At 36.1% G+C, this 62,561-nt stretch overlaps 1 protein-coding gene across 4 annotated transcripts; it reads left to right on the plus strand.

Moving 5' to 3' along the window:
* Window positions 1-14,375: 14,375 nt before the first annotated feature.
* Window positions 14,376-47,416, plus strand: LOC149796795 (ATP-binding cassette sub-family E member 1-like). 4 transcript variants are annotated; one of them, XM_089961446.1, is made up of 19 exons: window positions 14,376-14,848; window positions 16,818-16,980; window positions 18,143-18,228; window positions 18,839-18,936; window positions 20,781-20,898; window positions 22,519-22,656; window positions 24,959-25,028; window positions 26,229-26,325; window positions 28,787-28,998; window positions 29,640-29,786; window positions 30,661-30,792; window positions 32,902-33,071; window positions 34,024-34,166; window positions 35,243-35,365; window positions 39,080-39,191; window positions 40,850-40,945; window positions 43,377-43,596; window positions 44,008-44,070; window positions 46,884-47,416. In XM_089961446.1, exons 2-16 carry the CDS (start codon window positions 16,845-16,847, stop codon window positions 40,895-40,897), a joined length of 1,830 nt encoding a protein of 609 aa, XP_089817572.1. In that variant the 5' UTR covers window positions 14,376-14,848; window positions 16,818-16,844; the 3' UTR covers window positions 40,898-40,945; window positions 43,377-43,596; window positions 44,008-44,070; window positions 46,884-47,416. The 4 variants fall into 4 exon arrangements, with proteins under 4 accessions (XP_089817572.1, XP_089817573.1, XP_089817574.1 ...); XM_089961447.1 differs by having other exon boundaries at window positions 14,376-14,629; XM_089961448.1 differs by lacking the exon at window positions 18,143-18,228 and having other exon boundaries at window positions 14,377-14,848.
* The last annotated feature ends 15,145 nt before the right edge of the window (window positions 47,417-62,561 follow it).

The following is a 62,561-nucleotide window of genomic DNA, read 5'->3' on the forward strand; positions in this document are numbered from 1 at the left end:
CTTGGGTCGGGTGAATCATTTCTACCAAAGCCACTTCCCAATGCGCTTCGTGATCTAAGGGGATGGCCTGAGGTAATTTAGCCGTGTAACAGCACAACGTGTTGTTGGGAAACACCTCCATGGAACTGTCACTGGGTAAGGTTAAGTAAAATTGGTTTTCGTGACTCATAATTCCAGAGTTCTGTGGCTGTCCGAGGGGTTAGTGGACGTCAGAGGCGTGTCTCCGCCCAAAATGGGGTTCTGGTTGTGGTTGTTGTTGTTGGAGTGGTGACTGGCACTGGCACTGGACACAACGTTCCCGTTCGAGGAGAATTTCAGGGAGGGATTGGGAAGCAGGTAACCGATGCAACTGCTCAATAAAATGGTCCACAATTGTTTGTCTCCTTGTTGCAAACTCAAATTGGCAATGGCTGCCCCGATGACACAATACACCACGAAGATTTGGCAGAAAAAGACGATTTGCGTTTTAGGCACACGTTCTCCACACCACACCCACAAGGGTTGTTTTTGTAAATCTTGCACAGAAGAACTAGGGGAAGAAGGACTGGTCGACGTAGCTGCGTCTGATGTGTGAAAGGGCATGATGGTCACTTCTTCTTTTTATAGTCGATGACTTGCGAAGCGTCGATCCAAGAATCGAAACTGGGTGGATATCCTTTCCAACGTACTTTGACTTCTTTGACACGTCGTTTGCCCACTTTACGGGTTCTGCGTTCGAGAATGCTTTCGATGTCGTACACGTCGTCTTCTTTTTTGGTGACACGTTGTAACTCGGGCAAATAAAACGTTCCTTTGAGTACTTCTCCGTTCATGTCTTCCAATTTATAGACGGCAGGATGACGGCCATGCACTCGTCCAGTGACGCGAAACAATTCGGTCGTCCAGTTAGGTAAGTAACCTTTGTCGAAAGTGCGTTTGGTTTTGCCAATGCGCACCCAATCTCCTACGGCCTACTCTCCACTTTTCTTGGGGACAGCCCTCGTCGGGGACGTACCGAACAGGCGTTCGAACACCAGCACTTCGTTGTCGGGAGTCACGTCTTGCGGGGTACGTCCGATGCTTCGATGGTAAGATTGGTTGTACGCTTGCACCAGGTGCGGTAAGATGTCGATGTACTTCAGAGTGTGGTGATGCGTAAAATATTTCCACATGCATTCTTTCAAAGTGCGTTGAAAACGTTCCACGATGCTGGCTTTGGTTTCGGGATTCTCGGTGGTAAAAAAATGAATGTCACGTTTCTTTAATTCTTTTTGGAAAACTTGGTTCAGAAATTCGGTGCCTTTGTCCGTTTGCCATCGAAGAGGGAGACGACCGCTTTGTTTCAACACCCGTTGCAGGGCTCGCACTAACTCGCTGCTCGATTTGGAAGTCAAGGGCACGACCCAGGCAAATTTGGAAAAGACGTCGATGACACAAAACAAATATTTGTAACCACGATTGTAGCTGGCTAAATGAGAGACATCGGCTAAATCGGCTTGCCATTGATGATCGATGCCTTCCACTCGGGTGCGACTTCTGGCAAACTTGCGTCGAATGGGTTTGTGTAAAGTGTAGGTAGCTTGTTCTTGTAACCATCGTTGCACTTGAGGTAAACGGAGACTTTTCAGTCGCGTTTTGGCAGCACGATACAATTTTTGAACTCCTGCGTAACCTGCAGGATGGGAGGGATCGTAGTAAATGCTGGCTAAGACTTTTTCCATTTTTTTATTTTGTGTTGGTTGGTGTGTTAATAAGTTACCCACTCTTCGGTGATGCTACTTTGGGTGGGTCGAAAGGGTGGTTTGGAAACGGATTTACGTGTCCGATGGGCTACGGGAGTAGAAGTCGAAGGTAGTGGTGGTGGTGGTGGTGGTGGAGGTGGCAATGGAATGGCTTTGGTTTTCTTTTCTTTTTTCGGTTCTGGTTTCCCTTCTTTCTTTTTTACTTCTGTCGAAGGAGGCGTGGACATCATCTTTTTAACCCAAGCTTTCATTTCTTCTCGTTGGGGTGTGGGGGACGGGGTTAACAAGGATGCTGCAATCTTACTCGAAATGGGAGCTGCTGACGGTGTTTGAAACACTTCGCGCATCTCTTCTTCCTCAGGTCTTTGTGGGGTAGCATCTCTGGTGACCGTTGGGGATGGTATTGGTGGTGGTGGTAATGATGATGATGGTGCTGGACTTTTCATTAAGGTCTTAAAATCTTTCAGAGTGGGTAAAGCTGTTTCGTCTAAAGCTTTCTGGTGAAAGAGTTGCAGTCGTTGCAAGAGTTGACCGTACTTTTGCGATTTTTCTGTTTCGGACAAATCTTGGCGATCCATCAAGGACTGCAATTCGTGTTGTAACTGGGACATTTCGCTCAAATTGGGATTGGGAGGTAAATGCGGGGTGCGTTGTTCTTGCCACCGATGGTATTCCATCCATCGTTTGTAAGGTACTAAAGCTAGTTTTCGTCCTTCCATGGGGTTGTCAGGGGTCGATTCTGAGATCTTGGGACTTCCGAGGGCCTTTTTATCTTGCTCCCACCAGTCCTCCCAACATGGTTCCCAAGACTCCTTTCAGTATGGGGCCTAACAAGAGAGATAAAATGCCTCCACGTTGGACCAACATCTTCTTTTTTTGACGAATGGGAATTTTCTTTTGAACCATTTTTCGAAGAACGTGACGATGTTTGCCTAAGCATTGTTTCTGGTGTTTGGACAAAGGGATCGTGCCTTTCAAAACGTTCAAACAACATTCGCACACGGTATCGATGACCTCTTTGGAGGCCGTTTGAATGAGTTTTTTTCGTAGGGGTGGAGAAGCTTTGGACAGGACAGATAACATGTCCCCATGTTTGGCTAAACGTGGTGGTAGTCCTTTTCTTTTCTTTCCTTGGGGTTTTCTGGAGGGTGACATCTTTGCTTGTGGGTTCCGGGACATTCACCGAACAGACACTAACGTCGATGACTTAACACACACCCTTTTATCTTTTTTTCTGGGACTATCGCTTTGTCATAAAGGTGACAATGTTTTTCCCAAAATCGCCAAGGAATCCTCCCCTTTGTTGACGCCTCTTTTTCTTGGAACGACTGTGTCTTTTTTTAGGGTAACGTCGATGCTTGGCTAAGCGCTTTGTCGGATGACGCGTCTGCCTTTGTCTCTTTCTTTTGTGGCTTCTTGGAGGTGACATCTTTTACAAGTTCACTGATACCCCGACTTGGTCACAGGTCTTTTTATACTGGAACGCGTCGCCACTGATTGTCTTTACGTCGTATCAGTTTGAGGACAGGCATGACACGTCGTGCAGGGGTACGCAAAGGACTAAATCGAGCCAGTTCTTGCTTGGACAAATCCAGTAAACTTTGTAACATGCCCGATCTTTCATGGACTTTGATTTTGGGAGAAGGTACTTTGTGAGCAGCAGCCACTGCCGCTAAATTGGAAGGTCGTGCCACTGGGGAAGTTCTTTTGGGGGTCATCAACGGAGAAGTTCTTGGTGTGATCAACGTCTCCAAGTACTCTTCAGTTCCTGGTGACATCAACGGAGAAGTGGACAAACGTGAGGCTGCCGGAGACGCAGTCACCGCTGTGGCCGGTCGTGGTTTGCGAGTGTAAGGTTGCGTCCTGGCCGAAGTGCCTCTCTTGCGACTAGTTTTCTTCTGTGGACTTTTCTTTTTCTGAGGACTTTTTCTCTGTTTCTTTTTTTGGGGGCTTCTTTTCTTTTTCCGGTGTGGTGTCTGGTAAGAGGAGGGTCCTGCCATTGGAGAAGTTATTCTTCTTGGGGACCTGGTCTTTTTCTTTTTCTTCTTGGGGCTTCGTTGAACTTTTGTCTTGGGGATAACTTTGGGGGCATTAGGATCCCATCTTAAGAGTGAGCGAATGATGACCCCTCCTAGAGTACCGCTCCCTCCAGGTTTCAAAATGATTTGTTTTTTGGTTTGAGTGTCAATGCGGGGATCGGCCAGTTGGACCAAGGCGACTTTGTTTCGATCGAAAAAGCGTTTGGTTTGATGAGGAATCTGAATGATTCCTTGGAGTAATTGACGTGCCGTCACCGTGAACCATCGTAAGACTTCTTTGAGACTAGCTTCTAAGACACGAGCTCGTGTTTGTGGATCTTTTTCTCGACTGATGCCATACAAGGCACGAATCAATTTGACGGGAAGATGCGACTGAAGGGACGTCATGTTCACACTGTGTGAGACAGACGAAAAAGGGTCTGAGGTTTGTATAGATTTTTTTATGGGGAGTGAAATGAAGTCGAGGACGGAGACGTGTACAGGACAGGCCCTCCGTCTTGGCACCAGTGGTGAAACAAGTGGGTACGAAATCGCAAATCCTCGGGGGTCGTAGGTTTCAAATCGACGAGTAAATAGGCGTGTGGCGTTTGAGTGGCATCGTCGTACGCCTGAGTCAGCCAAGGCGTTCCTAACTGTTTGGCTAAGACTTGCACTTGCGATTTATCTCGAGGGCTTTTAAACAAGACCACATAATGCGCATTGAGACTGATGGTGCGATGCGCTTTACTTTGTTGAAACAAATTTTGGGTGATGTAAACGACACTGGCATTACGGTGATGCCCTTTGCGCGTGAACCACAGTTTAATTTCTTCTTCGTCTTCTCCTAACATGTCGTCGAAAATGACCAAATGGGTTTGACGGGAGTCAGAGACGATGCCGTCGTCTTCTTTAGGAATGCCTTCCACAAACACGATGGAATCGCCTTGACTTTCTCGCAAGAGGCTGTACGCCGATTGCCACTCTTTGTAACACCACACGATCCGTTGAGGGGGCCGATCGATCAAATGATGTTTATGTTCGATCAAACGTTTGACGAATTCGGTTTTGCCAGAACCGCTAGGTCCAGCAATGAGCATGTTAAAGGGATGGCGAAGATACAAAGCCTCCCAACTGGCACGATCAAAGTGTTCGTCGATGACTTTGACAGTAGAGGAAGAGGGAGCAGAGACAGCAGAAGTAGCCATGGTGTGAGAAATGTCACTTGTGACACGAAAAACAAACAAGACAAGAGTTTATATACTTTTTCAGAACACGTTTATTCAATGTTTTTTTTTATCAAACATGAATACGAAAGACAAAAATACATAAAAGCCAAAGGCTTAAGTACAAGGATAAAAGGCACATGATAACGATGAACGTGGAATAAACACAAGTGTCTGTACAACAACCATGTGTTTTGGGTAATGTTCTAACCAGTTCTATAGTAGGGGGTAAGGTCACACAAGTGTCCTCCCGAAAGGGTCTTTCAGGTCTGTCCACGACAGTCCTGTCCTGGGTGACGGGTTCTTCTGGCACCGTCACTAACATGGGTTGAAAAGTAACTTTTTTCCTTGAACAACTCTCGTGCATACTGGGCCACTTCTTGGGTCCAAGCCTCAAAACCCCATTCTTTCCAGGCACGGACATCTGTCCAATGGGGATGTAAGTCACAAGCTACACACACATCGGCATACACGTCTTGGGTAGCTAAAAGTTGACGAATCTTTTTTTCCTGTTGAGGTCGATAAGTATCCAGATGAAAACGCAAGGCTTTGAGCAAAAGGAGTTTTTCGTGACCATTTAAGGCCATTGAGGTGGTAAGTACTGATCGTAAAGAGTCCACAAGGAATCGGCTGGTAAACGAAATCCCAAAAAACAAGTCACTAAGACACACACCACTTGTCGTCCCAAATTGAATGGATAAAGTTCTTGTAATAATCGATGGTAATGATCCACGGTTTGAATATGGTCATTGAGTTCCTTCCACGGAATCTGTTGGATGACATGTGACATAAACCGTGGCATGGCAGCCTGTTTTTATATTCTCTTTTTTTTGGATGCAATACACGTACTTTCTAGCCAGAGATCTTCGTTCTCCAGTAGGGAATCTAAATCTTGCATACTGTAACCGAAACGTCAGAGTTCGTTTAGGTGTTTCCTCTTCCGCTAAGCAGATTCCACGTAAAATATGTTTGTAATCCTTTAACTTGTCTTCCTCAATGCGTTGCACTAGGTGAATCTCGAAGTAACCATAATCATGAACATGTCGATCATTAGCGACCTCAAAGTTTTGAACAATGTCTGACCATTGAAAGAATTTCTGACGAATCAGTTCTCTTATACCATTCAGGTACCAGTGGTTAAAGATCTGATGACGTATCGGATGCAATTGTTCTTTGCGTTTGACTTGTAATTTGACCAGCTCTCGGTAAATGCATTCTCTCAATTCCACAGGCAAGGCACGAATGTTCTCTAGCAAAGTATCCATGAATAGGTCATACTAAATCCTCCTTGGTCTGACACAAGAAATGTACTGTTTGCACAAACATGGTTTTAATTCATTGTCGAATCTAAATCGTTTCACCACTAATTTACACATTACAATTCGTTCAGAAGTTTCCTCTTTCACCAAGTTGACATTGCGTGAAAGATGTTGGTAATTCGTTAACTCTTCCTCTGGAATTCGATGCAGTACGTTTACAATGTAGTAGATAGAATCGTCAATACCAAACCATTCCTTTTTAAAACCAGGAGGTCGTTGATCAATGTCTGTCCAATGGAACACTTTCAACTCAATCAGTCCTTGTATAGCCTGAAGGTACCAGTGGTTCAAACACCGGTGACGTAACGGATGCAATTGTTCTTTACGTTTCACTTGTATTTTGACCAGCTCTCGGTAAATGCATTCTCTCAATTCCACAGGCAAGGCACGAATGTTCTCTAGCAAAGTATCCATGAACAGATTATTATGGTAAGAAGTTACTTCAATGTCTCGGTCCCACTAAGGGTAAGTAATGACAATTCGGTGACCATCGAGCATGTTCTACGTAGGCCGAATCTTGCGGTTCCCAGTGGTGAAGTGACACACCGCAACTGAAGCACTTGACTTTATCTCCTTCGCCCAAGTAGAAAAATCCGGCTCTGGCTAATTCTTCGGGGGTCGGTCCTCCCAGATACTTTGGCCATTTTCCTTTGAACGATTGAAGACGATTTTCAAAGTCGCAGTATTCCGACAAACGCACAGGAAACGAATATTCGTCTTTCACAGGTTCGTTTCGATGAGGGTTGAGTGACATGGGTAGGAGTTTGCTCAGGGCTGGATGACATCCGTAGGGGGGTAGACGTGAAGGTGAACATTCCCCTTTAAAACGAAACCCAGTAAAATGTCCAAGAGGACGAGCAGCATCGCTTTCGCATCCCACAGGTTTGACACGCACAGCATCACTTTCCATGATAGGGGTAGGGGCACTAAAGTTCCCATGATGCTTTACGGCATCGCTCAGGTCACAACGTACAGCATCGTACCCATCGCAAGGCTCACAATCGCATTCCACTTCCGAAGCCTCACACTTGAATTGTGCCCTTCTAAACAACTTGTTCTGTGTTTCTCTGAAAGTATTCATCTTGTTCGCTCGGTCTTGGTAGTCACAATGAACTATCGATCTTGACCATAGCCCCTTTTTATACTAGTCACAATGCAGTCTCCAGCTTGTACATCTTTCCTTTTTTACGTTTTTTATGTACTGTTCTGGAAGGTACCGTCTCTAAGGTACCGTCAACATTGTACCGTAGTGTGATGGGTGGAAAGGCCATAGAAAGGTAAGGGCAGTGCGGAGACCATCGAGTATGTTCCAGTATAGCTGAATCTTTATAGATACATAGATCCATTCGTAACTTCAGTCCGCAAGTGAAACACTGTACCTCGTATCCCAATCCTGACTCAGGTCCCAAGTAGACAAATCCTGTTCTAGCTAAAACATGCGAAGAAGGTAATCCTTCCCTATCCGTAGGCCATTTCTGATACGTGTCCAATCGACGGGCACAATCACAATAGTCAGGTAAGAAGACTGGAAAATGGTAGGGTTTGAACTTGGAGTTCTCATCGGGTTTCTCACTCGATTCTTGCTGTGGCGAAGTCATCTTTCTGGTGGGTAACTATCCTCTTACAACCAATGTTTTATACCAACGTGTCCATACGGTAAGGTGAAATGATTGGGAAGTCGAACTCGCTTCTGGTATACGATTTGATAGACTTTTTCCAAGGGTCGACTGACGATGTGGTGAGTGGGTAAACGTACAATTTTGTTCGGTTGGTAGGTGGTCACTTTAAAGTTTCCATCCTGCTGTCCCGATTGCAAGGCTTCTTTCAATACCCCAAAGTTGACCACTCGACTGGTACGATAATTCAGAGTCAGTCCTTTCACTTTGCACGTCGTGTGCACTTCTTGTTTGTCCCGGTATTCGTAGCCGTAATTTTTGGGACCACCACTGACGAAACTTAGAATCTTGTCGTCGGGATGCTCGTCTGTCCAGGCTCCTAAACGGTCTCCTTCGATGTTAGGGTGATGTTGAATCGGGTGATGGATGTAAATGCAACTGTCCGTGTCAAAGTACAGGACGCGTTCTTCTAACAGTTCTAAAGCTTCGTACAATTTTAAGCGAGCATGAGCTGTCACGTAAGCCGCAATGATGACATTTCCAAAAGGGTCGTCTTGTACAAAGTCCAGATCTTCTTCGTAATTGACCAAGATCAAATTCTCTCGAACGACGTCCACGTGTTTCATGTATTTGGTTTTGTCGTGAATCATCTGGAAGTAGCGGGAAGGTTCTGTCAAATATTCCGTCTTGGGTAAACACGGTCGTTGTGCCATTTTACCCCACAAGCAATTTAACATCACTTTGGCAAACGATCGCCTGCCTTCGTTTTTCTCGATGTGGTCTAAAGTGATGCCTTCTTGTTCCCGGTATTTCTCTTTGAATTTTATTTGGTCTTCGGGAGTGTGACACCAGGAAGGATAGCCGCTGGCTTCTTGCTTCAGTTTCAAAAAGGCATCCACGTAGTCTGCGAAAATGCCTTTCTGAGTAGGGTCACCCTTGTGGTACTGTTGTGTCTTGGGAAAGTGGCAAATTTCGTACACTTCTAACAGTTGGTATCCCATGTCCAGAGCTTTGAACAATTCTACGCTGACCCAAGTTCCCGTCAAGGCCCGTTCTTCCTGGGTGTGCTGACAAGGCTGATCTTGGTTGCACGTTTCGGCACAAGTACGGCACAAGGGAAACATCAGTTTGCCTTGACAATGGTGAGGTAAGACGGGATGGTATAGGTTCGTGGGAGGCAAAACTTTACACTTGATCAAGCCTTCGTATTGTCGAATGTTTTTCAGGTCGATGTGTTCCGTCAGCAATTGCGGGTGCCCTACAGGAAAGCGACAATATTTGCACACGTAGGGATACAGTGAACACACGTCCAAGTATTTGATTTCTTCTCCTTTCTCTTCGTCGGCTTGGTACAGCAAACAGGTGGCATTGGTCCTTCCTCCGTACAAACTATCCCTCGGGTTCAGCGGGTCCATGAACTGGTAACTTTCCACGAGGCGTTTAAACTCGGGATCGGTTTTCATACGGTGATCGTATTCGTGTTCCCACATTTCCACCACTTGGTATCCTTGCTGTTCTAACTTTAGGCGCCGCTGACAAGTGTCCTGGTACAAGTCTTCCATGGTCCGTTGTAAAAACTGGTTTTTAGTGCTACGATCAGGGTAACAGACGGGACATCCGTGAAATAAGCAACCGTTAAACTCGTACACGATCTTGGGGTTTTCTAAGTCCCAGCCATCTACCGAATACGTTCCGATGGTCTTTTCGCCCCCTCCGTTGCGGGCATGCTGAATCCACTTGTCTTCCTTGTCGCACAAGTAATGTAACCAACGTAGGGCTTTGACCGAGCATTGACGTTTGACATAGTGGGTCGTTTGAGGGCTGATGACAGCCACGGTCTTTTCAGGCATGAATCATTGTCGATACACTAAGGAACACGCTTTGGCAATGGTGCAAGCTTCTTTCAAAGGATCGACCCCTCCGTGTTCCATGAACAGTTCTCGAAATTTTCCACAGCAACGCCGTAAAATGTCCACGTCGGAACGACAATACTTTAGCATTTCTTCTTGAAAGTCGAAAGGGTCCGAGGCGTGAATCTGGTACCAAGCGTAGAAAGCTTCTCGTTGTTCGGTAGGCATGTTGTCGGGGTCGTAATAGTGAGCCTCTGGTAAATGGGGTAGAACGGCATGTTGGCTGGCTTCCGTATTGAAAAAGTGTGGAAAGTACCCTTTAGCCATTTCTGTCATTCCAAACGTTTTAGGCATTCGACTCAAAGGCATGGCCAAATAGCTCATCGAATCTTTAAACTGTACTTGTCCCACTTGCATGAAAATGATTTTGGCTCCGTTCAAAGTGACTTTAGGACGCTCGGTGCCATGTTCCGTATAGTACCTCAAAAGAAACTGTCCATCGTATCCGGAGAAATTGTGAGCCATCACCGTGGCATGGCGATGACAATCTCCGTAACGTTCGATGTCCTCTTGGCTCCACGTCTTGTCGACGGGGTCTAAGACCCATCGGGCAAAATCGGCTAACGTGTTTGGTCCCCGAAAGATTTTTTCACGCCCTCCGGGAATCTTGCTGCAGTGAGGGCAATGACTGAAGATAGGTTCTTGAATGCACTTCTCGCACGCTTGATGAGCCACGCAGAAATTAGGAATGTGAATGCCTGTTTCTTGCATGCATTCGAAATCGAAAAAGATGAAATTGCCTTTCTTCTTGTGACCGTCCTCTTTCTCTGGTGGGGGTTGGTATTTTTGCACGTAACATTGGTGTTCCAAGTCCACGATGTGGTGACAAATGTGACATTTTTTCTTTCCTGAACATAAGTGTGCCTTGGTATTATTGGTACGTATGACTTGTTCACACGTAGGGCACAATCTCAGCAGTTGACAAGCACATTTCTTCTGTGAACCTTGTGTTTTCAGATGTTGTTGGTAACAGGTAGGGCTGACAAACGTGCGCAGACAAGTTGAACAAGGCACTGGTTCTTCGCTCAGACAGGGTGAAGAGGCCAAACATCCTGAGCATTTCGATCCACAATGCTTGTGTTGCTCTCGATTGTTATAACCATGGTCACATTTCTCACAATAATAAACATATCCCAGGAATCCAGTGATACTGGTAATGGTATCGAAATGGTCATCGTGATGATAAAGGTGAATGTATTTTCCGTCCTTAAAGTCTTGCCCTCGAAACAACAGAGGTCCGCGCACTTCTTGAGGGTGCACTTTCAAGGTGTATCGTGGAGCTAGAACATCTTGCAATTTTTGCATCTCAGGAATGCCACAGGGTGTCTTTGGACAGGCCAGCTTGTTGCAACAGGAGTTCTGCTTCGTTTCGTTGTTTGGCTCGGTCCGATTGTCGAATAGTTTTCCAGGCTCTTTTCCATTCTACCGTGTCGTTCTTGTTGGCATAAGTTCGTCCCACCACGATGGCACGGGCTAAACACATCTGGTCTTGAGGGTTGTGAATTTGGACGAGGCTCTTTTTGGTACTGCGAGGTTCGTTCACCAATAACACCTTATTGCGTTGTCCGGTCCCTTGAGGAGGAGAGACGTGGGTCATGTCCAGTGTGGCTTTACCATCGGTGATGTCAAACTGGTCATTAGATTGTTGTACGTGTTGAATCTTGTCCATGACTTTGGAAGCGGTCAATTCTGCAGGGGTGCTAAACTCGATCCAAACAGGGGATTTCAAACCGTCGTGTTGTATGGAAAGTCTCAAGCGATCGTCTTCTTTGGGTTGACATTGTCGCTTGAGTGCAGTGAGCAAAGAATCCCACACCCCAGTGATGAACACTTCTGCTTTCTCTAACGGCACTTCAGCCTTGAAATCTTTAAACTTCACCGTGTATTTGTAAGCCGTGGTTCTAAATTTTCTAGAGGAGCGCTTTTCCGTCTCTCGAATGGAATAGTACTTTTCAGGGTTGACTAAGGGTGGTGAACTTGGTTTAGAGGGTTCTGATTCTGGTTCACTCATGTCCTCTTCAAAATCACTGGCATGAATTTGTGCCAAGATTTCAGCCCTGGTACGAGGCGATAGATCACGTTTCTGCCTCTTACTTTCTTCTTCTTCTTTCTTCTCGAATGAATGGGATCGTTTCATCTTGAAAGCAAAAAGTCAAATGACTCAAGTTCAAACACCATGAGCTACTTTATAGTCATAGCAGACTAGCGTATATAAAAGGGTGTGTGTCTTGTTCTTTTACTATTCATTTCACTCTCAAGCCGAGCACAACGATGGAAGAGACTAACCAAATCGAACGTTTCGTCAGAGCTTTGCGAGGGGTCATTAGAAAATTCTCTTCAGACCAGCCTACGGACTACTCTCCTTCCTTTCGAGATAAAAGTCAGGATACTTGCTATATCTGTCAGAAGAAAGGGCATTGGTCTTCAGAATGTCCAGACCGTCAAAAAAGAAAAAAAAACAGGGGATAAAAAAGACAAAAGTCAAGATACCTGTTATTATTGTAAAGAAAAAGGACATTGGTCTCCAGATTGCCCAAAAAAGAAACAAGAGGAGTCAGAAGAAAAGAGGAATTCTTCAGAAGAAGAGAGGTATTCTTCAGAGGAAGAGAGGGATTCTTCTGAGGAAGAAAGAAGACAAGTGAAGAAAAAGAAACAGGAGAAAAAAAGAAAAAGGGAAGAAAGGGAGGAGGAAGAAGAAGAGGAAAAGAGTGTGACGGTGAAAAAATTCAAAAAACAGAGAGACTAAACAAGGAGACAGAAGAAGTCAATGAACTTTTCAATTAAAGTGTTATGTTGTGAATTGTGAATTGGATTGTAAAAAAATGGAGAAAAGAATAAATGAATGATATAAGGTAAGTGTCTTTGAGTTTTGATTTTAAAATAAGAAGCTACACTCACGCACTCATACACAGACACGTACTATAAGGGTAAAATGGGTGAGTTTTTTTTTTTTTTTTTTGAGTTATTGGCAAATTGAAATTGTATTTCTTTTCGAGAAATGTGGGTGGCCCTGAAAAGGGCCTTTTTTGTGGTGAAGGGGTGAGTTTAAGCAATCAACATTAACTGCCTTAAGCCTTTGCCACGGCCAAGGCCTACTTCTGGACTGCGTAATGTTGATGATGATAATGATTGGGTTGAAATCACTAAGGGTGGTACGGTAGGCTTAGTCACAGGGTTGACGTGTTTAGCTCGGGAAGGTCGTATTCTCTTCGGTCGTGATAAAGAAGTCTGATACATTTGTTTCAGACTTCTTAACTCCGCTAAAATGTCCAACAGTACCGTGACCGTTTGATTTTCACCCTCTTGTTTCTTTGCTGCTACTTCTTCTTGCTGTTGCTGCTGTTGTTTTTTTTCTTACCTCTTCTTCTTGCTGTTGCTGTAGGAGAAAAGCCTGTTCCGCTTCCTTTTGTCGTTGTATAAATTTCTCCAATTCTTCTTTCTGTCTCTGTCTAAAATTCTCCACTTGCGGTAATGAAGAAGGTAACGAAGGTTCCGGAACAAATTCTTGCGAAGAGAGAAAATCCACAAAATCCCAATTCACCTCTTCTGAAAGTAAGTCCGAGTTCCCTTGGGCAGTCTCCCCTACTGGTGCACCCCATTGGACCGTTTTCTGAGTTTCCGTCATGTTGAATCACTGTTGCATAGATTGACTGCACACAAGCGTTAGCGAATCTATATTGACTACGTGACGTCACAGACTGCTCTCTTCGGATTGGATGCGGGCTAACTGAATTTCGTAACGCGTGTTCGGATTGGTGAATGAACTCAATCCGTTTCAATCCTACCTGTGCCTATAAATAAGCGCCGTTCACTGCATTGATTCACCTGTTCTCGTCGCTTCAAGATGTGGACCACAGTTGAGTCATCCACCCTTGTGTCTTCCATGATGTTTCGGACAGACTTGCTCATGTATGTCCGATCGAAGTGGACCGTTGTCCACAGGACAAACACCAGCCTGTGGATACGTAGGATCTACGTTGAAAGACAAGGATGCCTGAAAAGAGTGCTGATTTACGGACCAACAGTGAGACGTAGCCTAAGGACAAGAAGAAGACCAATGCGGTGCCCTTTATGTTAATGAATACATTAACATAAACCCAAAGGCCCTTTTCAGGGCCAGCCATATATCTCGAAAAGAGATAGCCTTTACATTGCCTACCCCTTTTTTTTTAAAAAAAAAAAAAAATCCCATGTTTAATTCCCCTTGTACGTATATTAACCCACAATTTATTCCCATGTTAAATTTCCCTTGAGGCTAATCTGACCCACGATTTTTCTTCATGTTAAATTACCCTTGAGGCTAATCTGACCCACAATTTTCTCCATGTTAATTTCCCTTGAGGCTAATCCTACCCACGATTTTTCTCCATGTTAAATTTCCATTGAGGCTAATCTGACCCAAGGGTGTTTTTAATGCTAATTCCCATTGAGGCTAATCCTACCCCCTTCACTACTTGTGTGCAGTGTGCTTCTTTTGGAACTGCGTGGTTTTTATAATGTTGTGTTATAAAGTGTTGACGAAGAAATACGAGCCATGTTTCAACCTAGTCCTAAAAATCAATCCCCCAAATCTGTGTTGATACCGGTGGACCCTCAGTTAGTGTCATTACAGGCGTGGGGCTTATTTTTCGGCCTAATTTCAATCGCTCACGTATCTCTCGTAGTCAAAGCGAAAGCCATAGAGGATGGATTCGTAAGGGAGGCAACTCGTATATTTTCTCAATTTGGAAGGGTATGTGAAGCTGATGGTTGATTTACGTCCAACTGTATGATCTAAGTCAACTCTATTAAATATAATGTGTCGACAAAAGCAAAAGATTAGGTAATGTTTGTCAATTACAACATTTTCTCAGAATTTCAGGTACTTTAAAATATTAATTCTAAAACGAAACTGCGAAGGGAATTCACTCAATATTGTTTGAGCAATTGTTATGATCATGTCATTCTCTTTCTTTGAATTTCCTCGAAAATATCGAGGAATAGCGAAGTTTCATTATTTTCTTTACCTCCAAGTTCAAGACGAATACTATATAACTGCCAGGTATAACACGAGTACTTTAAGATCTGGAGAGAAATTGATCTAGTTTAATCTAAAAGGTGCCTTATGTTTTTGTTAACTGTTGTATCGTAGGGGAGGTAAGTCAAGCTATTATAGTATTTCACAACACTAGGAAATATACGAGTAGCAACGCTATATATATATATATATATATATACACATATATACCGGTACACTTAAATGATAAGTTTTAGTCATTGAACATCAAGATCTACAATACAGGTAAATGTTAATATAAGCATTCAACATGTAAATGTAAATATAATCAGTAGTAGTAGTACATTGTTAACATAGTAGTAATAGTAGAAGTGGTAGTAGCAGTAGTAGTAATAATAATAATAAATCGGTTTCACTCCCATTCCCACTGCTCCAGTGCCCAAGTGGGTAGAGCATCTGCCTCGGTAGCAAGAGGTCGTGGGCTTAAACCCTGGCTGAGTCATACGAAAGACTGGCACTAACAGCTGCCGCTAGGCGCTCAGCATTAAAAGGTTAGTGTTAGGACTGGTTGGCCTGGTGTCAGGATAATGTGACTGGGTGGGACATCATGCTACATACCTACGGCATGATACCCCAGTGCTAGACTTAACTATAAACTGCCACACTGCAGACATCATAGGAATATGGCTGAAAAATTGTTAAAGCTACATTAAAAATCCTAATCACTGTACACACACACACACACACACACACACACACACACACACACTTTCATTCCAAGAACAAGCATTCAGTGGAACAGATGATTGTAAGATATGTCTCATGAACCATAAAGGAATGCATTTAAGACGGAAGTTGCTAAAGTGTATGTCAACATGGTCATGTAGGTGCATAAACTCAAATTAAAAATTAATTGTTGTTCTAAAATTTAATACTAATATTGCATAACCAGAGTCCATTTAATACCAATTGCTGAATGATCAACACCTTAAATTTCATAGAAAACTGTCCAGACAAATTATTGATGCTATGGACTTTTACAATGGTAGCCAGGTACTAAACTTTGATTAGAAAACAGTACATTGGGTTCATCTTGGCAACTAACACAGTATGATTTTTTTTTAACAAGCAAAGCATTAATTGTGACAGTATATGAATTAAATATGTAAACTTGATGGGCAACTTTAGAAAAGTGATGAAAATGCAGTGATCACCACAAACAGTATAATTTTTAGAATGAACATTAACTTTAAAAGTTACATTGTCTGATTCCTCCTTTTAATGTTTGTTTTGTTAGGCAGCACTGGTTTGAATGCATTTTGCATGCTACATTGTAGTTGAGAGATTTGAGCAAAACCATGTACATTAGATTCGTGCACTATAAATACTTATATTGTAAGTGTACTAGGCCCTTATTCCATTGTACCTGGCTATATAACACCTGTAACAGGATACACACCTGTGATACTTTCAGAGTACAAGACTGTGTTATTTGACAAAATATCCTGTTAGACTTAAGTACATTTTGTGAGATCTGATTTTTTCGTAGGTCAACCATGTACACTGATGCAAAAAACAAGCTGATGTTTGAATTTAGTTAGTGAATTATAATAAGTAGTGGATTGTAAATAAGATGCACTTAATCATGTTTTAAATTATTCCTATTTAATACGGTTTAGAAGTTTCTGGAAGTTTGCAACTTGTTAAGAAACACTTTGAAGACTTTTTTTTTAAAAGAATATCACCAGAAAAAATGTTAAGTTGTAAATTTATTATTTTGTAAGACATTGAACTTGGTGAGTGACAAAGACAGTCACATGGTCCAAACGTTCTGTTAAATTTTCCTTCAGACACTGAGATATCGCAGGTATGGTTATAGAATATAGAGAAAAAGGTAAAACATAAAAGAAAAATGAAAGTATTATACTGTATGTCACTTTTGTCAGAAATGTTTAATCACGTAAAACAGCTTGATATGTCACAATGATAATACAGTGTCATTTTCATCTATCAGGAAGAGGGAGAGAAGCTGTAAAAAAAAATGCTGCAAAATTCAAACCAACAGTTGGAAACAAGTCAGGATCGACCAACGAGGATAGCCATTGTGAACAATGATAGGTGTAAACCCAGTAAATGTCGACAGGAGTGTAGGAAGTATTGTCCAGTTGTTAAAATTGGTAGGTAGATACTATGTTTTACTTTTTACGCTTCAATGAATCAGTGGTAAAACACTCACTTTGCACCTCAAGAGTCCTGAATTTGATCTTGGAGCAAATATATACAAGAGTCTGTACCGATTCATTATGGCTGTTAAGACTATTAACTTTATGTATCAACAGCTTGTACAGATCATTAGCATTGGATGCACAGTATATGGCTTTCATATGTGTGTTCATTGGATACACAGTATATGGCTTTCATATGTGTGTTCATTGGATACACAGTTTATGGCTTTCGTATGTGTTCATTGGATACACAGTATATGGCTTTTATATGTATGTTCAATGGATATACAGTATATGGCTTTCATATGGGTATTCATAGGATACACAGTATTTGGCTTTCATATGTGTTCATTGGATACACAGTATATGGCTTTTATATGTGTGTTCATTGGATGCACATTATATGGCTTTCATATATTTTCGTTGGATACAAAATGCATCGTGCAAAGGGCATACTATTATTAACTCATTAACCCCTGGCTCCTCATTTATGTATCAGGAGGTAGTAGCCACCTAGCTTCCAAGCTTTGTAGTGTCAAGGTCATTTAAGATAGATGTAGCTCTGTAATGAAACCAAATAATCTTGACAATCTAGTTGCACTACAAAATACAGAGGGAAAAACGTAATTTTTTGGACTCAATTTGTTTTTACCAAAAATTTGCCTGTGGTTGGAATCTGATTTTGTGCCACATGTTTTACTTTTTGGCCTCGGATCTAAAGCAAATCAGTCTGAACTGCACACAGAAAGGTGAACCTTTGCAAAATGTAGGATAAGATGGGCATTTGGAATAAAGAGTGGTCTGGATACGAAAAGGATGGGTCCGTTAAGCCAAAATAAAAAAATAGAACTATTTTTATCCTTCTGCTCATGCACGAGCAAAATAGCCAACGGAAAATGATGTTTCTAACACAACTAGGCATTAGGCTAACCAGAAATCTCTTGGAAGTCAATGTATTAGGATGCATTCAGAAATAGCCCGCAAAATGTGTTTCCTATTCGTGTTTCATGTGAAAATGACAAAAACCTCCAGGGGTTAATGAGTCAAGTCCTGATTATATATTTGTTGTCTGATTATTGAAATTGATAATAAAAGTATCTTTGTACTGTTTCAGGTAAAATGTGCATTGAGGTTACACCAGCAGACAAGATTGCTTTCATTTCTGAGGCACTTTGTAATGGTTGTGGCATCTGTGCAAAAGTAGGTTTCCATATTGGTGCATTTTTTGTACTTACTATTGATTACTATATATTTATTACTATATATTTATAAATAATTATGATTTTAGTCAATTCTTTTGTGTGGATATTGTTAAAAAATCATAAGACTGAAAATTAATATTTTTTGTGTGCATTGTTATATACAAAGAGGGTACGAAAATTAACATGCAGTATGGTTGATTAGGTAAATTACTTGTATCTCCTTTACACTTTCTGTTGATTTTCCTTAATTTGAATTGCTAGGAAGTGGCATGGTTACACTATGTTATAAATTTTACTCATAATGCTTAATTTATTGCATCAGATACCATCTAATGTTATTGAACACAATTTCCATTCTTGTATGGTAAGGTTTAATGGATAATGAATCTTGCCAATAGAAGTAACTTTGATTTGACAAATGTAAAATGGAACAAAACATTACATTAAACCCTAAATATTTCATTTTTCCTGCTTTTAGTTTTTAAAAGTCTAAATATTTTCACTTTTTGGAATTTCAAGTGCTTGCTGTAAATGTATATACAGTTTGAAAATTGATGTGAAAAATAATTGTGATAAAACTTTATGCACATATTTCTTTTCATTGTTAGAAATGTCCATTTGAGGCAGTGAAAATAATCAATATTCCAAGCAATCTAACAAAAGATGTAACACATAGATACAGCGCCAATTCCTTCAAGCTACACAGGTACTTTACTGTAAGGTATTAGTCTAGTTGGAAAACTTACCCTGAATTTTGTAATTTCAAATTAAAATTTTCTTTCTGTAACCTGATTCACAACTTTCTTTTAATATTGAATGCTAGTTCTGAACAGGGTATATTTTATGCTTAACAAATCAGTTAATATTGAATGCTATCTTTGAATAAAGTAAATTGTATATTAAGAATTCTTTTTTTCTTTGTCTTTTACAGCTAGTGAAGGGTTTTAAACTCATGTATACGGGCCAATAAAGGATCTTTTAAGCTGTACATGGATTTTCTTTGAAAAATTTGCCAGTGAATATATGTGTCTTATAATATTTCACATACAAAAATACATGTTAGTGCCATATGACTTGATGATTCATGCATATTAGAATTACATGATTGGAATAAGGAGACAAAGTGTGGTACATTCAAACTGTTGCTTTAATATGTTGAAATCATAAATCAGTTTAATCATGTACAGTCAAACCTATCCTAATGGTCACCTTTATTCAGCTGTCACATGTTTGTAATGTCCTTTCTAATTTTACCCCAGCAGAAGATATACAGCAATAACTATTATTATTGCATTTACTGTGTATTGCCAAATAACTATAATTATTATTATTATTGTATTGCTAAATAACTATAATTATTATTTTTGTATTGCTAAATAACTATAATTATTATTATTTTTGTATTGCTAAATAACTATAATTATTATTATTATTATTATTATTGTATATACTGTGTATTGCTAAATAACTAATCATAACTTTTACTCAGCAGTCACCAGTTTATTAGTAATTCTAATTTTCCTACAGCAAATTTTATATATTAATGTCCTGTATTTAATGATCACCTGTTTTCCTCAGGCAGAAGCCAGGTGTTGCCCAATCAAACAGTGGTTTCTCCCTGCCTTAAGTGGCCACAAGAGTGTATTTATATTGACTGTTCAGTAAAGCAAACTGAATTTTTGCTTCAGGAGGAAGGCATTTGTTTAGATAAAGGATTATCAAGCGAATTGATGTGCACACTTATCTCGCTTTTACTCATAACTCCAGTCACGTTGACAGTGTAAAAAGGTGTGAACATGCAAAATCTGAAAGTGAGGCAGTTTTTATCTTTATGGCAGGGTTTTGAAGCAATTCTGCTTTGATGGATGGTGGAAAAATAGTTGTGCAATTGCAGCAGAGATGGAAATCACCTTTTGTGCCAGTGTGATGGGTATAGTTAGGTGTCTTCATTTATGTGCCTGTGAATTAAAACTGTATCTGAAGAAATAAGTTCATCTTTAAGAAGAGATACAAGTTACATCCCTTTTTATTATGATCAGGAGTCATTTAGTATTCATAATGTACAGGTCAAGGCAATTAAAGTTTTGGTTCATGACTCAAATGCGAATAACGAATAACGGCTTCTTTTGATTTTCTGTTCATCACAAGCTTCTCATGTAGGCCAACTCTTCTTTGATCTTGGCAAGCTGACAGTTAAAATCCAGATATTGTTTTTTATAACTTGCTCAGTGTATATTTTGAAATGAGTGATAATTTCATTTATAGGGTGGACTAAAGTGAGCTGGATACAGTCACCTTGTATGGAACATAAATGTTGGAGAGAACAATATTACCCGTAATTATGATTTTGTATCCACTGCACATAAAATAATCTTGATAATAATAAAAACAATAATGTAATGATATTTGGTGCATGGTATTTGTTTAAAAACCAATTTTGAAAAGTGAACCTGTGTACACTGGCTGATCGTTTAATTGGCCATTTTTTCCTTTTTCCACAAGTGGCCACTACTGATAGGTTTGATTATATATGTGTTTGTTTTTCTTCAGGTTGCCCGTACCACGAACAGGTGTTGTACTTGGGCTTGTTGGCACTAATGGAATTGGGAAGTCAACAGCACTGAAAATTTTGGCTGGGAAATTAAAACCAAATCTGGGCAATTTCACAGTAAGTTAATCTACTTTTATCAATTTAATCAATTGATTGTTGCAGTTACTACTCAACAGAAAATACAATTATGTAATTTTTTTTTAGATATAATACTACTGAAAACCTGTGAGTTTGCTAATTCAAATACTCTCGAGTTTTGATTAATTAAAAAACTACAAGAGTTTTATTTAAAACGTTAAATGACTTATTAATTGATTATCTAGTATAAACATGGCTGATTTACTTTTAACGAATTCCTACTCGAAGCTTGACAGAGCAGTTAGATGTTGTTTGACTTCTGGTGCTCACATGTGAAAAGTGTCATGGTTGTCAATTCACAGCTCATTATTGACATTAACTTACCTAATTTCCTGCATCACAGATGTTTTACTCACCAGATAAAGTTATCTTACCTTTGGTTAGTCAGCTGCATCTTAATCGAGGGCAGCAATTTTTAACTTTTTTTGGCAGTGACCCAGATTAGGTTTGGTATTAGCCTTGCCACAAATCAAATGCAGAAAGATCCACTTGGGTAGGAAATTTCAAATTATTAAGGTTGATCTTGGCAACCCACTCAAAATAGCATGGTGACCAAGTTTTGGGTCATGACCCATGCGTTAAGAACCACTGCTCCAGGGGTAGATAAAGTCCAGTGCAAAAATGGTGTCATTTACAATTTCTAACATGCTTATTTCTTTTTAAGTGCCACAATATATAGCTCTAATAGGAAATGATGTCAGTTCCAACACATGCCACAGGTGTTTTGTTTACAATACTCTGAGATGAAAATTTAGAGAAACAACTATTGTGATTTTATTGGAAATTGGATATTAAACAATATGATTGCTTGTGGGCAAGAAAAATAATCTGAAGTTTGTTAACAGAATGAGAAAATACATCCCATCAGGACTAAAATTTTTGTCTGATCCCTAAACAGAAAATATATCCCATCAGGACTAAGATTTTTGTCCGATTCCTAAACAGAAAATACATCCCATCAGGACTAAGATTTTTGTCCGATCCCTAAACAGAAAATACATCCCATCAGGACTAAGATTTTTGTTTTGTCCGATCCCTAAACAGAAAACACATCCCATCAGGACTAAGATTTTTGTCCGATCCCTAAACAGAAAATACATCCCATCAGGACTAAGATTTTTGTTCAATCCCTAAACAGAAAATACATCCCATCAGGACTAAGATTTTTGTCCGATCCCTAAACAGAAAATACATCCCATCAGGACTAAGATTTTTGTCCGATCCCTAAACAGACCATTTGTCACTTTGGGTTATATTTGTCCAGCCTGCCAGCATATATGGGGAAGAATCTAGTAATATTTATTATCATCTTTGCCTTGATTTTTGGGTTAGTTGATTGTTAACATTTGTGCAGTTTATTTATAATACTGTTAATTATTGTCAATCAGATAAGCACATGTATACATGTAATGCAAGAGGAAACACACAGTGGTCAAAGAATATGAACAATGCACAGTGGTGAAAGAATAGGAACAATGCCTTTAATATCTTTTAAATTTATAATACTCCTCAGCTGCATCTGGTTTTTCCCTCTGTTCATGATATCCAAGATCAATTTGATGACAGCTAAACATTAATTACTTATTCTTCATTTTACAGGATCCTCCTGACTGGGCCCAGATTCTGATACATTTTCGTGGATCAGAGCTTCAGAATTACTTCAGAAAGATAGTTGAGGACAACCTGAAGGCTGTCATCAAACCACAATATGTTGACCAGATTCCTCGTGCTGTCAAGGTAAGTAGCTAATGTTCCCCAGAACACTGTCTTGCTTTTTACAAGTTTATGAAGTATGCTAAATGACTTTCAAAATGTTTAACACAGCATCATAGATAATAATTGTATGCCTCCATTGCTGACTTTTATTTCTGCTGCTAAAGGGTTGTCTAGCTATATTGTCATCTTTTCGGCTATTATGCTAAGAGAGGCCATCAGTGGGCTAGTGGTCTAAAGCACTCACCTTTATCAATCACTGCCATCTCACCAATGGCTGTGTGGGTTTAATTCTCTGGCTTGGCCAATATGGATATGCAAGAAAGCTTGCCAGTGGCTTTTATTTTTGGTCAGTGGTTCTTACTGGGGTTTTCCTAGGCTCTTACTCCACCAGCTATGTTGGCATCAGATATAGTCTATCATGCACTGAAAAATGTCATTAAACCCCAAACAACAACAACAACAACAACAACTTATTCTAACGACTTCAAAATGGTGATGACTTTGGAAGTTAACCAGCACACTCAGTTGTCTTTTTACAGTATTCACCATTAGAATTTAAGTTTAAAAAGAATGCATGAATTCAATCATTTGTGTATATGTGTGATATATATATATATATATATATATATATATATATATATATATATATATATATATATATATATATATATATGAGCCATGGTATGAGAAAACATTCATTTGGACGTTAAGTTGAATTTTGTAGATTTTGTTTAGTTTGAAAAGAACATTATTTCTTGAATATAATGCAGTTTATTTCATTAAAATATTATGAAGATTAAGACATATTTCTGTCTGTCTGTCTGGATGGATGGATTATGCCATATTTGCATTTAACATTGGTTTTAAGCAATACTTTATTTTCAAGTTCTAACTATATTATAAACACATTTGGTGCATGTTTAATAAGTATCATATTCATATTCAGTGTAATTTGGCAATATATATGAATTAAAAAGAGAACAACAGAATCTATACATTGTTATGAATTTTAACTAAGTAACTAGATTAAAGTATTGTAATTGCAAGTTAGTACAAATGCTAAATCAAGTACCCTTAATTATGATTTTTTCTTTTTACTTAATGGAAGTTCATTATAAATTGGCATTTGAAAAGATTTCTAAACTTGTTTGAAACAACCCCTATACCATGTACATAAGAGAAAATGCACACGTCTTTCAGATCATACTGTTCTTCCTAATTTCTTTGTTGCCGATAAAACTTTACCATAACTGTTCATAAACAACACACTAAAGAATTCAAGTCAGTATATGAATGATCTAACCGAATTGACACAGCTGATGTGCAAGTGCTTCTATTTTTAGAAAGACAGGTTTTCCTAATGTAATCACTCACTTCATAGCTTTGTTACAACAGTCCATTGATAGGATTGCAAATGCAAGATTTTATTATTTGTTTATGTACTTAGTGTAACATTAGGCATTGGTTAAATAGTATTTGCTTTGCTGCTGTTTTTTTTCTTCATATTTTCATAAAAATTCGTAAACTCAGAATACAACTTTGACCTTACAGCATCTCTCATCAAATTCCACAACATAGCATCATCCCATATATTTTTGACCTACATAATTACACTATTTATGTAAATTTAAGTTTAGAAAAACAAGTTTGTATCATTTTTCATTAAAGAATAACTTGTGGAAATCGGGCGGTAATAGTTGCTAACTTACTCAAGAAATGGTTTATCAGCTATCAAAACACATGCCTGTGAATGTGCAAGAGTTTGTGAGCATAATTGATATCAACACCATTTATTTGATGGCTTGAAGCCTACATTTTGCCTTGAGCTATATATAACATGACACTGGAAGTAACCTGGCCAAGGTGAGGGAGCATCTCAGAAAGGATGGTCATTCAATGTTCCTCAAAAAATAATTACAGGGAGAAGTTGTTTTCACTTTCCTAACAGAAGAAGGCGAAGTTTACACTTTTTAGATGACCTAGTCACCCAATTCGCCTGGTAGCGTGACCCCTGTGCATGTATGTATATATGCATACATGTATGTCTCAATTTGTTTAAAGGTTTTGACTACAACCACACCTATGGTTTAAATGCATATTGTTAAAAATAAGTGGATACCTGCTCTTTTAGTGTAGACAAATACAAATCTTAAAATGAGATCATCCGTCTTTAGTTAATTCTCAATGAAACTATACATCTCTACCAGTTTTTTGATACCTCTGTAAATGCAACCCAAGAAATATGTCAATGAAAAGGATAAGTTAAATTAACATTATCAAGTATGAAAAGGAGAAAAGATGCTGTCATTTTGTTTCTTTAAAGGGCTCAGTGCAGGAGCTTATGACAAAGAAGGATGACTGTGGCATTCAAGAAGACATCTGTCAACAACTGGGTAATGCCATCATTATTTAAATTTAATTTTTAATACACATTCCACATATATATATATATATATATATATATATATATATATATATATATATATATATATATATATATATGTGAATACGGGGACAATTGTTAGGATGCAGTTAATTTTGTAATTGAGTCATCTTTAAATTTAACAAAAAGTATTTCTTTTCTTTATTTGAAATTTTAATGATGTAAAATGCACTTAAATTTTTTCATCAGGTATGAGGTTTCATATATGCGACCATTTTGTGCCATAAACTGATATAAAGGTTTTGTGCATTTTTCTCAGTTTTTCTTTAGGAACTATTATATTATCTCTGATATTTTAAGAACACTTTGAAACGTTTTGTTAGTCATGTATTGATAATATTTAGAAATAAGTGCCCCACTTTATATGAAAATATATATATATATATATATATATATATATATATATATATATATATATATATATATATATATATATGCTATTTTAGCTTTAATTTGATAAATATTAATAACAAAGATAGAACTCTTTAATTATTGTTTTTGTAATTGATAAGATTTACTGATCGTTTTAACTCAGAGTCTATGGAGTTCATACATACAACAAAAGCAGATTTTATATAATCACTTAAGATGAGTCCAACTGCAAACTGTACAGTCCCAGATCTGCCCCATGAATGTTTGGTGAGGAATGTGGGGGTTGACTTTGATCAAGATTATTCATTTCAAACAAAGACAAAGAGATGCAGAATCATGTGAACTATACTGTCCAGATTTAATTAGGTGTCCCTATCTTTAATTGGGAGTTGCAGTGGCTCAGTGGTTAGCATGCCCGACTTCTTCCTGCAAGGGAGTAGGTTAGAATCCTACCATTGAGACCAGCCTGGGTCAGAATGTGTCCATTGGCAAGGCATTTTACTCCAATTGTCTTGGCACAAAATAACCAACTTGTGTTGCTGTGCTGTAAAGCACCAAATCAAACTGGTCTTTAATCAATTCCTGTGAATCAATCCTTGTGTACAAACTTCGTTTTTCATCATAAACCCCACAAAATTAATTTGTAATTAAATGTGGTGTCTTTGCTTAATGTTTAAACACAGCAAACCAGAAAATGAAGATTTTATTGTTTGTACTAGAATCTTAAGTCATTAAATTGTAGCTAAATTCCATCTCGCATTATTATTTATTTCTTCAGACTTGATAAAGGTGAGGGACAGGAATGTTGAGGATTTGTCAGGAGGAGAACTGCAGAGGTTTGCATGTGCCATGGTTTGCATACAGAAAGCAGACATGTAAGTTGTACATTTTTTATGGTCAGTAAAATGTGCTGTCACCCCTGCAGACCGGAATCTTTGCTAATCTTACCAACTTCTCTTATCTAAGCCAGGTTGTCTCAGCTTGGCGGTCTCAAAGTGTCCAAGTGCTACCCATAGCATTTGTTGGAACTAATTTTTGAAAGTTAAAAGTTATGATTGTAAACTAAATTGTCAAAGGTTATAAGTTTTCATTTTAAACAAAATAATTATTTTGTTATTTTAATATGATTAAATATGATAATATCTCAGTGCTGCCAAATATTTTTGTTATTTTCTAATGCCTGTAACATATATATTTTGAATCAACTGGCCATACCTCTACCTTCATTAACATATTTGTAATATTGCAAAGTGTTTATGGAACAAAGCTGTGGGTATGTGAGAAAGCTTGCCAGTAGCTTCTGTCATGGGTTGGTGGTTCTTTTCGGGATTTTCCCAGGTTCTTCCTCCACCATTTATACTGGCCGCCATGTATAGCCTATCTTGTGCTGAAAAATGGCATTAAACCCTACAGTAACAACAACAACAGAACAATAGTATGTGACTCCTAACAATGTCTGTATTATACCAAAAGTGATATGAGTAGGATACTGTTGTGCAATTCATAAAATTACAAATGTGAACTGCTATTTGTTTTGTAAGAGAGGCAGATATAGGATGATTGTCCTGATATGCTTATCTATATTTTTATAAAATGTTTTTCAGTTAAATGATCTGCAGAAGAAAAAACAGAGAAAATAATAGTGCCTGATGAATTTGTTGAATGCACTAACCTATATTGCAAACATGAAAGGATGTTTTAATTTGAATAGAATAAATTGAATGAGGAAAATAAACTGGGTTGGATTTTGCACCAAGGCGAGTGCAGAGACAATGCAATCCTTCAACTAGAATTTCCTTGTCATGATGCAACCCCAGCATAGATTCTGTTAATATTACTACAATTAATGGTGACTGCTCATAATCAGAAAAAAGTTGTCACAGTCATAAAAATATCAATAAATTTCTTATAAAGTCTCATGGCTAAATTGTTCTGCTTAATTCCGGTCACTGAAGTTAGAAATTATTGAAGTTTCACTAGAAAGTTGCCAGAAAAAAGATCACAAGATTCAATCTATTTCTATATTTGGAACATAACACTTTCAAAAAATGTACCTACCCTCAAGTTCTGCAGTTACATGTGAACAAATTTTGCAGCTGTATATTTCAAGCAGTTTTGATGTGACACATCTAGTGCTGCATATCAGTTGTTACATGTAATTCGCTATTCAGCTCTATCAAGCTACAAGAACATTTAGACAAATGCAGACTGTGGCCTTTGATCATTAACTAAATGTAGTGGTCGAGTAAAATATTGATTGTTGGGACTTTTACATGAAGAAGTCTATCCTTTTGTTCTAATAAATTGTTTTTATTGAGAATTAACAATTTGGAAGTATTTTATATTTTTTTCTCTCTCTTTTTGAGTGTGATAATGCAGGTTTTTATTGTAATTATATTTTACTATCATTGGTTGTGTTATTGCAAAATTTTTTTAAGGGATCATGAAAGATTTTATGTTGTGTTCATTTGGTGAAACAATTTGGAGTTGGACACAACAAGATGACAAGTCATGTCCAAGTTTTTCATATTTTCTTTCATCTTTATTTTCTACCATTGTCCATGGAGTGAAAAACGGTTATAAATGACCATTTGGCAAAGTTGTATTTAAAATCATTTTTTCATAGTTTGCCTTCAAAATATTCACTCAGTCCCAATTATTTTCACTACCTGATTGCTTCATAGCAAATGTACATGTATCCAGTATTGATGTAGATTCAATACACTGTAATATTGTCATTCCTGAACCTTTCCTAGCTAATTGAGTTTAAATACTTATATTTGGGAAATGTCCTAAGTACTCAATTTAAAATATCTTGATTTGGGATATATCCTAACTACTAATGTTTAAATATCTATAATTGGGATATGTCCTAGCTACGTGAGTTTAAATATGTACATCCTAACTTCTTGAGTTTAAATATTACCTATATCTGGGATATATCCTAGCTACTTGAGTTTAAATATTTATAGAGCTGGGATATGTCCCAGTGTATTACATATCCTCATGTTTTTCCTAGGCACCATGGTACATGTATGCTGAACTATAACCAAAGTCTTTGTAAAGTTTCTATGGAATGTTCCGCATTATGTTCAGTTAAATTTGTCAAAAGTTAGCTAAATATATGAAATTTAGAAAATATACCATTATCACTGGGTGATGCAAATTTTTATTAAGTTTAAACTCAAGTCATTGTTAAGCAAATCAGGTGACATGGGATGCAAACACTGTAACATATGCTAATGAACTCATGAATGTATGTACAAATAATGTAGTTTGATAACTAATGTTACTTTAAAAAAATTTATCACACGTTTCACTTTTTTTCTCCTGCAGCTACATGTTTGATGAGCCATCCAGCTATCTAGATGTCAAGCAGAGGTTGAAGGTGGCAAAAGCAATCAGGAATTTAGTGGACTTTGACAAGTATGTTATTGCGGTGGAACATGACCTGGCTGTGCTAGATTTTCTCTCGGATTACATCTGCTGTTTGTATGGTGTGCCAGGAGCCTATGGAGTTGTCACTTTCCCATCAGGGGTCAGGGAAGGTTTGGGAACCTTCAGTCATTTGCTGATTTATTTGAGCTGACTATCTACATTCATTTTTGGTTTGTTTTGAATATGAAATGTTTAACCATAAAATAGGGAATTTTGAAGTCTGTGCTATGGCAATGCAATGGTGGTTAGTGAGATATATATATATATATATATATATATATATATATATATATATATATATATATATATATCAGACTGGTTTATGTTGTGTGGCATACAACTTTACATTATAAATAAAATGAAACCAGTAACCAAACTTTTTTCTTCCTTTTTTTTCCTTCATTTTGATTGGGAATGATACGCGCTCTGCCGGCAGACTCTACATAGTATTCATGGTTACAAAGGATTAAACAAAGGTCTATTGTGATTATATCTGGTTTTGCAGTATGGTCATTGAACAGTAGCATTGAAACACATATTTTGCTAACTTATTATAATGGTCACTGCTTGCATATCAGAGATTGCTCAAATCAGGTGTTACTGTAATGGTGTGTGTTACTGTGGAAAAATCATTCAGGATGATGATTTATTTTCTAACAGTGAAGACAATAACAAGACATTATTGAATAGGGATATATGTTTAATTCTTTTATGTACGTAATAATCTACATTTATTTTCATTCTTTTGCAGGTATAAACATATTCCTAGATGGTTTCATCCCATCGGAAAACATGCGGTTCAGGGAGATGTCCCTGACATTCCGAATTGCTGAGAAAGCTGAAGAGGAGAAAGTCAAAGTCTGTAGATATTCCTACCCTGACATGATGAAAGTTATGGGTATGTGCAGCCAGTGAAAATTCTTATAAAAATTCTTCTTGAAAACAAAGCAGTTTCTTTCACACACCATTAAGGTCTATCTGTTTTTATCTTCTGTTTCTTTTAACTTTGATCATTTATGTTGAGCCCATGCAGGTGGCACAGTAAGACATGTATGTATTTGTATGGATCTCACATGGTTGTGTGAAAAAGAGACATGTATGTATTTATATGGATCTCACATGGTTGTGTGAAAAAGAGACATTTTTGTGGGTTATTCTATTTGTGGATTTGTCTGTTAAAGTTCACATATTTGCAGGTATTTAATTTCGTGGATTAACCTCAATAAATATCCAAAATAAAGAATTCAGTAAAACAAAACATGGTTTTTCATAATGGTATCATTCCTTGTGTGAAGGAAACATGTAAATATCATGATCAATTCATTTAGCATATAGTGGCAGTATTTGATGTCTTCAGTGTCCGTCAGAGTGTGATGACTAGGTTGAAAGACAGTAGATGGAATCACTCATTTATTTGTGCCTGCCACATGTATGCATGAACGTGAACGACAAGACTTGATAATAAATAAAGACTACAAAGAAGAATTGAACATCCACTTCCACAAATGGTATGCTAAACATGTCATGGAGACCACAAGTGAAAAAGAAGGCATCACTGATGAAAATCAATGTAATCTATTAGTTGATCTCAAAACCTCATTAATTAGAAAAGAAATGTTCACAATTTTGGAATCATATGCAAATCTTAGTAAAGTGATCTTTCATTTTAATCGTTTTGAATGAGCAGGAAAAACAAAATAAAGAAAGGATAATGGTTATTACATTTGTTAAATAGACTGCATATTGCAACTCTAATTTGATGTGTGTTTTAGGGAATTTTACCTTGCACATAGAGGAAGGCCAATTTACAGACTCTGAAATCATTGTGATGCTGGGGGAAAATGGAACTGGAAAAACAACCTTCATTAGAATGCTAGCTGGCAAACTTGAACCAGACAATGGAGGTAGATATACAGATCGATAAAGTTTCCTATCTCTCAGACATTTGGAGCATAGAAGAGCAGAATTTAAGCTCAAAATATGTTGACAACATCATTTTTTTTGTGTGTGTGTGTGTGTATCTTCACAGTAGTTGCTTGATTTGTGCTATAAAGACATTCTGGGGAATTCATTCCTTTCTATAAATTCATTGAAATCAGAGCCTCCTATTGTAGCCCTACAGTCCTGTATATGGAAGATTAGAAAGTTGGCAATAGTGTTAGAGCCTGGTAGGAGCTGCTGTTGCAACAGCCCATGGCACCATCTCAGGCTGGTTTCTGGATAAAGATTCCCTGTTTATTGCTGATATTCCAACAATACTAATATCTTTCAAGTACATCAAAACCTTTCAAGAAACAGAAAGATCAGGTTTTATAAAGATTGAACTTCATATTGTAGGATTTTACCCATTTTGGCCTCGATCTTTTTTTTTTTAGGCTTATGAGATACCCTAAACTTACCCAACTCTAAATAGCCGGGATTTTGCTGCTGTGCTGTTAAACCCTCTATGTGCATGTGTTCATACCAATTTCACACTGAAAAGTTTTCAAAACCTTAAATTTGACAACCCATTAATAACCCAAATCCCAAAGAAACTTAATTTAATTGTACTATCTGGAAGAAATATTCTGTACAGTAGGCTGGCTGCTAATCAAATTGGTATTAAGAGTTATGAAAAGCTGCCAAATCCATTTCTGAATGGAAGATTCCCTACTCAGATATTTTATACTTTGCAAATCAGCATGTTCTATAAACTTGGAAAAATCCTTGGATGTGAACTCAACAAATCATCTTTAAAATATCAAGCTGATCATTAGAGAGTGGCACCCCTCATAAAGAACAATCTGAAATTGCCAGTTACATATATGACACACAAACCCCTGACTCATGAGTACCTCCCGAAGGGTGAATCTTTGACCAAAGTACATAGCCTGTCAATGTCCAATGACAGTGGAACATATTGTCAAGTGTATTTATATTGACCCGGTATGTGAGTCAATGTAAAAACAAAAATGAAATTTAAGTTAAGGAACTTGTGATAATGTACCTTCAAAGAAAATCTTGGATTGTTTGAGGGAATGTAGTATATATATATATATATATATATATATATATATATATATATATTTTTTTTTGACCCTGTATTTTAAGGCTTTGATATATTTTTACCTGCATCTTTTTTTTTAATATAAATTTTACAGATTTTACTATCTTTAAATTTTGGGTGTTATCTAGTGTACTTCATATTTATGTTTATTTTGGAAGGGTTTATCTGCATGGAATTATTTTGCAGATCTTTATCTTTATATTTTTAGAATTTTACATTTAATCAGCACCATATTGATAGCCTTTAGTATGCTGATGTGCAATTGAACCCTAATTCATACATACATATCTTGCATGCAATTTTCAGTCATATTGAAGCACACCAAAATACTGCATTCTATCCAAAAGCCATATCATTTTTATCTGAATGAATTTCCCAAGGCTACTTAAATGCAGGGCATATATTTAATTTTCTTTTTAGATTTTCTTGTAAGGGTCATGGTGTTAATTTGCCGAAATTGTATTTGCTTCTGTCTCTAATCATGTATGTATTTCATCTGAAACTGAAAATCATATTGCCATTTATGGAGGCTTTTTTTAAAACGCAAATAAAGACACAGTAGTAACGCATGAGAAAATTCATGACCAAAGATAAACTTTGAACTTATAAATAATTTTCCTGAATCAGGTGGCCTTTATATGACAGACTATTCTGACTCTTGGGTGAAAAAATTTCTTTGCACTTATATCCAGATTTTATACTGGTTTTAAGGATTGATTGTTTTGCAAAAGTCAAGATTTCATACTCAGAAATATATGAAATACAAGGCCAGTGTACCCTTGGGAAGTGTAGGCAATAAATGTAATTTTTACTCTTTGAGACTTTGGATGAAGTTTCATAATCCCTTGTTAAGCACACATAGTCTAACTCTTAACGTTTTATTTATATGCGGAAAAATAAGGTACACCTGTTCAATGCAACAGTATATATGGAAATAAATGATCCTTTAATGAAATATATTTCCCAGGAAAATGTCCGAATCTAAATGTCAGTTACAAGCCTCAGAAGATTAGCCCTAAATACCATGGAACGGTCAGACAGCTTTTCCACGAGAGAATACGAGATGCATATATCCATCCCCAGTTCATCTCAGGTGTTATGAGACCTCTGAATATTGACAATATAATTGATCAAGATGTAAGTAAATATTTCCTTAGCATTTTGTGATTGTCAGGAGTCTTTTATTACAATAATAATGTTATTATAATGTATTTCAAATCAAATATGTACATTTAGGATTAATATAAGCATTTTATAATATGGCAGGATAAAATTACTTTGGAGTCTGACATGTCTAATGTTAGGTTTGTAAACAGCAAACATTGTTAGTAGATTGTACTTCTGCATTCATTTTGGAACAACATATGATGTTGTTGTTGTTGTTGTAGGGTTTAACGCCATTTTTCAGCACATGATAGGCTGTACATGGCGGCCAGTATTAATGGTGGAGGAAGAACCCGGGAAATCCCCGGAAAGAACCACCAACCCTCGAGAAGCCACTGGCAAGCTTTCTCACATACCCACATTGGCCGAATCCGAGACTCAAACCTACGCAGACAGAGGTGATATGGCGGTGATCCGTAACGGAGAGCACTTTAGACCACTCGGTCACTTGGGGCCCTGGAACAACATATAGTTCATTAGCTGCATGCATTGCATCAAAGGTATGTGCTACGTCTCTCATCAATATATATATATATATATATATATATATATATATATATGTATATATGTATATATATATATATATATATATAGTTCCTCTTGCACAATGTTATACATTATACTGCTCAAAATACTTTGTGAATGACTGAATGTTATACTCATTTGTAATTATTTGTACAGATCCCTGCAACTCATAATCTGAGTGACTGAATGTTATACTCCATAATAATTATTGATACAGTTCCCTGCAACTCATACTCTGAGTGACAGAATGTTATACTCATTTGTAATTATTCATACAGATCCCTGCAACTCATAATCTGAGTGACTGAATGTTATACTCATTTGTAATTATTCATACAGATCCCTGCAACTCATAATCTGAGTGACTGAATGTTATGCTTATTTATAATTATTCATACAGGTCCAGAACTTGTCTGGAGGAGAATTGCAGAGAGTGGCCTTGACCTTGTGCCTTGGAAAGCCAGCAGATGTGTACCTGATTGATGAACCATCTGCATATCTAGACTCTGAACAGCGAATTCATGCTGCCAAGGTCATCAAAAGGTTAGACATGTGAAACAATGAAACATGACTTAGAGTTATTTCTTCTTAGTATGTGTGTAAACTGAACATTGAATATATGCTGTCAAGGTCATTGAAAGGTTACACAAGTGATACAGTGAAACATGACATAGAGTTATTTCTTGTTAGTATGTGTATAAACTGACATAATTCAGTTAGTCAAAATACAATTTAAATACCAGATATAAACATTTTGTAACTTAAATACAAAACATTTGTTTTGTATTTAAGTCTATCCAGCAGTTAAATCCTAGAGCTTTGTGTCAACAACCTGATTGTGAATATAAAATTTAAACCCTTGTTACGGTTTTCATAGATTTGCCATTATTAAGCCAGGTATGTAATTAGCCCAGTATGTACAAAACATATTGTCTCTCATGGGGAAAGAATAATTTGAAGCATAGCAGGCATGATGTTATATGTTTCTGGATCAGTGTTAGCATCAAGTTCGTAATGCAGTATTTGTGTAAATCTTTATAAACCATACAAGGTAAGATATGGTGTTATTCAGAACTCTTATGTATTGTTTTGGAATTAGTCAAGAATGTCTGTGCTCGAAAAGTCACACTTTGCACAATTAAATCTTACTGAGTTTAAAGCTCTGAATGCCGCTTTTACACTTTCTGAGTACACTCACAGTAAAGCTTATTGAAAACTGCAATTTCGTGGTTAGATGTTTATTATAGAGGGCTTTTTTTTGTCTCATCTGCATTTGCAGGGATTTGCCTTGGTCTTTTTGGGGGGACAACTTTTGTCCCTAAGCCCAGTCCCCCAAAATGTTTATATTTTCTCAATTTTGACCTGAAAATTTTCATTTGAGGTGAATTAGTTTGGAGATTTTCTTATTCAGAAAATTCCACATATAGCTCAATTATGTGGAAATTTTCCAGTTTCAAGTACCCCAAGGCAAACTCCAGGAATAGTAGGAGAATCCCTGATTTGTCATTATGAGTGAAGTAATTCTTTACTTCAAGAATTCTTAGTTAATATTGTCTTAAAAATGATTTTTATAATTGTATGATTCTAAACTATTTGTAAAAACAATTTGAATTTTTCAGATTTATTATGCATGCCAAAAAGACTGCATTTGTTGTGGAACATGATTTCATCATGGCTACATACTTGGCTGACAGGGTTATTGTGTTTGATGGAACACCCTCCATTGACACCAAAGCAAACAGGTAAATCATATTCTTTGTTTACTTATTGGTTGTAAAGTTCTCAATAATTAGTAGCTAAATCTGTTTAAAAATGAAGACAGAATATTGAGTTTTCTAAAATTTGCTTGTTGCATCTCTGTTTCTTCTTAAAATACATTATGTGATCATAATACTTTAGAAGAACTACCACAACCTCACAAATGCAGCCCTCCCAGGCGAAAACATTTTATCTAAAAAGCTAAAAGTTGTCTGCCAACCTGTTTGTGAGTTGGATAGTGACCTCCCCTTGATACAGGGATTGTTGCAAAATCCTGTGAATACTAAAGTTACTACTTTCACTCATGCCAAGTATCTACGGACACAGAGGTCTCACAATCTACATATTAAAAGATTAAAAGCATTTTGGAAGTTGTCTTTTTAAAGCAAGTTGGGAGTGTATTCTCTTTGAATTTCCAGCTTTACTGTTCTTTTTTTGATGACAAAATTTCAGACTTTTCAGCATCATCAGTTTGCCACACTCACACACTTTGGTGCCCTTCATTCATACCTCCATTGTCAAAATTGCATCAACTCACATTGTTTTAGCTGTATTTAAAATAGGTGTAGGTCTTGTGTGTGATACACAAAACTTGTCTAATATTGCTGTATAATTTCTGCTGTCGTTGGATACATACAGGTAAATTTTCTATCTTAATCAATTCTTAGCATCCATTTCGTAGTTATTTACATGACACTTTGCTGATTTTACCTGTAAATGATGTGTGAAGACTCCACCTTATGAACTTTGACTGAAGAAGTTTTCTGCCTACTTCTACTGTAGTTCTATTCTCCTCCATCTGCAACAACTGCCTGTTCTAAATCTGCATCATCAGTTGGTTATTGACTAAATAGGAAGAATCTACCTTCAAATCACATCTGCATTCTGGCAGAGTTGATGACATTCTGGTCTGCCTTATTTGTCAATTACAACACCCAGGCATCAACTGACCCTTCTCACAAAGTTGTCTTCTCACAAACAATAGTCAGTGGTTCTGTAAGACCCATGGATAGTTTTCCATTTGGATACTGCAGCTGTGAACCCAGATATTACAGCTTTGGGGACAACAAAGTCATCCTCTGTACACATGTCTTTTAATGATACAGAGCAGTTGGTGTGTAATGTTGTGGCCATAGACGTTTTGGTGGATTTTATATCTCTGGCAGCCTTTCAACAGACAGAACACAGCATAACTTCTTTCACCCCTAATCCCACAGGACATACATTGGATTCCATTTCCAGAACGGCTCGTGTTTTCAACAGAACTGCCTAACATACTCTGGCCAATGCTCAAACGACAGCTATGAACTTACAACTTCAGAACGGGATGCAGTGTGCTCTAGCTCCATGATTCTTAAACCATTATAAGGCCAAGCTATGCTCACAACCTTTATCATCTGATCTCCGCCTGAATGGTCAAGTTGATGAAAATCTGCATCCTACCTACCAAGGAATCCAATTTTCTCTCCTCATAGTCTCAGCTACTGCAGATGGTTTTTCAAGGCCAACAACAAAAAGATCACATACATGACCCTGGGACATAAGCCACTGGGAAGAAGTCCTGTCAAATCTACAACCATCAAAAATCACAGTTAACCAGAACAAAATTGGACAAGAGGCAGAGAGATGGTGACTTTTTTTCTCCAGTTTTCTTTTCATGAGTTCTTTCACTTCCTAAAAGAATGACATCACCCTTATCACAGATCCCATTGCTGTCAAATGGGACAATATATGCCATGATGACTTATGGACCAATCAAGTGGTTTCCAAGAGACTCAGTATCACTTTCATCGCATCTCTTTTGTCTAGGGTTCCCTCAGCTACAAGTGTTGCACTGTTTGCCTTGTCATTGATTTAAGTGCTTCTTGGTTCGCAATGAACACACCATGAGTTTCAAAATTCAATCCAGGTGGGAGACTAGGCAGTCAGTGTGGACTTGGAAGATCCATATCTTCATGTCTTCCATGATGAGACAGGGTGTCATTGAACATGGAACAGTAGCCTTTGATTGTGATTGGTGTTAACTGTTTCTCATCAAAGAGCCATAGTAGGAAGTTAGTTATTTGAGGTATTGATGTCTGCAGTGGTATAATGTGTTCTTGCTCACACCATTGTTGGAAGATTTTCCATTTGCCTTTGTACACTTTTAAAGAAGAGGGCCATCCTGCTTGAATGATTTCTCCACCAAAGGTTGTGAGAACTGTTTGTTTCTGAGTGCTTGTTTAATATGATCCAGATGTGCTCAGCAACTCTGGGATGGGATGAAACACCTGCCGTAATGGTTGCTTGAGCAGATCAGGAAGTTTGGCATTCCACCTTGTTGAAAGTAGGTCCACATTGTTCTATCCCATCAGACACATATCTGAAGCTGATCCCTTACATACAGAATCTATTCTTCTATTAGGGTATCTTGAAGCTGTCTCACATACCTCAGGGGACTGGAAATGGTCTCTCTGGGATAAGAGGACGTATCTTCCTCCACCTCTTGCCTATTCTCCAAAGGTATTAAGATTGGGTAATACTTACACATGTACCCTCACAGCCTCCTCACTGTTACATCCATATAGAGAATATGCCACCATTCCAATTACTGAAGTATTCATGGGGTTTAGCACCAATCACCATATCAAGGGGATATCTCTCTATATAACATCCACCTAGGTGGGCAGATAACCTTTTAGCCTTGAAAGAGTGGATTTGTGAGGTTGTAGTAGTTGTCCTAATTTATTATGAGCAGTTAACTATTACTGAAGAAACATATTTTACTATAAAAAATTGTTTTTTAATTATACTTCACTTATTATTTTTAAGGCTCATTGGAAGCCTCTTTAATTTGAAAATAATCTTATAAAAGCACTCCACCTTTCTAGCCAACATCTGGACTGTATTTGCAACTTTTTTTAAGCAAATACTTTTACTTATTGGGTATTCACAAAAATTTACCAGTATATGGAGAAACTATACAATTATTCTGGCTTCAGCATTATCATTGGCATTAGTATTTTTCAAAGTTGGACTTTTTTGCAAGTTGTTGTACATATTTTAGTCATAACAGATTTTTAGTTGTTTTAGGGTCACAGTGATTAGTCTGAAATACCTACAGGGGTATTCTTCCTAGTGACTGAATATTGATAAGGTCCTTGATATTATACTGGGGATCCATGGTAGCTCAATCGACAGAACATTTTCATTATTAATCCAAATGTCATTGATTTAATAACCTGCTAAGGCCAACCCAGGTCGGGGGGCCCTGAGTGGCCGAGTGGTCTAAAGCGCTGTCTGTTACGGATCATTGCCATCTCATCTCTGTCTGTGTGGGTTCGAGTCTCGGATTCAGCCAATGTGGGTATAAGAGAAAGCTTGCCAGTAGCTTCTCGAGGGTCGGTGGTTCTTTCCCGGGATTTCCTGGGTTCTTCCTCCACCATTAATACTGGCCGCCATGTATAGCCTATTATGTGCTGAAAAATGGCGTTAAACCCTACACCAGCAACAACAACAACAACCAACCCAGGTCGGCTGCCTCGGGTTCTGTCCGTCTGAAAGGTACTTAGATCCCATATGCTCAGCATAATATAGCCAAACAGTATAGAAATTGCCATTACAAACCATCTAACAGAATGTCATGCTGGTAGTGTACTTCATTTTTATTTGCAGAATGTAGATAGCTCTTGAGTCTTGAATTTTGTTTTTATTTCCAGTTCCCAGTCTTTGCTGAATGGTATGAACAAGTTCCTTGAGTCCCTGGATATAACCTTCAGACGGGATCCTAATAATTTCAGACCTCGTATCAACAAGCTCAATTCTGCCAGAGTATGTTGAGATAATAATAATAATAATAATAATGATAATAATAATAATAATAATAATAATATTAATAATAATAATAATATTAATAATAATGTTATTATTATTATTACACATTTCCATTCATAACTAATGGGCAATGGGGTCCACAGATCTGGACTGCAGCATAACTGAGGGTGTGAGATAGTAAGGGAGTCTACAATTTTGGTTAACATTTGGAGGGGTGGGTGCAAGCAGTTTGTATTAATCTTTAAAAATAATGTCCTTTGCGCCACACATATATTTGTAAAATGAATTTGAATATGAATGAATATTCAGTCTTAAGAAAGATTTCAATTAATGTTGATAAACTGATGTCAGACTTTCAAAATAAATCAAGTTGACATGCAGTGTTGTCAAATTCATGCCTTGGTAAAATTGGAGTTGTCTCCCTTTCATATCAGAGTGCTCGTATTATTGTAGCCAAACAAACTAAAGATTCATAGCTTGAATGAAACCCACAATGCATTGGAGCCAAGTTATTGAATATGCATGTCCTGGTTAATTCCTCAAGATAACAACCTTACACCTCTTTGCCAGTAGCAAATATTAATGACTAAACAGTACCCAAATACAGTTGGCATGTAGGAGTCACATGTTCTTGAAGCCCTGCATCTGGATTGAGAAAAAAAAAATCATCCCCAAAAAATAAAGAAAAGATAATAATTTGTGTGTCTTATTTTTTAATGCATCACTGCACATTTTTTATAACAATCCACAGATTAGTTAAGGGCAAATACTTAGTGAAATTGCCAACATCTTATATTTCAAGAAGAAATTATGATGACCCTACAACCAGATGTTAATGTGATGTTGGCACTTTTCATGCATTGTAATTGTCTTGAGACAATTATTCTGCTAATTAGATTGTATCATCATGTCTAAGTACCATTAAAATAAATCTAGTTTAGTCATTGAGTGAGCAGTGTTGTTACAATAGGTATTTGTTTTTCACAATATTCCCAGTGTCTTGGTCATTAGACACAAGGCTAAGCAGTCTTGTATCAGCATAACTATTTATATCTTGACATAGTGATATATTTCTCTTTTGATCCTTATTATTATCATAGATAATTAAACATTTTAACATTTTAAAATATGTGAGGACTTTTGCAAAACAATTTTACTTTGTTGCTAATTCCATTTCTTTATTTTTCTTTTTAAAAACAATGGGATCTACATGTCTTACCATGTTATAGACAGGTTAGCATGTAATCTGCATATGGATTAACTAGGAAGTTTTCTGATATTAATATAATAACTTTTCATGAAATTAAGACTCATAAAAACAAAGTCTAATATTTCATCTAATATTTATTATTGTATAATTTGTGAAGAATATCAAAAAAATGTCATTTGAGTGAAATCTGAGATGATTAATGCTTAGAGATTTTTGAAAAGCACATCTAGTCAAATGACAATCATTTCTGAATGTATGTATACACATATATTTAAAGTCCACTGAAAAAGGCTCACCCAAATATGGTAGGTCATGGTGAAATATAATTGATTTAAAGTAACACTTTAATCTCCTCTTGGTCAGTCTTTTCCAAGAATTTGCATTTTAACCATAAAATTCTGTAAAGATTCTCTTTGTAACATGCTTGACAATTTCAAATTTACAGGATGTAGAGCAAAAGAAAGCAGGTCACTATTTCTTCCTCGAAGACTAAGGCGTCCTATTCTCCAAAATTACTACTGGCAACTCGGCTTCCAGACAGGTTAGTATTGAGGATGTAGTACAAAATGATACAGTTCAAGGTCATAAAGATTATGGGGACTCATCAGAAATGGCTTCATCTAAGATTAGCAGTACCAGCAGTAGCATTTGTATGACCAGAAGAAGGGATCTGAGTAGTACATGTATTATTTTGAGATTATTAGAGGATCTAGATGTAGATGTTTCACTCCTACATTATGGGGAACCATCTAAGAAGTAAAGCTTTACCGATTAATCGTCCATACTCATAATCAGGCCGATTATTGGAACAATCGGTATAATCAGTATCAGCAGAAATAATCGGTGCCGATGCAAACAAATTTCCAAAATATAAATTTAATCATAACATTCATCTTGACATGGCTTGAATTTAAAACCAGAATTAAATAGTGGAAATTAAGGAATAAACATTTGATTTGGGGGTTAATTAAAAGACAGTATATTCTTAAAAGTAAATACTTTTTAGCACGCTTGCTGTAAACTACCACTGATTGTCTGCTAACAACAAATTATCAATACCATGCATGTACTCATCCCAATCACAGCAGCCAACCAGCCACTGAGGCCTCGTGTGGCTGTTGAACTTCCAGCATACACATTACAGGGATGGTCCTGGCTTTTAAAAAGTTGTCGCCAGAAAAATCGCCAATCTCAATATTTTGTTGCCAGTTTTCACAAAATGTCACCAGAATAAGTAGTGAATATTTTTCCAAGGCTATTAATGTAAAAGGCAATGAAAATTGAAAAAGATGGGATAGTTATTACCATATTGACAATTAGCAATACAGCCATAATATTACAACATAAATCATTACATGATTGTTTTGCACTACTTCCATGGTCTTTGCATTGTGCATCACCGTTAGTGCATAGAGACTGTTGTCACCTGAAATAAATGCATTATCAAATGTAAAATATCAACTTTCCTACAGTCTCTCTTTTTTTAATAGAAACATCAGGTATTAAGTAAATCTATATTATATATATTATTTTCCAAATATTAGTTTTGTAAGAAACTTTATTTAGATAATGACATTTTAATACTAAAACCCTATGATCGTACTTTGCAATGTTAGATAAGTGACGTATAATGTGACCGTCAATTTCACGCATTCAGGAATTAAATGCCCCCCCCCCCCCCATTTTATGGTTAGTTTCACAAAGTACATCTCTGTCAACCAGGAGTTCCAACATTTATTTTTGCTGCGCTTTACATGCTTTGCTTGTTAGTGAACTGCTTCCTAAATCCCAGGAATGATCACTGAATGCTGTAGATTTTTTCTCAGTAAGCAAATTATGATCTCTATTCCCACCAATGAAACTTACACGAGTCAACTTGACCTGGCATTACTGTACCTTATATAAAAGCATTGATTACCATCATTAAATTAAAAGAAGGAATGAAGAAACATATCACAGAGCATATGTGCCCCCAAAAAACTAAGTCAGAATAAATATGTTATTTAGTAAAGAGTTTTATTTGCATGTACAAGTTAACAACAAGAAATAAGGTGGGATATAAAATGTGGGAAATAGTTATCACATGTATGGTAGCTTGAGACCACATTTGAACTGTTAACATTAATCCGCACCCATTTTAGGCATTGTTAGTTATAACAAAAATAGGGCATGGTTTACTTGTCAATCAAATGCTTGTGCTTTCACTAACTGTAGAACAGGCAGATTCTTGAAATAATGGGTCTCATAATCGGTATCAGCAATTTTAATAATTGGCTATACATGGTATCGGCATAATCCGCAAAAAGTGACATCAGTACAGCTCTACTAAGAAGTTGCCTCATGACCAGATATGGGGACCCAGCATTGGAAGCTTCATATCCAGATATGGGGACCCAGTAGTAGATGCTTCACTCCCAGAATATGGGGACCCAACAAAGAAGCTGTCTTATGGCCAGATATGGGGACCCTGCAATTCATGTCAATATATGGGACCCAGCAGAAGGTTTGCTTAACTCCCAGAATATGGGAACCCATCAAAGAAGTTGCTTTTTGGCCAGATATGGGGACCCTGCAATTCATGTCAATATATGGGACCCAGCAGAAGGTTTGCTTAACTCCCAGAATATGGGAACCCATCAAAGAAGTTGCTTTTTGGCCAGATATGGGGACCCTGCAATTCATGTCAATATATGGGACCCAGCAGAAGGTTTGCTTAACTCCCAGAATATGGGACCCATCAGAGAAGTTGCTTTTTGGCCAGTTATGGGGACCCAGTAGATACTCAATAACCAGATCAATGAGACCCAATAGTATATTGACAATTCATTGTCTTTGATTTTTTTGAAATACCATTATGTCTAAACTGATATACTGTAGTTGCCATTTATAGATTTTATAGCCACTAATGCTGAATTTAGAGTTTAACTAAATCCGTGTTTATTTTGTCATTCTAGTCATATTTTATCACACAGATTGAATCTTCCATGTTCATCATGCTCATGTGTCTGTTCGTGACGGGAGACCGATATGCCATTTGGGACAATGCCTCGGATGGGCTCTTTACTATCACCTTTCCACAAGGCCATTACCTATCATATATTGGCAGTATCCATGACAAAAGTAAAGAGAATAGAGTATGTTGCTCAGCTCCTAATCAGGTGTATTTGAACACTGAGGCATGCTTCTGGAGAGGTGAGTGTTAAAAGATTGTATCCTCAGTTAATTATGATGGAGAGAAAACAGTAGCACATGTCCAGAATTATTATGCCTTATACAACATCATAAAAACAGGAAAGCTAAAGTGACCATCCATCATAATGACTACTCAACTGAGCATACCCGTTTATCAAATTTTCTTTAGAATTTGCAAAAGAAATGTATCATAGTTTGAATAGAGTTTATTAAAAGAATATATGCATTGTACAGTAATGTCTATAATTTATTCCTGTTTTGTTATTTTTCTGTCTGTAGTGATCTGGTAACAACACTGGGAATATCTGTAATTTTTTCATAGTGTTACATCATTCTGTACACAAATCCACGAGAGAGAGAGAGAGAGAGAGAGAGCTGAACAGGATCACTTTTACTTTTTTATCTTTGTAGGTCACCATGGTTTGGGCTACTTGAACCTCCTTGATCATTCCATGGCCTGCAATGTTCCATTAGGTAAGATACAGAAAGATGCATTTTGTGTTTACATGAACAATAATAAGTAAATTTCATTTTCACTTTAGGTATTGTGTGATAGCTTATATTACCAATTATTCACTCTGAATGATTCAGATGGTTGAAAAAGATTGACAGCTTTCACATGAGACAGATATGTTTGTGTTTGTGCTTCTTATCTTTAACAGAAAGGCCACATTTGGTACCCATGTCTTCAGATAAACTCTCTTGTACACATGTAAATGATTTTGTGCTGTATCTATGTAAAGGTTTGATCTCTTTTTTTTATAAACATTTTAAATTGTTTTCTTTTTGCTTAATTTGTGTCCATGTGCTTTTGTTTTGTATGCAGGAAATCCTGCATGATCAAACAGTTGATTTGTGTTCTAGCTTGTTTTTTCCATGTAAAATTGATTTTATCAATGACACTTATGGCCAACAATGAGATATATTGCTATGAGGTTGTTATTGTTATACAATCAGAGTTAATTCCTTATGTTGGTATTCTTGTTATGTAATTCTTTCAAAAATAATTTGTCTTAGTTATCTGTTTCTACTTTATTTTTCTCTATGAAAATGGTGAAGGCAAAACTTTATTTTAGCTCACCTATTTATAGATAAGAAGAACTTATACAAAATGCCTGAGCTCATCATCCATTGTGTGTCTGTCTGTCTATCTGTCTATTGTCCTTCATCAAATAGCAGTTTGTTGTTATTGCTGCTTGTAAGAAAGTCTTGGCATACAGTTTCATCCTGAGGTCTATTTCATATTAAATTAAATGGTGCCCATTGAATGTCTGTGGCCATCTTGAAAATTTTGATATCATTACTCCTCCTTGGATATTCATATTGACATCGTGTTTCCATTTGTAATTTTTCAATGGTCCTATGTGAAATTGGTACTGATCTTGCATCCTACGTAGCTGCCATGATGACCATCTTGAAAATCGTGCTATCACTTTTTCTCCTGAATTGATGGTGATATAAATACAAGGTCTTTACTTACAGATGGTTCTCAATGAAATGCTTCCATCTTGAAAATATTTTTATGTATATATCTGATTGGATGCCATATTGACAGGGAAATTTAAAGAAAGACTTATCATGGCATGTAGATAGTCCTCACTAAAATGGCGCAAATGTGACATCCAGAATTGCCATCTTGAAATTCTTATCATTAAATCCCCAAGAAATGATAGTAGTATGAACAGTGAATTTTCAGAAAATTACTTCTTATATTTTGTAGATGATCCAAAATAACAAGTGTTTTTCTGACATCTAACTTGAATAAATCATTATTGCTACTCTTGATGAATGGATGGTAATATCAGCGCTGAGTGTTCACTAAAATACTTATTGTGACCTTTATATGTTCTGAAATGAAAATTGTGCTAATCTGATATTCATCATGGCAGCTATGGTGGCAATCTGGACAGTCTAGTTATTGCTTTTCTCCTGAACCAATGGTTACATGGCTATGGTGTTTTAATTTGAAGACTTCTTATGATATGTAGTTAATGCTATATGAAACTGGTGCAGATATTACCTCTCAGTACATGCCTTCACAGTGTTATTCAAAAACTCTTTTTATGACTACCCAGCATTGAATGTATGGTCATATCATGGGATTTCCACTGAGATATTGAAATATATTGTGCCATATATATATATATATATATATATATATATATATATATATATATATATATATATATATTTTAAGAGGCAGCTAATGTAATCAGGAGTTTGTTGTTCAGGTGATGGCATACCACACTCATGGCCAAACATGTGCAGGTTTGAATCCTACCACTCAACAGCTCAATTTAATTGCTGTGGAGCTTGGAGTGTCAAGACACTTTAATGCCAATGCCTTGTCACTGTATAACCTAGTGGTATTGTTATGCCATAAAACACCATGTCCAATCCGACCTTCTCCAGATGGTATCAAAATATTTTTAAAACGGAGTATTATAATAGTATGTAGCAGGTCCTTATTGGAAATGGTGCTGATCAAAAATCCATCATGGTTAATGTAACAGTCATCAAAAATATCTTATCACTGCTAGTGTCATTGTCATGAAATTTATACAAAACACACATGTAATTAGACCTTATTGAAAATGCCATAGATATAACCACCAAGATGGTTGTCACATGGTGAATAAATTTAAAATCCAAATCAATATTGTTGACCTTGAGGCCAAGTCTGAGGTCCTTCTTTGAAGTTATCAGCACAGTGACTAGCACTTATGCAATGAATTTTGATCTTTTCTTGTATTTGATTGATTTTCTGTGAGTTGACATTGACTCAGGTTTTTATCTGTCTTGTTTTGTGGGGATAACATGAGCAAGTATGGAAGGATTTTCTCAACCCATTTGGTGGATATATTCTAAGAATATATTGACTGATGTCAGTCTAATAGCCAGTTCCTCTTTGGTTACTAATTTCTGGACTAAACTTAGCCTGTAGGTATTTCTTTGACAGTATTATAAAGAGAAGTTCTTTGATACTAGGTTCAGTTTCAATGGTGATGACAAAGAATTTTGTACTGCACTTACATTATTAACTCAGATAAATATTAAAATATTTTAATTACAAACCTGTTTGTTAAAGTTTCTCAAGTATATCGGAAATGATTTCAATTCATAGGCATTATAAAAGGTAACAGGACGAAGAAGCAGACATTGCATGTGTTCCTACATACTCATTTTGTTCAATTCCTGCAGGGAACACTTGTTATATCTAGTTTTATAAGTTTTCTGCAAGTTATTTTTATTAAATTAAAAGCTGAAATAATTTTATTCTCTTCCAGGGACCATGTTGGGGAAATGATGAGTTGCTAAACCAAGACAGACATGTCTACTCAATAGCATTGTATTCTGTTGACTACCATTTTGTTTTTTTTCTTCAAACTTTTCCAACTTTATTCTGAATTGATGTTGGAAATTTCAAGCCAGTTGAAAGAAAAGTAGTGGACTTGTTACAAATTAAATTTGTACATGCTGTGTAGTGTAAACTTGGTGTCTGACATTAAGTTGGAATACATTCTCTTAGGCAAGCTTAGCTCAGCAGGTGGCACAGTGAACTTCCTGGTTTGGCTACAGGCCCATTAAAATTTCCACTAAACAACAATTGAATGATAGCTAGTGTTAGGTTGGAGATTTATCAGTTTGAAGAATTCGGCCTGCTAATATATTGGATCTGTGATGAAGTATCGTCTGTCCTTTATTGGATATTCATGAAGATTTTTTTCATAAAATTTTGTTTTTAATGAAGGTTTGTTTACTAAATCATAGAATTTTAAATTTTATTTTGTATTAAAACAATATATTTCTGTCATTTATACTCATTTGTCTTTTCTTATCTACATCATCTTATTTGAGAAAACATGTATATTTATTTATTCAGTACTTAAAGAAATTCCTTAAAATTATTACAGATATTCCAAAGGAATATACATAATTTACTGACCAAATTATTAGACATAAAATAGGTTATAAAATTGTTACTAAGCACAGTTTTAAATTTATACCGATGGATTGTTTATTGGCTGCAGACACTGATTGTAATTATTATAAGGAACAAGACTCAACTCTTTAGATGTTAAAGGCAGAAAAGGATAAAATGAGGTTTGTAAACAATACATTTGCTTGTAAATAGACCATACCAATGTCTGCAAATTTGGGCAACCAGAATTTTCTTATTAGTAACACATGTAGTTTCAGTGACGATTGTGTTAGGCACACAGTGTACCCATTTATATTTGACAGTGGGTTTGTCTGTTCTTTTCATTTTATTTATTTTACTTCGATGGATCTATACTAATAAATCAAAGTAAGGTACGTTGTACTTTTAGAACAAAAAGAATTCTCAGTGTATATTTTAATGTATGAGAAAAAGGACAGCATTCTGATCAGCTATCCTTTTGCTTTTCTCTCTGGATGTTCATAAATGAACATAAAGAAATAATTGTTCTCAAATCATTTATTGAATTCTTACATTTTTAATATATTTTATTATATTTGTATTATTTGCTTATATTCCTAAATATTAAAGATGGGACAAATTCTTCCTTATTTTATTAAAATAAGATTGACATCAATTGTTTCTACTATTTTATGCAGCACAATATTGATTTTAATAGTTGATTCAGACATTATTGTTGATACATTGCTTTATTTTAAATTTTAAATTAATCTTCAAAAAGATCTGATCATGTCAATAATTTTACATTCGAATCATAATCAAGTTTGAGTAATTCACAGTGGTTGTTTGCTATTAAAGTATCTTTAGTTCAGTTCCACTCTTATTCTGTTATGAGAATTATTTAAAAATCCAATGAGCATAACAACAAATAGAAATCAAAAACAAGGAAAGTGCGATAGAGAAAATAAAAATGGAACCAAGATATTTTTAGTTTGATAAATAGAGTTTGAGCCGCTACAGCATGTCATAGTAAGTTTTAGCTCTTGTGGTGGCTGCTCATTCTCAACAGTTTACATCTATTAAGACTCTGTGGTCTTAAGATAAGCAACAGAAAAGAGTGAAAACCAGCAAATTTTGTAAAATTCAACAAATAATTTATTTCCCTTGAATATAAAGTCAAAAATTGAAAATAACATACTGTATGGTGAAGGAGTTCCTAAATAGTTTTAAAAGTTCTATAACAAATCAAAAAGTATTAAGTATTCCAAATGAGTCCTAGTGGAAGTGCGAATAAAGTCCAGTCTAATGTGCTGATGTACCAGTAGTCTGAAATAGTTTGATGTGCTAACAGTCTTGATGTATCACAATGATATAATCCAAAATAGTTACCGAGTCCTGATATTTATGAGCACCTTGCCATGCCAATGAATGATTGAAATAAAAATTAAATCCTCTTTACTGAACACAGCTAAATGACTTCACTAAGACTGATGTTTAATTTAGGAATAACTAATTCTCAGGTCAAGATCCATGAGATGAGTAACTAAGATACAATTTCAGAACCAGATTGAGGATCAAATATTTATTTCTAGATTATTCTACTTTGCTCAGGTACTTCAGCAGCTAGCCACTCAGAAATTATGTCACATGGTTGCCCTAAAGAGAAACTCATTAACTGAACTTAAATCACATGAAATTCATCAACAAGATTTCTTGTACAGCTTCCATGGTCAAAAGGCCACAAATACATATTTACTTAATTGAAATGACCTCGCCTCAAAGTACAAACCCACCATCTTGAAGCTATATATTGTGTTTAAAAATGAACCATACAGTCTGTAATCATAAAAATTAACACACACAATATAGATATACATAACTCATCTGGTGTTGAAAGTTAGCTTGCAGGTATTTACTGGCACATGTTAGTGAACAATGTGAACTAATGTCTTTAAACATGTTAGCATAAAATTTTGCAATCATAAAACCAGATATATGTTCTAATGAGCAATATCAGAGATTATGAAGAAACAGGTTGTTTTCAATCCAAAACTTTTTATGTATATGAGAACAATTTAATTTTCAAAAGCAACAGACAATGAATAAAGATAAGGTGTTGTCAAAATTAAGGATATGTTTATGGAAATAGGCAAATAGTTTGACTTTTGCACAAGATTATATTTCATCTGAGTCGAGGCAACAAATCATATAAGTATTCATTGCTCTTATGGTTTTGATGTTTGGTTTTGATTTTGGGCTCTGCCAGTTGGGATGTTATCATTGCCATGGTGGTCAGGAGAAGAAGTGTTCTGCAAAAGGCTTCTGGCAATTTTATTTTGTTGTTTTGCACTGTGTTAAATGATTCTCCTGTTCATTTTTTTTCTGACTTTCCCATATACTAGTCTGAACATATTTTACATGCTGTTAAGTATGTTTTGTTGTGTTTTTATTGTGCTGATGCCACTTTAATTACTGTCCCACAACCTTACTGTAGATGCAAATTGTAGATAATGTGCTGGCAGTTTGACAGCTTTTATCTCTGCATGTTTCAGAGAGCCCATTTGCAATATTAGTTTATGATGGGATTTAGTTGTGCTCAGACGAGAATGAGTCTCAGAGTTTTTGGTCTGCAGTAAGCTATGACTGGCCTTTTAGGAAAATGCTTTTTTTAAAGGATTTTAGATGACTCAAGGGCGGTGCCACTGATGTTCAATAATCTGTCTGCTGGAGGGCAATCTGGTTGGACTCAATGATAGTGCCATATATGTTCAATATATTGCCTACTGGAGGGCAACCTGGTTGGAATCAATGGTAGTGCCATTGATGTTCAATCAATAGCCTTTGTACTGGAGGGCAACCTGGTTAGACTCAGTGGTAGAGCCACTGATGTTCAAGAATCTGTGTACTGGAGGGCAACCTGGTTGGACTCAGTGGTAGAGCCACTGATGTTCAAGAATCTGTGTACTGGAGGGCAGTCTGGTTGGACTCAAAGGGTAGTGACAGTAATGTTCAATAATCTGTGTACTGGAGTACAACCTGGATGGAAAATTCAGATGAATGTTTTTTTCTCAATTTTTTCCATTGTTTTAAACTGTAAAAGATCATCCAAATTTTCCATTTTTGCCCTCTCTATGGCATTATTAATATTTTTTATTTTCATATTTCTGCTGAATGGATATTGAGACATTTCTTGTGATTGTTTTTCAGTTATTTCTTCAAAAGAACAGATTCTTCTGTCCCTAAATTAGGATATCTGAATGCATTTGCATATGTTATAGCTGGATTTGAGAAAATATTTAAGTGTATTGGTTTGAGTGTACATTCAGTAAATTTACTTAACTAAATTTTGTTGTGTTTAAAAACATAATTTTTTATCATTTAAAAGTTCTCTTCTGAACGTAAAGATGGAATTCATTTGCTTTAGTAATAAATTTGTCCTGGATTTCATTACTCTGGTGCCATGTCATTTCAGTGTCTTCAATGAAACATAGTGACTGGATGGAGTTGTAAGACACTGATGTTAAAAGTGGAAGCTATTAAGTTTAGGTCCTAGTTCCAACAGTATTAAAAAATACAAAGTTGGTGGCTTCTTCTAGGGAGTTTGCATGCTTGCATGTTTAATAACATTGCCCATTCTGTTTATTTTTATGTAATATTATTTCTCTTTCTGTCTTACTAGGCAGGAGTAGTTTTACTTGGTGGTTGGGGAATTTTACTAAGTGAAGAAAAGATTTCAGATTAGCATTGTAGCTTCTTGGTAGACTCTGATAGCTCTGTTTTTGGAACAGATGTGTGGTTTTATTACTTGATTTGCGAATGCTGTTAGTTCAAGGTATAAAAGTTTCTGCTTTTCCCTTGGGAGATGTTTAATATTGTGTGATATTAATATTGGATTCAGTGGTTTTGCTATGTTAGTATTCAAATATGTATTTTGGTTTCACTTTGCTTATTGTACAATGTTGGTGTTGTCCGCAATGAAAAATACATACATAGGTCTTACATGTGCTTGGCTAGCTTAAATGGCTTGCTGCATGTGTATCATCAATATATATATAGGAAGCATTATTTTAGTGATGATGGACTCATATTTTTAAAACAAATAGACAACTACAATTTATGTTTTAAGTTAGGTTGTTGTTGTTGTTGTTGTGGGGTTTAACGCCATTTTTCAGCACGATAGGCTATACATGGCGGCCAGTATTAATGGTGGAGGAAGAACCCGGAAAACCCCGGAAAGAACCACCGACCCACGAGAAGCTACTGGCAAGCTTTCTCACATGCCCATATTGGCTGAATCTTAGACTCGAACCGCCGCAGACAGAGGTGAGATGGCAGTGATCCGTAACGAAGAGCGCTTTAGACCACTCGGCCACTCGGGGCCCCTTTAAGTTAGGTAACGTCTTGATGAGGAGAAAGAACACTTGGACAGAAACAAAAGAAATAGAATTTTTAGTACAAAAAATTTGAAGTAGTCACATAATTGGATAGACAAATATTCTTAAAGCTGAATGAAGAATAATAAAAACTGTGATAAAAGAGTGAAAATAAAATAAAGCTTCTATTCTAATAGCCAATTAAACAGGACCAACAAATAAACAAATAGCTAGGTAGATTACTTTGAAATTTAAAATGGGTTAAAATCTATTAGGAAAGAGTGTGCTTTAAAGACCAGCATTCCCAGTTTAAGGCAAACCTTGAATGGGAGGAGAACCCATATAGAGAAATAAAGGCAGTGAGGAAAATGAACAGACAACAGCACAGTAGTGTAAGTGTTAAGCTAGAAAAGAACTAGATCAGAAAAAGCATGGACTGGCTATGCAGTGAATGATGGGGTTACGAGTCGATTCAGAGTCTGAGCAGGGGAATATTTTCATTAGCTGTCCAGGCCAAGTTTCATTTTTTAAAATAATTTTGATGATTTATTTTCAGTCAAAAAGCCATATAAAATGCAGAGTCTGATGAAAAGATGTCAGATAAATGAGCCTGGGCTTTATTTGTACTGATCTTTGCATTGGACTGGGCAGTTCCAATTTTTTTAACAATTTAGCATGATATGCACATTTGTTAATTTACTTACTCATGAAAAAGGAGACCAGTTTCAGTCGAGGAAATTTAATCAATTGTAGACTTGCATATACATGTGTGACAATGGAATGAAACAATAACACAATGCACATTAGGTTCAGCAAATGTGATAGTATACTATAGAATATATCTTTTCACCTATTTATGATTGGACTCATAGGCTTGAAAATACAAAAACTGTTTTATTTTTTTAAAATAGATGATTTAATAAACAAGGAATCATCATATGACATAGTTGATGTTATAAACACACACACACACACACACACACACACACACATATATATATATATATATATATATATATATATATATATATATATATATATGTGGAATACAAATCATATGGTGAATAATAATCCTTTTAAGTGCACTGGATCCAGCAAGGGATCAAGTTTGTCAGGGATTGATGAAGATAAATGAAATAAACTGAGAATGAACAGTGCAAAACTAGTATCTAGCTAGCCTGAGTGCTTTCGACTCTTTAATGAGTCTTTTTCAAAGGCAAATACAAAACATAGACAAGATAAACAAATAAAACAGAAAAACAGTTATGTTTGCGAAACTTTACATGGATGTTTCTACAGGAATTCAACCTTTTAACTTTATTATTCAGCTTGTTGCTGATACTGAAAAATATGTACATTGACCTAGAAATTGATGAACCATAACGATATATGTTATTTTATGTAAATTTATGTAAGAACAAATTATATCCTGGATATTTCATTGTTATAGTAGTCATAGGCTATTAAGCAAATTTAGAGAATTATTTAAAAGAAAATGTGTTAACTAATTTTATTTGTGCATGGTTGTATTTTTCTAGTCTTCTTGGTTTAAACCACTCGGTTTCAACGTTCTAAGGTGGCGTATCTAGTAAGATTCCATTTCTTTCCTAGTTTGGGGACTCCAGTTGGGGTTGTGAACAATTGCAGTTAGTATTATATCACTGAAAGTGTGGCCAGGGGAGAAGAAGTGTTCTGCAACCGGGCTTCTGTACAGCTTCTTTGTCATCCAATCAGATCTATAAAATTTGATCCTTTTGTGTAGTTTTTCAGTTTCTCCGATGTACTGAAGGCTACAGATCTTACATGTACATGCATTTACATACACACACACACACACATATATCTCTCTCTCTCTCTCTCTATCTATATATATATATATATATATATATTCATTCTTATGTCATCTGTTTAGGCTCAAATAAACAGTAACACAAGAAAGAGCGAAAACAACAAGCTTTGAAAAAGTATAAGTTTAATTTATTTTCTGGAAAAATTCTGTAAAATTGAAAAAATATAAACTGGTTTTAAGAATCAAATCCAAAGATAATCCAAGAATAATCCACACAATTTTTTTAGTAGTCCTAATAACAAAATGTTCGACTGATTTCAAGTTCCAATCCTGATGAATCCAAGATGGAAGACGATGATGTATGATGTAACCTGTGGTGTTGAAGTCTACAGTTCCTTTCAGAAACAAGAATTATCACTCTGGTTTTGGAAATCTAAATAAATTTCTTGTAAGAACTGTCTTTGATTAAGAATCTCACATGACCACATGTATTTTCCAGGAAAAAGGAATTATTCCTTTTGAATCCAAATAATTTAAAATAACTCCTAACAGCACAACATACAACTTCCAGAGTAACAGCCCAACTTCTGCTGAGAATAATTATCCAAAACAAAGGTTATATCGTCTTCTAAAACGTAAACAAGGGGTCACGTGATAATGTTTTGGAAGCTTGTAGAAATTAGGTACTTGTTAAGGATCACGTCCACCCAGTGTGGCCCTGAGGAAAACCAATCGTTTTACTCTAAGAAATAAAATGGTTTACATTTTTGATATGTAGTCCCATCATAGCCTCGACAACAACCAATCATTTTAAAATAAAAATACAACTTGTTTACATGGTTGCTACTAATTTTGAAGCAAGGTCAGGATCTAGATCAACACCTGGTGTTTATAAAACGAAGTCAAGGTCAAACTATTTTTTGAAAAAGTATCATCTCTAATGAATAAATTTACATTACAATATCATGTAATTAAAAATAAAAAAAATAAAACTGACAAACAAGTAAATTGAAATAAATAAATAAATAAATATATATATATATATATATATATATATATATATATATATATATATATATATATATTAAATCAGATATAACTAAATCAAATATACATAGCTAGCTAGTATCTAAATAGCCTGAGCGCTTTCGACTCTTTAATGAGGTTTTTTTCAAAGGCAAGTACAAAACATAGACATGACAAACAAATAAAACAGAAAAGCGGTTATGTTTGCAAAACTTTACATGGCTGTTTCTACAAGAATTAAACACTTTAATTGTATTATGTTTCAACTAGTATATTTTAAATTGTTGCTGATCCTGGAAAATATCTGTAGAACTACAAATTCAATACAAATATTTTTGCCGCAATTTTGCATGTTTTATGCCATCGATAAAAATGAAAAAGATATTTTGAAAAAACAACAAAAGCAACATATCAACCCCAAAATAACAGTTAAACAAACATGAAACAAATCAGTCGAAATATTCTTAACATACTTTGTTCACTAACAATATGTCCTATGTCGTTCGGTTTACCCTTGCAGGATTCCTTATGAGAGTGTATTGGCTTTGCTCTATGACATTACGCTATTTATATCCATATTTTATGACTGACCTTGGTCAGTAATTGAGATTAAGTCTTACCTGATAAAAATCTTGGTACTTTGTAAACAACATATTACGTATTTAATATTTCTCTATGATATTATATGTTTTAATGTTATTGTTACTAATTTTAGATTCTTTCAAAATCATTATTACTGGAAGTGAATATGCTTAGTTGTGTTTGAGTTTAGGAAGTACGTTTTGCACTTGGAAATTCCAGATCTTGTTGACAGCTTAGAATGTTCTAGAAATAGATATGTGACCCTCAACCTGGTCCTCATATTGTGACTTAGGTTTTTATATAAGGGATTAGTAAACATAATACTTCATTCCTGCTTTTAAAATTAGTCTTAAGAGGAATTGTGGTTCTGTTTCAGTTAATATTTGAGAGGATTTATAAATTTCAATTACTAACTGTAATTACAAAATGCTGAAGCTTTTACTGGCTAAATCAATTTGGGGATTATTGGGAATTCATTCAATGACATTTTGGATTATATCATTGTGATGCATCAATACTTTTGTCACACCAGGACATTCAATATTGGAATTTATTTAGAACACCAGTGGAATTCATTCTGAAGACTCCATACTTTTGGATTTATAATTAAACGTGTAGGATTATCTTGGATTTAATGTACAGTACTGTTATTTTTTTAAATTTCACTTTTTGTATTCTGGGGAAATAAATTATTTGCTGAATTACATAAAACGTGTTGGTTTTCGCTCTTTTTTACTTAATTTAAGACTACAGAAATGTAACATAAGTTACTTACAAAAGGATTGGCATCCTCCATAAACATTTCCTTATGTAAATTTTGGTCACTAAGAATGCTAGTATGGAAATTTCATAATATTTTTGTGTCAGCATTATGTCAATATGATCTAATGCAATAGAACCATTGCCACAGCTATTTTCCAAATAATGTGGTCAGAGCAATTTCATTGTTAGAAGTTACAAAAACATCTACTGTTCTTCTCCAGCCTCAGCCTGCGATGAACTTTCGATCTTGTTATAATTTCCTAGATCATTTTGTTTTGACTATTTGAAGTTCTTATTTCGAAGAATATACTTTTTATCAGAATATTTCCCGAATGCACACGAGTTCCTGAGTGAAAGATGATTTAATCTGATTAAATATTTTTTCTTTCAAAATTTCGAGTCATTTTATCTTTACTAATATAGATGTATATAAATAATTTGCCTCTAAGTAGGACACTCATAGTTTTATAACACAATCAATCGTAAACTGATAAATGACCTTCAGCAGTTATATGTATTTCCTAATAACCTGTATCTCTGATTTAGAGAATGTTACAAAACGTTATCGCGAGGAACAGTTATTAAAATTTCAAATGCCTAGTATTCTTTCCTGACTTGGGAGAGATATATCTAGTGAAACAATTGAAAGGTCTGATTTGCAGTGGGGAAAAAAAGAGGATGAATGTGTAGAAATTAAGAAATAATCAAATATACTTATTGTGCTCTCTCTCTCTCTCTCTCTCTCTCTCTCTCCAGGTGTCCCGTATATAAAGGTTCAGCGTTTTAGAGTGAATACTTGAATGTGAGTTTGTATTCTTAGGATGAAAATTATGATCGGTATCTACTTCAAACCTCTGAGGAAAATTCTAATCTCCTGCCATAAAACTCGATATTGTACCTATGTCTTCTTAAAGATTGGGATATTGTCCAAACCAAATTGAATTATTTTGTTTTGTCCGTATACTGAATACGATGATATTCTAATACATTGTTATAAATATATTATAAAACCAGACAGCTTCCCGCTGAATCCTCTAGTGGTTGAATTATTCTTAAAAGAGTAGGAAGAAAACATATTTCACCACTTTGCTGGCCAGTACTGTTCGATCTGTTTTGCAGAATGCTTGTCCACTATAACTGATATATCGTATTTGCTATATAAATCTGTTAAATATAATGAATATCAGACGTATTAAATAAGAATCAAAATTTCTATGAAATGATCATTCACGTAAGTAACAGTAAGACTTTTAAAAGGAAAAAGCGGTTTCATTTTACACTTATCCATAATTGTCCATTCATATATCTGTTTCCAAACAAACAAATCATTCGGAGTCATTGGTTCATAACATTCATCCTCATAATCACTATTACAACAATTGTATTAAAAGTAAATCAGTGTGTTTTGTATATTTGACTTACGTTGTGTGCATGAGTTTTGTCCACGACTGAGGAAAGAGTATTTGTGTCTACCTAATTTTTGTCATATTTGTAAGTTATAAATAAGTTGTTTACTGCCATTTGAGTTAAAGGGTCTAGCCTTATAACTTAGAATTTTTCTGGAACAGAACTTGCGACACATATCCTGGTCATTGTATTGTGTTTAGGTTTATACTATACAAGAGTGTGGTAAACAAAATTATTCATTCCCATTTCAAGTTCTGTCGGTGTAATTACAAAGTGCTCGTTGTCATTTTGGACTTAAACAATATTCTAGAATTATTAGGAATTCATTCAAAGACATTTCGGATTATAGCATTGTGATACATCAAGACTGCTGGTACATCAACCTATTCAAGACTATTGATCCATCAGCAGATTCGATATTGGAATTCATTCGGAACACTTTATACTTTTGGACTTTTGGACTTGTGATAGAACTTTTAGGATTTTGTTTGGATTTAATTTAATGCGGTCAGTCCTTTTTAATTTTCACTTTGCATTCGAGGAAAATAAGTTCATTTGTTGATGTTACTAAACGTGTTTGTTTCGCTTATTTATGTTACTTAGTTTATGTTCATAAATTCGCACCAAATATCACAATTAAGTCTGAAAGGTAAAGATTGTTCCTTGTCTATTACCGTTAATAGATGAATATATATGTACAAACAAGAAGATGGCGGGGTAGACGGACAAAAGGCATTGAAACTCTCTGATAATAAATGAAGGAAAATATGTAATGTATTCTAAATGTTCATTTGAAAACTTTAGTGATGTATATTTTGAAGTACGCTTGTGATTTTAGACTCTTTTCACGTAAACCGTTTTCTCATGATGAAATTGCTATTTTGAAATTGACTTCAAAAATGTTGTTAGAAACAAACTTGTAAATAAGTTCTAATATAATTACATTATTTAGATTTTATGCTTGAATGTATATGTATGTATTTATGCATCCATGTATGTACGTATGTATGTATGTATGTATGTATGTATGTATGTATGTATGTATGTTTGTATGTATGCATGTATGCATGTATGTATGTATGCATGCATGTGTTTTAATATGTATATATTAGTGCCAGAATGTGTCAGTATTTCTTTTTGAATATAATCATGCATTTCTGAAATTATTATTGCAATGGATGAATGTATATACATATGTCTGTGCAAATGTACGCTTTTATGTGTGCATGTGTGTTTTGAGATTTTTAACGTAGCTTTAACAAATTGAATCATATTGCTACGATATATGCAGTGCGATATTTTATAGTGATGTCTCACACTGGGATATCATGCTGCAGACATGTGGCATCCAGTCGTACCCAGTCCCATTATCCTGTCACCGGCCCGACCAGTTCTAACACTAACATCTTAATGCTGAGCGCCTAGCGAGGTAACTGCTAGTACTATTTTATAAGTCTCTGGCATGATTCGGTCGGGATTCCAACCCGCGACCTACCGTATTCGAGGCGGACGCTCTAACTAATTAAGCCACCGGAATGGCCAATATGCATATATGTAATTTATTGTTTATATGTCTGTAAGTAATGTACTGTTTATTATTTTATTGCTCATAATAGGTAAAATAACTCCAGTGAGCTATTTTTTCTTATCATGTATATGCACACAAACTCGAACTAAAAATTTTATTATTTCAGTGTCCAAGTCTTCAGATGCAGGGAATGGCTTTGCAGTGAGTCAGCTAACGAGAATAATTGGCGTTCTTCCTGTGAAAAAATGAATACAATATCAGTATTGTTTTTCATTTCCTCTCTTTGTGACTAGTTATCTCATCATCTATTGCCAATTCTATGACTGCGATGCAACGTGCAAGAACTCATCATATTTCATAATACTATTGTTATTGGATGATGATATTAATCTTTCACACGACCTTGTACTCTCGACCCAGAATTGATAATTATGTCAGAGGACATTTGAAAATGTAATATTGACCAATCCTATATGCAGGTTTGGATAGGTGTGTATGTTTCAATGTTTGTTATTCAGATTTACGTGTTGATTACTTATTTGTATATCGGACTCATCTGGTATTCAGAAACGGGTTACGTGGCTTTGTCTCTCCAATCACGTGATTCATAAACCAGATGGGAACGAATTAACATTTTGGGTTCTAAGTACTCGTCTGTTTTACTCTTGACGTATCTATCATTGTTTGGTCGGATATCAATCGACTAACACAGTAGATCATCACATCACTAACATGTCTACTTTTCATGTTAGGATGAGGAATTCTTGAAGTGAAAACGGGAACATCTTCTTTACGTGGATTCAGTGTTGGATTAAACAATGGATATACTTATAGCATGGACTATTTTCATTTGCTTGCTCAAATCAGCTACAGGTAACCAAAGAGTTTTGAATTATTTTCAGCACTATTTAGTTTGTTAGTTCAAATTACATTAATTATGAAATTGGTTTCCATGTTTGTACTCAATGTTTGTATGATGCCGAACACAAAGGTTCCCCTCTCGCCTAATTGTATTATCGTTTATGAATTTATCTTAGAGTTGTTTGATCGGAGTATTAAGAACATAGTATATAAAAATGTGTATATAATTTTGTATGGGTGACTTCAGTTATGTGTTATCCACGATTGTTCATAAATTGCCGATGGAATTACTATATAGTTCGGCTAGTGACATCAGAATATAGAACTATGTCTGTACTGTTTATCTGTTTGTTGAGAAAGTTTCATTTATCTGATTGCAGAGTATATAAAACAAATGCTGTTTGGCATATAATGGATAAACGACACATTGTACATGTATATTAAATTCAACTTTTCTGTCCCAACAGAGCAATGCAGTAAATCATACTTTCGAAACATTTTTATAATTAGGATCAAAATGATTTTGCCCATTCTAAGCCCCCATTTTCATATTTATTTTTACACGTCACCTCTACGAAACAAAACAAAAACAGGTTAACACGTATATCGGTCTTCATATATAGTATGACACCCCTCCCCTCCCAAAAATATTGTAAAGACGTAAAGTTCACTTATACTATACAGAGACATGATCTCACATTTGAACTCTTTGTGAGAATAGTATCTCAATTTATGTCAACAGTGTCTCTTTGGAGGCAGTTTGTGTAGATTCAAAAATGGGTGTATGGTGCATGTATTTCTCTGCTAGTATATAGACCGTTTCGGTGGCATATTGGTTAGAGCGCCCGCCTCGGATGCGGGAGGTTGCGGGTTCGAACTAAAGACTTATCAAAATGGTACTAGCAGCTGCCTCGCTAGACGCGCTCAACATCAAGAGTTAGTGCCAGGACGGGTCGTTCTGGTGTCACGTTACAAATCCAAATCACATTATATATATATATATATATATATATATATATATATATATATATATATATCTATGTTATTCTATAGCGAGAATGATTGACTTTGATCATGCTGGACTTGAGTCATTTTATTTGCAGGTGACACTTTATATGAGAATACAAAAGATATAATGGACGTTACTGCTGGAGAGACATTCTTAATAAGAACGTGGTCTTTAAACGGTACGACTTTGTTAATCACTGTAAAAAAGGACGACAGGACCCGTTTGAATGCGCACGTCGACGGATATGCTGATAACATTGTAAGAGATGAGAATGATCGATTGGACCTAAAATACAATCAGTCCGTAAAGAGTGAAGCCTTTTTAACGTTGTACAACGTCAGCAAGGAGGACGAGGGGTTATATGAAATGGAGGAAAGCTTTTACACATCTGATATTGATCTATACAACAGAAACGATGGCATATGGCGCTTACAGTTAAACGTTCTTGGTAGGTGTAATATCCATGAATTAGTTTTGGTATTGGATATATGGTCTTTATGATCGCTTAGAGCATCAGCGAGGTTATTTTTAAAATTCTATCAGCATTTATTTTAGCTTCCTTTGAAAGTCAACATTGTGTGATTGCATGGTCGTTATGTACACTTTAGGAACAAAGAAGCACACATTATGCCTATAAAATCACAACATGTCTACAGAGTCATGAAATAAGACAGGGATAGGTTATAGCTTTTAAAACAATTAATCATTTTAAAAATATTTACTTCTGACCATGGACTGTCTTTGAAAGCAAAGTTCTGACATGTGACAGTGTTATTGGGGTTTCATTCTCAGACTACAGATGGGATGACAGTGTTATTGGGGTTTCATTCTCAAACTACAGATGGGATGACAGTGTTATTGGGGTTTCATTCTCAGACTACAGATGGGATGACAGTGTTATTGGGGTTTCATTCTCAGACTACAGATGGGATGACAGTGTTATCGGGGTTTCATTCTCAGACTACAGATGGGATGACAGTGTTACTAGGATTTCATTCTCGGACTACAGATGGGATGACAGTGTTACTAGGATTTCATTCTCAAACTACAGATGGGATGACAGTGTTATTGGGGTTTCATTCTCAAAATACAGATGGGATGACAGTGTTACTAGGATTTCATTCTCAAACTACAGCTTGGATGACAGTCTTACTAGGATTTCATTCTCAAACTACAGCTTGGATGACGGTGTCATTAGGGTTTCATTCTCAAAATACAGATGGGATGACAGTGTTACTAGGATTTCATTCTCAAACTACAGCTTGGATGACAGTGTTATTGGGGTTTGATTCTCAAAATACAGATGGGATGACAGTGTTACTAGGATTTCATTCTCAAACTACAGCTTGGATGACAGTGTTATTGGGGTTTGATTCTCAAAATACAGATGGGATGACAGTGGTACTAGGATTTCATTCTCAAACTACAGCTTGGATGACAGTGTTATTGGGGTTTCATTCTCAAACTACAGATGGGATGAGCAAAAAGCAACAAGAAGGAGGATGAATTAATAATCCTTGCAATGTCAAAGATAGTGGATATAGACTCAAACAATTTTATTCAGACGTTCACGGTAGAAATTGTTCAAGCAAATAAATTCTAAGATCGATCATAAAACACGTGTTGCATACTAATGTTTCACTTCGCGCTATACTAATTGGGGTGCACGCTTTTATATCATTTCCTTAGCATCCTGAGGTATAAATCTATCAAACATTATTTTGTCG

The sequence above is a fragment of the Sinohyriopsis cumingii genome, chromosome 6, assembly GCF_028554795.1.
Source record: "Sinohyriopsis cumingii isolate HCF-2022 chromosome 6, ASM2855479v2, whole genome shotgun sequence".
Taxonomy (NCBI): Eukaryota; Metazoa; Mollusca; class Bivalvia; order Unionida; family Unionidae; genus Sinohyriopsis; species Sinohyriopsis cumingii.

Coding starts and splice junctions, on each gene's coding strand:
- LOC149796795 (XM_089961446.1), top strand. CDS start 16,845: ATGCTGCAAAATTCAAACCAACAGTTGGAAACAAGTCAGGATCGACCA. Junction 16,981..18,142: donor TTGTCCAGTTGTTAAAATTG/GTAGGTAGATAC, acceptor GTACTGTTTCAG/GTAAAATGTGCATTGAGGTT. Junction 18,229..18,838: donor GTTGTGGCATCTGTGCAAAA/GTAGGTTTCCAT, acceptor TTTCATTGTTAG/AAATGTCCATTTGAGGCAGT.